This window comes from Dreissena polymorpha, chromosome 11, assembly GCF_020536995.1.
Source record: "Dreissena polymorpha isolate Duluth1 chromosome 11, UMN_Dpol_1.0, whole genome shotgun sequence".
Lineage (NCBI taxonomy): Eukaryota > Metazoa > Mollusca > Bivalvia > Myida > Dreissenidae > Dreissena > Dreissena polymorpha.
Genome location: NC_068365.1, coordinates 2,137,392 through 2,198,339, shown reverse-complemented (window position 1 = coordinate 2,198,339; position 60,948 = coordinate 2,137,392). Strand labels below are relative to the sequence as shown.

At 33.5% G+C, this 60,948-nt stretch overlaps 2 protein-coding genes across 5 annotated transcripts; both read left to right on the top strand.

Annotated features, from left to right (window-relative positions):
- Positions 1-4,399: 4,399 nt before the first annotated feature.
- LOC127850738 (uncharacterized) lies at positions 4,400-12,459 on the top strand. Its single transcript, XM_052384023.1, has 3 exons — positions 4,400-4,656; positions 4,856-4,949; positions 9,160-12,459. Exons 2-3 carry the CDS (start codon positions 4,866-4,868, stop codon positions 10,162-10,164), a joined length of 1,089 nt encoding a protein of 362 aa, XP_052239983.1. The 5' UTR covers positions 4,400-4,656; positions 4,856-4,865; the 3' UTR covers positions 10,165-12,459.
- A 9,297-nt stretch (positions 12,460-21,756) lies between these two features.
- On the top strand, positions 21,757-35,684 carry LOC127850733 (uncharacterized). Of its 4 annotated transcripts, none has more exons than XM_052384016.1 (4): positions 21,761-21,967; positions 23,458-23,565; positions 28,565-28,672; positions 29,313-35,684. In XM_052384016.1, the coding sequence occupies exons 2-4, from the start codon at positions 23,458-23,460 to the stop codon at positions 31,440-31,442; spliced, it is 2,346 nt and encodes a 781-aa protein (XP_052239976.1). In that variant the 5' UTR covers positions 21,761-21,967; the 3' UTR covers positions 31,443-35,684. The 4 variants fall into 4 exon arrangements, with proteins under 4 accessions (XP_052239978.1, XP_052239976.1, XP_052239977.1 ...); XM_052384014.1 differs by lacking the exon at positions 21,761-21,967 and adding an exon at positions 22,906-23,102; XM_052384018.1 differs by lacking the exon at positions 28,565-28,672 and having other exon boundaries at positions 21,757-21,967.
- The last annotated feature ends 25,264 nt before the right edge of the window (positions 35,685-60,948 follow it).

Sequence of the window (60,948 nt, the reverse complement as noted above, 5' to 3'; positions counted from 1 at the left end):
ATGTCAGCTATCATCGCTTACTCTAACATGGCTGCATCCATCAAACACTTTGAAACACAGGGGGGGGGGCAGATTATAATGGGTTTCACTCTTAGCTTTAATATGGGTACATTAGGTTTTAGTGATAACAAATGTATCTACACTCGGAGACTGTTCTAACGCAACACGTATTCAAATCAATATTACTCGCTTATTTTAAAACGGACATAGTTGAGATTTGGACCAAAAATAATTCAACACATATTCCTGTCAATTAAATTGAAATTGATAGACAAAAAAAATAAATAACATAACAAATTAAAAACATCACTTCAAAAGTCAATCTCAACATCATACAACTAAAGATAGTAACAATCTTAAACGTCATGAATATCACAAATATGAGAGGCTAATACCTTGTGTGTGCTCCCATGGCTCTAATAACGGTACACATCTCTTTCTTATTGAAGCCACGTAGTTGATAGTGAAACGTTTAGGGATGTTTCGCCACTCTTCCACATGGACCTGTTCTAATTCACGCAGATAGAGACTTTTCTTACGCACACTTTCCAATATTGAATATATCAATAATGAGTAAAGATTTTGTCTTAAAATTGTAAATGTGATCATTTGACTACATTCGGTGCGATCTCGCGTGAAAATCGTTCATCCTTGACCATCGGACACTAGCACTTGGGGTAGGTAGACTGCAACATGCAAATAGCGCGGTTGTGCTCCTCAGTATTCATACAATCCATATTGTATTTTGAATTCTTTTGAGTTTTTCTGGTGTAAGAGCCCAGCTAAACTGATGAAATTGAAATAAAACAAAGATTTTATCGCGTTTTACCATGTCCATGTTTAAAATGATGAATCAGTACTTACCCTACATGTAAAAGCGTGCTTTTGTCACGTATGAATGATTTTATCTTAAGTTTGCACATAATGAATTCAAATGAATTCAAAAAATTTAAATCAAAATCTTGACTCATAAGGGAGATATTCATGTTTGAAAAATGTAGCGTAAGAAAAGGCTCCAAGTGTACGTTGCTTTAAGGTATGTTACTAAGTATTTTACTAAGTATTTTACTAAGTATTTTACTAAGTATATTTAAAGGGAATTTAGGGTAGGTGTACTAACGGAGCATAAAAAGCGCCCAGTGGGAATAAAATGTATTTAATTTATTTTGAGTTATCGCGATTAATTCCTTAAGTTGAATCCTATTAATGAAAAGCACACAAGAGCATGTATTTGTGGTGTTACTTTTTCCTGTTTGCATTTCCAGATAAAATATTTAGCCAATAACACTACGGAGTTTATAACGTGTGCATCGTTGGAATCAGCTATGATGAAACTGCAGAATGAAATAATTACAAAATTTAGTTAATGTTTCTCACCTTTCTGACTCTTGTTCTAGATTAAGTTTTTCATATCCTTTTAACACGTTTGAATGAAATGACTATCCAATAATACGTGTTTCTGAGTGAATTGGACAGAAAATCACCTAATATTGACGGAACGAGATTGCAATTATGTAGGTAGTATTGTTTCTTAAAATGTGTATGCGGTTTTTATATTTGAAGTTTCTAAGTTTGGTGTCAATAGTCTATTTGACTTGATGGCTTAAGATGGTTCTTTGGTTCATGTCTAAATTATCAAATGTGTCTTTCCATTCATCAAATCGTTGATCAAAAACACTTCAAGTTTGTGTTTTATTATAAGTGATTAATAAACAAGTTTGCATGCTTTTGTATGATAATTATGTTATATTTCGATGTGATTAACATTATATCGTTGTCTTTATGTTTATTTTTCCATTCAACTGATATGCTTTTGACAATTTTATGGAATGTTATAAAGTCTGCTTTATCTATTTCATTACAATTTATTATATCTTGAAAACTGCAAAAGTCTCTTTTCATAAAATCACAAAAATGTTCAGTATATCGAACAATGTTTTAATGAATTATTCCAGATAATTTGTTTTCTGTATAAGTATTTCATCATTTTCAATGGCGAAACTGTGCCATCAACATAGAACTTTTGTTATAAACTCGGATTTAAAGTTTAGGTATTTTACTTCTTTTTATGATACTTTACTTAAAATTCAACATTGCGCCATAATTTCTTAGCATTTTGGTATATATTCTAATCAGTTCTTGAGTCAGGTTGAAATATCAATCTTTTTACCCAACTGGCTTTGAGGGATTTACAAAATATGTCGATTTTCTGAAAAAAATAAATAAAACACCATCGGTATAATCTTGTAAAAAAAAAAAAAGATTTGCCTTTTGGCGTGAAAAGACAAGTATGAAAAGGTCATCATCAGTAAAAAGTGACTGTTTTAGTTCTGCGTTATAAATGTTTATTCCTTTGCCTTTTTGCTCTATGTCTATCGACATCAGTTCAATGCAAATAATAAAAAGGCAAGGCTTTACAAGGCATCCTTGTCTTACCCCTCGTTGTATACTGAGAAAATCTGAAAAATGCCCACTATTTGTAACGCACGATGTTGCATCTTTATAGAATAATATAACTTACAGTATAGTGTGTTCATGAAAACCGAAATGGCGGAGGCTTTTAATCATACATTAATGATCAAGAATATATAGAACGAGAACGAAACATGTTGGTAACAAATACATGTTTGACTATATATGTGCTATTGTGCATTAAGACTAAGCATTTCAATGCGAGTATTTATAATACACATATTTCGTAAAGACATAAATTCTTTATATTAAACGCTTGTGTCATTTTGTAAAGTGAAATTTGTTTTTGAATTGTTCGCACTGGATTTTAACCTCGATTATACCGCAAATACTACTAGTTTCAAATAATCAATCTACACATGGTTTCCAGGACGGTTATTGTATAACATAATGTTTTATTGTGTGAATGGGATTGACATACTTTAAAGGGGTATTTCGGCGGTATGTCTCCCTCAATATAGCCATTAAAACAGTGCATATTTTCTCTAGTGAAGCCGATATTTCCTGGTACCAATGATGAAATCGATAAAAACTACAAATAATGGCGAAATGTTCTTCGACACATTCTTTCGGTGAGATTCGATCTCATTGCTACACAAACATCCTTCTTTATTGTCAATTTTACTACAATGGTGGTACTATTATGTGTATAGTGGCACTTCGTGCCCATTTCATTCATGGCCGTTTAACTGCTACCACTGACTTTTCCGCACCCGCTAAAAGTCATCGGTATCAACATTGTATTGTTCATATTTCCGGAGATAATCGTCAAGCGGGTGATTCAAAATGTAAATTAAGAAAGCCAGTAAAAGCTTGCAGCTATTTAAATCGAAAGTATTGTTAAGCTTTCGTTTTTTTTGTTTTTAAATAAATAAAACTCATTAATGTCAGAAGGCAGCAACTACATATATTCATTCTTTGTGGAAAGTGAAACAGTACCAAACAATTTTGAGGAACGTGAAATATTAACAAATGTTATTCCTATAAAACCGGATTAATCGTCGTTATGTACCATTTAAAAGCCAGTTGCATGTGAATAGAATAATGAAACTTATAATGAAACTACGGAAACATTATCAGGAAAATAATTCTTGTTAACTTCCGGCAGACATTTATTTAAGGCAAAACATTATCTCCATTAAAAAAAAACACGATTAGTATCATTTAGCGGATGTGTCGTAAGAGCTCCATTTAATTAAAGTCCGTTGCTTATAAATATACACTAAAAGTTTACTTAACATGTACAGCGCAACATAATTAATTTGTTATTGAAAATCGTGCACAGAATATCTTTTTAAAGAATAATAAGACTTTGAAAGAATCGCAACGGTGGACGGAAGTTGTTAATTGAGATTACTACACCGGGGGAATTTCCTTTCTCGTACATTTGTTGGGTTTGTAGATTAATAGTTCATCTTAAATGATTTAAGCAAGGAGATTGGTCGGATTGTTTTATCATAATTGTTTCAACGTTCATCGCCACATATAACGCATATCAAATAACACTTGATTGATGTTAACTGCTATATTCCTTTCGAATGTTTTTGAAATCGAAAGAATGCTTTTTATCACACAAACTAATGTACTGCAGCCTTCTATGTGCTTCGGCTTGTGTGACTTGTTCAATATAAATGTGATGTTTTATCAATTTAAATTCGCCATGGCAGTGGGCAATTAGTTAATATTTCAAATTTCAACAATTTCGCATATATATTCAGACACTCTAATATACTTGATCTTGAAAGCGAATGTGCAAGACAGTTTAATACTGTGTAAAACTACAGTACCTTACATTAAAACTGTAACATTGCTTGTGTTTTATAAACGGTTGTATTTATTTCAGGGGTTAATATTGTCATCTTTTATTCACGTCCTTCCTCGAGCTATCGAACGATCGATGTAAATGAATATGTGTATGCGAATTAAAACTAGTTTTAATGTCGAACAATAGCACTATGGGGAATCACCGCTTAGTTTTGTAAAACTAGTTTCGATTTGTATAACTCAGACTGTTATTGTTTATATAAATAGAAAAACTGTTAGTAGTGTCATTGATACGAACAGGACTGTGCTGTCTTGACACGTTTGCTGAAATACCTTTCTAGTACAGTGTTCCAAAGATACATAGGCGTATTATGAACCTAGCAGAGGGAAGTCTGTACGAGTCGACTTCTGAATATCCAGGTACAAGTGTATTCTTCAGGGCTACATGATAGCTTTTTAATGCGACATTATACTGCATATATCGATTTATTCGAACTAAAACTCTGATCAAATACACACATTCAATTAAAACAAAATATTAACTGTCAGCATTGCCTTTCGTATTTTCTTTTGTTATTGACTTACATTGTTGGTAATTAAACCGATTGTTTACTTCCAGCATTCCACAAATGGCAGAAGGGGCCACAGGATATACGGAGTCAGAGACTGAACGCGTTCAAAGACACCCCAGCCTGTACAATCGTCACTCTCGGGTATGTAAGGAACTAGAAGCGTTTCTAGACACATCAGCCTGTTTATCCCCATCGCCAGGTAAGTATAGACTGCACGCGTTTACATATACAGAGGCCCGTACAATCTGGGGTAAGTCAGAAAATGGAAGTCGCCATATACTGCTGCCAGTATAGTCGTTACGATATTAATATATTTACGAATTTTCCGCTGCTTTTCTTGTGCAGTATATTTGCATAGTCAAGTGGTTTACCCAACCCGGGCAAGTCATTGGCTGAAAGCGTTCAAAGAAACAGCAGCCTCCACAGTCGTCACTATCTGGCAAGTCAGAGACTGAAGCGTTCCCAGACATGGCAGCCTATACAGGCCATACTAAGTGGCAAGGTTGTTACTTGAAACGTTCTCAGACACACCAGTCCGTACAGTTGTCACTCTCAGATTAGTCAAGGGCCTAGAGCATTCGAAGACACTGCAGCCTGTGGAGGTTTCGCTCTAAGTTTAGTCATGGACTTGGCTCGTTCCCAGACAAAGTAGTCTACAGTTGTCACCCTTTGGTAAGCCAATGGCTTAGACATGGTTCCACACGCATCAGCGAGTATAGTTGTCACTTTCAGGTAAGTCACGGACTAAGAGCGTTCTCTGACGTAGCAGTCTGTACAGTCGTCATTCTCAGGTAAGGCAAGGGCTGAGCACGTTCCTAGACTCAGGAGCATTTATTGATTTCTCTCATGTAAGAGTCAGAGACTGAAACATAAATATTATGGTAAGGTTGGCAACAAGGGAAGGTAGGGTCTAGCAGATAACAGGTAAAAGTGCATATTAAAACGTCCTTTCTGTCTATATAAATTTCAATATTGAAGCATTCGGACGTTAAATTGACTGCAGTAAAGTTTTGTGATAATTTTATGGAATATTGTGCATGTTTTGGCGTATAACTTATTAAATTTTTCACGTATAACTGTCAATGCTCTACAACGTTTGCTATACATTAATTTATTTGTTAACATATAAAATGCCCATATTTCATACGTTGAGTTGAAAATATTATATCGCACGTAAATTCATGTATTTATGTATTACTATATTCTACTTTGATAATTTAACACTTCATGCATGGTTTCAAACGTGTTACATTTTGTTCTTTTTCCACTTCAAGTACATGTAATCGGGAATTCGGTAAAATGTGGTGAACCACGATTAAGAAACTGCTTCATCAAATTTAATATTGAAATTTGAAGTTGCACAGCTGAAATAAGCTAAGACGATTATTGTTCTATCATTTGTGATTTAGACGGTCGCTATTGTACCTTTGCTTGATCCAACGAAATGAACGAACACAAACCCGGCATTAGGCTTTTTTTCTCGATTGTTAATAAAACTTGTATTCAATGTGCATTTTAGCTCACCTGACCACAACTTGCTCACGGTGATCTTCTCTGATCGCCGTTTGGCCGTCATGCGTCGTCCGCCGTGCGTCGTTCGTTGTGCGTCGTCAACATTTACTTTGTTAACATTCTGGAGGCCTCATTTATTTTTCAATCTTCATGAAACTTAATCAGAACAAATATCTTGGACGTTTTCGTAAATGGTTCGGTTTGGTTGAAAAAAATGGCTGACAATGCTTTAGTAAAACCGTGTTAATACTCTAAAAGTCATTATTTGTCCAATCTTCATGCAACATTAGTTCAAAGGATATCTTGGATGAGTTCAAACATAATTGCGGCCTGTTGAAAAACATGACCGCCAGGGATTGGGGATTTCTCCTTAGATGGCTATCGTAAAATCGTAAAACCATGTTTACACTTAAGAGGTCGCATTTTTGGTCCAATCTTCATGAAACGTAGTCTAGAAAAGAAAAAAAAAAAGAAATTGACTTAAAAAAATCCGTACATAATCATTTGATGTCGAACGCGTGATTTGGGTAGCTTATTGATAAATAAGAATTAATCACTTTAAAAAGGCATCATAAATTCCCGCAAACAATATTATTATTGTGCATGATTAATAATGCCTATAAGTTATGGTTAAAAAATGCATAACTTTATTTAAAACGTACCGGCGAAGTGAGCTGAAACCTTTAAGCCATAGATTAAGAATTATCTCTATTGAAACAGTATTGCACTTCTCATTTATGTGTGCTTTTATCTAAAGATGATTTTCATATTTGTTTAATGTGGTAACATACGGGGCTTTTATTAATTATCCTATTAACTGTGACCTATGAGACCGACTTTTTTTCTAGATTTCTGTATATTATGTTCTCTATATATGTTTATCACATGCCATACCCTGTTTCCCATGTAATATAACCATTACGAATATTTTTTTATGTTATACCTAATGATAAAATATGACATTTCTGCAGTGAAATAACAGCAGCGAAAATCAACAAAAAATTCGTACAATATTTCGTAAAATAAAGCTAAACAATTAAAAATCATTGTTCCTTATGGCCATTGTCGAAATTTCAACGCCAGATGTGGTTTGGTAAAATAGATGTTTGTGGATGCAAAATGCTCGTTTTTATTATGGTTTTAACATGGTACCATTTTAGTGTTCGTGTGTCGTATCAATAGATATATTCGCAGGAAATTAATATGGAATTTACTGTGGTCACAAATAAATAAAAACGAGCATTTTGTATCTACAACAATCTATGTAATCATACCACATCTAGCGTTGAAATTGTGGTTATTGCTATAAGGAACACTGTTTGTTTAGGTGTTAACTTCATTTTACGAAATACTTCACAAAATTTTCGTTGATTTTGAGCGTTATAGAGTATTTAAGAGCTGATAATAACGCTTACACTTAGATTACCATCATATATAAACACATGTCAATAATTGTATAATCCGTATTACACAACAAGGGCGTGTCTGTTGTCTAGTAGCACTTCTTGTGAAACGTAATGTTCCAACATCAACTTAAATACACAAAATAAAGTGTAAAGGGGGATTTAAAGGGATCTTTTCACGCTTTGGTAAATTGACAAAATTGAAAAAGTTGTTTCAGATTCGCAAATTTTCGTTTTAGTTATGATATTTGTGAGGAAACAGTAATACTGAACATTTACCATGGTCTAATATAGCCATTATATGCATCTTTTGACGATTTTAAAACCTAAAAATTATAAAGCGTTGCAACGCGAAACGATTGAATAATTTGGAGAGTTCTGTTTTTGTCGTTAAAATTTGTGAAACTATGAAGATTGCTTATATAAGGTATAAAATACGTACAGTATGTGTACACGGCGGAATAGCTCAGTAGGATGAAGCGTTTTTACTTCAGGACTCTGGCAGGACTCCAGGGGTCACTGGTTCGAAACCTGGTCCGTGCAATGTTCTTTTCCTTTTTTTAATTTTATTCTTGATTTTTTACTGGAGCTTTTACGATCCAATGTTTACATTAATCGATATAAAGCATTTAATGAATAAATTAAAAAATGCCAAAATCTGTGAAAAGGCCCCTTTAAAGCTTGTGCGAATAACCAAAACAAACTATTTCAAACGATCGTTTGAATTTTCTTGCACACAAATTTGGAATTCGTTACCCCAATCTATACGTCAAACAAACAACTTAATGACATTAAAGAAAAAAATAAAAGCTTATCTTTCTACCACACTTTGTGAAATAATCTGAACATTTTTCGTGTTTTGTTTTAGTAAATAACCTTAGTTTAATGTGTGAATACTGTTCTTGCATAAATGGTAATTGTAGTTTTATGTCTGTCATTTGTTTTTAATTATAATATATATATTTTTTACGTGTACATGCATATATGATTATTTATGTTTTGTTCTTATTCCTCAAGATGAAATACGATGTATTTGTTGTAAATTGTATTATGTTAGAAGACCTTGTTGAAAATAAGAAATGTATTATATAAATTGCATATTATGTAATTTCATCTGATGTATTTCTTAACAAGTATATCTTCTTTAAATAAAGATTTTATTATTATTATTATTATTATAAAGTACAAATAGTACAAAAATGAATCGTGCAATTATTTATACTGTTAGTATGATTGGTATTATTTAATTATTCAACACACAGTTGAACCGTTTATCAAGAGGCATCCGGCTCCATTAATATATTAACAGAACAGACATCTATCTAAACTATATTTTAACCAACTTCAGACACGTTTGGTTTTTATGTGCTTATAGTTAAAGTAAAATAAAATTGCCAATTTAAATAAACTCAAAGATCGCTATATTTTGTTTTCAGGATTATGCCAAAAGTGTGTCCTTGAAGATCAGTACTGTAATGACCCGTCTGTGGTGCGGTGAGGAGATCAGACGGTGGCGAGTTGAGAAGTACAGGGAGTATGATAGGATTTTGACTTCAGAACAAAGTGATGTCACTATACAAACAGCTGGCAGCAAAGCAGAGGGGCTTACCTGCTTTTTGGAAAGCGACCGGGACATGTTTTATGTGCTGAAGGGTGTCCTCTGTGTGGAAGCTGGTATCAATCCTCACACCATTCCGAACGATATAGACGTGTTTAAGATGGATACACGCGTTTATCCAGGGCACTGCAGACTGTTACAAGAGAGACCATCGCATACACGTAGGATTGTAATTCACCATGCTCTGTGTGAAAATGGATACGGAGACGTTCTATTAAGAAGTAGTTTATTGCTAGATGCATTATTGACACTTCAACCAACAAATTTATCAGTGGTGCTTCATGAACAAGCGGGGCCGTCAAGACCGGGAACATTTAAAGGTATACTAAATGTGGACAAAGTAACCTCACTACGCTGTCACTGCCCGAGAATCCTCCAAAGATGGGCTGCCAGACCTCGTCATTGGCCGCCATTACTAATTGTTCAGAAAGTCGTCTTGTTAGGAGCCTATGTAACCCCGGTAGGCTTTAAGGGAAGTAAAAACAAGCATATGGAATGGAGGATTTGCTTTAACACCGGTGAGGCAGAACTCGTAAACAACCTAAATGACACACAAGCAAAAGTCTATGTTATTCTTAAAATGATCCTCAAAGATAAACTTAAACCAAATTATAAAGAAATAACGTCTTACGTGTTGAAAAATATCATATTGTGGCAAGCTAAAAACACTCCGCAGACAGAGTTTCATGCACGTAGCCTGCTTTACTGGCTGCATGACGGACTAAGAGAGCTTCGGACTGTTATTGAGAAAAAACAACTTTTATATGATTCCAGAGAGAAATTTAATGGAAGCCTGTGGTATGAAGGATGTATTACAGCATAAATGGATAGCAGATATAACGGACATGATGGAGGAAGGTCCAAATGTGATACTGAGATTGCCTAAGATAAGAAAGGCCATCGTCGCGTCCCCCGAGCCGATGGTGTGGTACAGCAAGAAAAAGATGGAGCTTGAGTTGTTGTATCTAGAGTGGGTGAACCGAGTGACGCAGTGTACTGATGAGAATCAGAAGGTGGATGACTCGGATTTCATCATTCAAGCGATAGCCATGCGCAATATAGAGATACTGATAGAGATGAGCCAACGAATGCGTCATGAAGGGATTGATATAAATGATCTGTCATCTATTTTAGAACGTATATTTATGTAATACTGAAATGTAAATACTTAAATTACATGTGTGTTGGTAGTCACATACTTGCTTCAATGCCATAAAGGGGCATATCGACGTTTTAAACGGTATTATGTTTTTTAAAATGTATTATTTTTATGCCGAATTCATTAAATGGATTGTAAACTAATAGTTCTTAAAGTTTTGAACGCTCATTTAAGTTTTCATTTCAGTAGTGGTTTTTCTTATTCGGTTCGTTGATGTTCTTTAAATCATGGACACGACCGCTACATAGGTACCATAATTACTTTATCAGTAATTGTTTTAGCCACACCGTATCTTTACATGTACATACGCATTGTTTTCATACTAGAAATGAGCATCTACATGTGATTTTGCACATCATGCAAATATTGCAAAACAAGATAAGATACATGTAGCTGTATGTGTGTAACCGTTTCTAATCTTATTCGCTAATAAAGGCTGTATTGTTGGATTGGCTACAGCTTCATGGAAAGTATCTACATTAAGAATGCTGCAATGACAATATTGGCCAAAACTTGTCAAGTTTCATCCATCAAAACCAAAGAATGTCATTGATGAAATACTTTGTAACAAGCACTTGGTTGGACTGTACTTGATATTGTCCAATGAATAAATGTATAAAATGTGTTAAAACATTCTGTAAGTCTGGATATGCGAGATATATTCATTCAGATGGGCAAGTTCAATTTTAATTAAATTAACATGCTAAAATGTCAATACATTTATCATAAATAGTTTATATAAAGCAATAATTGATCCAATACACATTGACAAAGTTGAAAATATACCGCTGGTGGATTCAAACTTACATTGAAATTTCCTAGCCATGATAGCAATTGTTTACCTTTATGTGTTACCTTAAAGTAAGTTAAATACTCAAAATTAACGCATATTTCGCAAAATATTTCGTAAAATAAAATTAGCCTAGACAAAATCAGTGTTCCTTATAGCCTAAGCCAAAATTTCAACGCTATATGTGGTATAGGAGCATAGATTTAAAGAGATACAAAATAATGCTCGTTTTTATTTGTTGTGGCATAATACATTTCGTTTCAATTTATCACAACAATATCAATTCATACGAAACACCAACACTAACTTGGTACATGAACAATGTGTTGAATATATTGTCCTGCAAAAAACAAAAAAGAACATTTGGTATCTTGTTAAATCTATGTTACCAGACCACATTTAGCGTAGAAATTTTGGCTATATATATATTTGGCTTATATACTACATTTATTGTGTATGTGGTAACATTATTTTCGAAATATTGTAGGAAATAACCCTTGATTTTGAGGGTGAATGGGCTTTTAACATTAACAATTTATTTGAATATTTTTTACCACGTGTAGCAATATTATTTAACGATTTTTTTCTTTCTTTGAACCATGGCATTTATTATAGACTTTCTGAAAACATATGCTTGCTGCCATATGCCATTAACAAATAACTCTTATGGCTCTTATAAGTATGTGTTTGTATTCCAGATAGACCCTTTATTCTGGCATACGTATTTTCATCAATAACTTGTAAACCAGCAGAATAGAAAGTATGCGAGTTGGTTAACTGACCACCGCGATGTCAATGAAATACTGTCGCAAACGACGAAAACTGTACAATCCAAGCAACCAAATTTGTAAAACGAATGCTTAACCATTACGAACATCATCATTTGAACAAATAAAAAACGCGATGATAGTTAGGTAAAAAGTGTATATTTATGTATATTATGTACATAATTGATTAAAAAAACGTATTGTTTGCATTACTTGGTTAAATATGTCACATTGTCTTTCATAAATGTTTATGTTATAATATTATAATATTAGCATGTATGATGCCTGCCTGTCATTTTATATCGGTATTTTTTTATTAATCTGCAATATTTGTTAAAGTCATTGAACAAATATCTATATTATGAAAATGTTGTCCAATTAAGAAGTAAATGCTATTATTTATTGTCATTTTATTATTTATGTCTGTTGTTTGTCTTCTTAAGCCAAATAGGTCCGGGAAATTCAATAGCTAATCACTTTGCGACAAATATATATGACTGTCTTGATTTATATTTATGGACGAGTAAACCTGTATTATTCCTATTAATTGTGACATGAATTTAAATTATAACTGTTGATATATAACTAAGCAAGTATATTACAATCTGGACGGGTTTAAGAGTAACACGTTTTGTGGTATGGACTCGAATGCTGGACTTTGTGGTTTATTCTATATTAATTAATTTGATAACATTAAAAACAATTGCAATAAGACATTAACTATTACTGTTCGAAAACATATTGATTTGAAACACAACTATTATGAACCACATTTTCTGTTCAGCAGTCTACATTGAAATATTAGTATAGTGGGGTAAGAGACACGGTTACTATTGGCTGACGTTATTTTAAAGAAATTAGAAAATGTTGCAAATATATTTCAAGGTTATATTGGTTTGTAACTTTAGCACAAGCGTGAAAACTTATTATAACAGATGGTATTTCGTTGCAAGTGTTTGTTTTAAACTTGAATAGCTATCCATTATGCTACTGCCATAGTATGTTACCAATATTCATATCCTTAAAACAGACATCACTCAAAAAGGAATATGTAGGAATAAACTTCAATTGCGATGCTCGTGAATTTTGGCATACCCAGGTTGTACATTTATGGCAGTAAGTAATCAAGTCTGTTGGTTTTTGCCAGGCACAATATCTTAGTATATGTTATACCATTCTAAAAACAATCCTCATTGACATATTTAGAAATGTGAGATATTTCTAGGCTTGAGTGAACACGCTTCTAAAGGCTTTACGAAACAAATATTTTGGACATTGTATTTTTGTAATGCACGATTTCAATAAATTACCATTATTTATAGATAGCTCTAATTACACAATAAAAGATAACACTTTTGTTTCAATTTGTTTTTATATTTTAAAAAGTTCCCGTCGATATGTCCTTCAAAAAGCTGTCTTGTCTGAAAATTGCTTACTGTTATTCACAGATATTTCAAATGTCGTCACTGACAGAGTTTTATCCGCGTATGCAATGCTAAGCATCTGAGCTATGCCAAAATCAAAATAGTACATGTATTGTCATAATGCACTCCACTCAATAAGTCTACAGCATTACCAAACAACTGTATGTTTCTTTAGACATTCCTGTCATCGGCCTTGGCGATTTTAATGAATGCATACATTTACAGGAGAAACAGTCCCGTATCATGGCAAGTTGTCTGAACCTAAATCGGAACAGTACAAACGTTACTAAAAACATGTCAATGTCAGACCTTTTCAAGGAAACGTGTAGATGTCGATTTCGATTACTGTTTAACAGAAACCATGCTTTATTTAAAAATGAGATACTCGCATACTTATCTCGACGGGTCTTGTTAAAATGGTGTAATAAAAGGATAACTTGTGTTCGTAACATAATATATTCATAATTAGAGTTGGCTCGTCTAGGTCAGTTAATAGAGCTTTGGACTACATATCCAAGGATCGCGGGTTCGATCCCCGAATAACGGCATTGGTCTAGTAGTCCTCCCTACGGCCATTCTCCCCCTATCGATCAGACTAATTCCAGTTTCGTAAATTACTGGCTTAAGTATGTAGACTTTGTACTGGTAAATCATCTATAACAAGTAAAGCGTGAGTATTTTAATTGACTGTCATGATGTAAATTAAATAATAATAAAATGATAAAAAACTAAAGCAACTGCACAAAAACAATCACACAAACACAAGTTAAAAGTCGCAATCACTATGGTAAATTATACGATTTCTGAATGTAACTCTACGTGTCCTCGCATGTAAAACGAAGTCGAATATCAGATTTTTTTAATGTACCCATTTTTGCACCAACAATTTACATGCAGTACATAATCTAGGAACATTAGACGGACACATCACAAGAACGTGTAGAAGAGAAACACACTTCATAATCTGATTCCACTTGTTTGTTAAAGACAGAATATTTCTTACAAAAAAACTACAAACATACATTTCAACATCAATGGTCAAAAAAGAATATTGATACGACCGACTGTTTTTAAATTTCCAAATGATTCGATGAGGGTTCTTAACGCATTGAAATAAAACAGATAGTGGTGCAATATTGAATCAGACACTTTTCACACATTTTTGCCAATCAAAATAATGACTTTTATTATACGTCACTTCCGTTTCTCATTGATAAATCACATATGCCTATCCCTGCATAATTAAAATATGTAATGGCTTTAGAAAGCAACATATTTCGATCGAGCTTTGATTTATAATATAACTTGCAAGCGGACTTTAAATTTGTTAAAACATTCTTCTGAAAAATCCGTATATGGCAAATTGGTAATAATTGATGGAAGGGGCATAAGCACATGCATTTGCAAAAATCAATGTTGAGAAGCAATTAATTTACCATTGAAATCTGCACGTACGATTGGATTGAATCAATATATGTTGTTTTTTTAATGCAAGAAAATTGATACGGAATTATTTTACAGTATCGTTGTTCCGCTTTGTCATTAGGATTAGTAAACTGTGATAGGCATGTGTTATGACATCAGATGACATTATGTTCAAATTCTAGTATTCTGTATGTAAAACGTATAATTATATTAAGGGAAACGTATATTTTCTCTTGCTGAATTCATTTTCGCTAGATAAAGACAAAGTGTAAATACATAATATGTGTTTAGTATTGATATGTATCAGGTTAAAGGGATCTTTTCACGCTTTGGTAAATTGACAAAATTGAAAAAAGTTGTTTCAGATTCGTAAGTTTTCGTTTTAGTTATGATATTTGTGAGGAAACAGTAATACTAAACATTAACCATGCTCTAATATAGCCATTATATGCATCTTTTAACGATTTTAAAACCTAAAAATTATAAAGCGTTGCAACGCGAAACGATTGAATAATTTGGAGAGTTCTGTTTTTGTCGTTAAATTTTGTAAAACTACGAAGAAAGCTTATATAAGGTATAAAATACGTCTATGATGTGTACTCGGCGGAATAGCTCAGTAGGCTAAAGCGTTTTTACTTCAGGACTCTGGCAGGACTCCAGGGGTCACTGGTTCGAAACCTGCTCCGGGCAATGTTCTTTTCCTTTTTTTATTTTTTTTCTTGATTTTTTACTGGAGCTTTTACGATCCAATGTTTACATTTATCAATATAAAGCATTTAATGAATAAGTTAAAAAAAAAGCCAAAATCTGTGAAAAGGCCCCTTTAAGGGATATAGTTATGTATTTTTACACACCAAGTGTCATTGAAAGTAATATAAATACTGCAAGTCAACGAATATTTCAAAACGTAATTCTTAAAAAAAAGTTAACCCATAAAACAATCAATGTTCCTTATAGCAATAGCCATAATTTCAACGCTAGATGTGGTATGGTGACATAGATTTCATTAAATACAAAATGCTCGTTTTTGTTTTTGTTGAACAATATATGCAATTTTATTTTATTTCCATTTTAATAACGAAACCTAATCATACGACACACGAACACTATAACTTGGTACACGAACATGTGTTTAAATATATCGTCCATAAAAACCAATAACATAGTTTTGTATCTTGATTAATCTATGTTACCTGAAAGTTAAAGCCGAATTAAGCTTGCATGCCATGTTATTAAAAACTATATGGACATGTTATTGCTGAGACAGGAATTTTCAACCTGCTTAATGGCAAAATTTGATCTATTACCGCTATAGAAAACATAGTAATAGACAAACATCAAATGTAATAATGCTATGTTCTGTATGTCATAAAGCAGTTTATTATTTAGACCGTTAGGAATCATAGTTTTTAAATGTATCCAATATGGTTCTTTGCATAAGCGGTCAAGATTGTTTTGAACACCATCAAGGTACAAAAGAGAAATCTGATAAAGTGCAATCATTGTCGGTGGATCCAAAATGTGTAGCAACATGTGAAATAGGATTTATTGAACAATTTCTGATATCAAATCTATGGCTATTCATTCTGCGGGAAACATTCTCATTAGTTTGTCTGACGTATTGTTTATTACAACTTTTACATGTAATAAGATATATAAGATATATAACATTGCGCGAAGTACAATCAACATCATAGCGTAAATCATACGATAAAAATTGCTATTGAAATTTGAACGTATGTTTATATTATTGCAATGTGTACATCTTGGTCGGTTACATTGACCCCATACATGTTTATCAGTACTGTTATAAGACATTGAATATCTTACAAGACTGTTACGTATATTCTTAGGTCTTTTATAGGCCAAAATAGGTTTAAATGAATGTAAAGAATTACCACTAACACTTTCCTTGTTTGATAATCTTAACCAATACCAGTAGTTGTGTAAATTTTTTGCAATATTAGGAAGTGATGCGTTAAAACATACAGTAAGCGGTATTATTATCACTTGAGAAAATCCATTTTCAATAACATTAGTTGGATAATTTCTACTTTTAATATTTAAATAAACTAGATAAGGACTGATTGAATACATCATCATCAGAAATAATACGTCTATAGCGCTTTGCCTGACTGTATGGAATACTCCGCTTACAGGACATGGGGTGAGATGACGTAAAATCTAAGTATAAATGCATATAAGTGTGTTTTCAAAAATATTTGTAACAACAGTGTCTAGTTCACTTTTTGATATAGATACATCAAGGAAAGCTTCAAACTGTTGAGATATACTAGAGGTAAATTTTATGGTGGAATGGAAGTTATTTAAAGTATTAACACAAGTGTCTAAGTCTTCTAAAGAGCCATTCCATATCATTAAAATGTCATCAACAAATATAAGCCAACTATATGGTTTAATAGAGGTATTGTTTAAAAAATCTTCCTCAAATTTACCCATAAAAAGCGCAGCATAAGACAGTGCCATAGGACTATCCATAGCAGTACCCTTAGTTTGTAAATAAGTATCATTATTGAAATCAAAACAGTTATTTTCAAGAACAACTCGCAAAAATTTGCTGACATCATCAACATTTACATGGTTATTTATAGTTTCTTTTCTTAAAAAATATGTACAAGCATCTATTCCCTCACTATGGGGAATGTTAGTGTATAAAGAAGATACGGTTACAAAGTAGCAATCTTTTTTCAATTTAATATATTTTATCTTGTTAATAAAGTCTGTTGTCTCTTTAACATACGATGGTAAATGCTGCATAGCCATAGTCCACGAATTTAGAAATATTTTCCGTGTTGGAACTGCATGCAGACACGATGGGCCGACCAGGATATCCAAGTGGAAGACTGGCATCAAATGACTTGTGTGTCTTTGGAAGAATGTAGAATTTGGGATTACGAATATTAGTTGGAAACAAGTCAAACTTTCCGGGGTTGTTGTTCTTTATTTCTTCAAAACTTTTTCGGATACTTTCGTTCGCTGACTGGTGTTGGTTGTTCACTTTTTGTAGAAATGTTCATCGTTTAATTGACGAGTTACTTCTTCAATATATTCATTTTTATTCATTCCTACAATAGTATTTGACTTGCCGGCTTTTTTAATAAGACTATTTTGATCATGTGCTAAATTTTTCAAGGCTTAGAGTTGGTCCTAGGAGATATTTGGTCGGAACTGTTTCTTCTTATCATTATGTAGAATTTCAGTTGTAATGGCTTCTATGTAAAAATCAAGATATATGTCTCTTCCACGAGAAGGTGAAAATGTAGATGGTAACTTGTTAAAGAACGACAGGTTTATATATTCATCATTTTCAGTAGTATTGCGCATATCTGTTTTAAATAGTTTTGTACAATATTCTTTTAAACGTAATCTTCTGGAAAAAAGAAAAACTTCTTCTGCTAATTTAACTTTATCATGAGATTTTATACGAGGACAGAAGCCTATTTCTTTTTATTATAGAAAGTAATCAGTGTCTGATATTATACGGTGTAATAATTCAAAACTGTTTCCTTACCCTGCTGAATGTGATTCTTTCTTTTCTGAAATTTCTTGTACTCCCGTCTAGTTTTAAATTTTGCAAAACGCCTCGTTTTTGGTTTGATGTGACAATTAGGTATTCCACTGTTTATAATAACATTTCCATTTTGTGAAGAAGTGATGTTTCGTGTTCCTTCATGTGTGGTGTTTTTGTAGCCCCGTTGATTACGGCCTCTCGGTAAGACATCTTTGTTCCCGGGGTATGCTCGTTTTTTGAAGATGGGGATTTTGTATTAAAGCAGATAGAAGATTTTTTTCCTGGATTGTGAATTGTAGTTGTGATATTTTTCTCAGGAGTTTTCATTTGGTTTTGTTCCGCTTGGGACTTTTGAACGAACGCGTTTCCTGTGTCCCGTTTCTGATTTGGAACAGATTGCTGTGTGGGCGATTTTTGTTTTCTTGCAACTGTGTGCCAATCTTCATTATGGCCAGTATCAATCGTTGATTTAGTTTGTATTTTGGTGCTACAAAAGTTATTGGTGGACGTTTTCTCTCCCCTGATCGCTTTTTTCACTTCTTTTTGCTGATATTTAATTTGTTCATTTCTCAATATGTCTAACTTTCGTTCGTGTGTTTTATTTAATAGAATCTGCTTTTCTTCTGTTTCTTTAAAAATATCATTTTCCATTGTATTGAAATCACTGTAAGAAAGTTCATGTTCTAAAGATTTTCTGAGATCTTCAATAGATTGTCAAATGCTGTGTGCCCGCCGAAGATGGTCGGCTCGAATTCACTCACAAATTTCAATACTAACCTTCTGTAACAAGGCGTCAATGTCATTTTGAAGTTCGGCGGAGTCATTCCCTACGCTGACCTTGAGTGGAATTCGTAGACCCTTCGGAACAAAATTATAATTAATACAATTTTGTAGAAAACGGGCATGTAAACTGCTTTTCATGTGGTTCACTGCTAACTTCATGTAAATGCTTTTCATGTGGTTCACTGCTAACTTCCTGAGATGTAAACGTGGATCTTCAGCAGATGCCATTGTACGATAGTCCGATGCAATAATAAAATAAAATAAATCGTACAAAAACGTCACGTTTGTTTATTAAAATTTCTTATATTTTAATAAACAAAAGTGACGTGTTTGTACGATTTATTTATTTTATTATCTATTACCGCTATGTTTGTCCTTGTCCTTTGGGGAAGGGAGACTTATCCTACACGCGAAACGTCGTGTTATAATGGTTTACATCTTTGTTAAATTATTGAAAAAACATCAAAACGTGGCAACATTTATGGTGGAAACAGTTGTTGCACGCAAAATATTTTCTTATAGTGGTTTACTTTTGTGCCATGTAATTTTAAAATACATGGCAAAGTTATTACTGAGACAGGAAATGTCAAGCTGTTTTATGGTCGAGTTCGACCTTTAACCGCTAGATGTGACCTGGCCATTTGTGGTAGGGAGATACCATCAATATAAGGAAAAGGTATGGCTGAGACAGGGAATTAAATATCGGAGGCGGGCATAAATCAATCGAATCCAGAATACTTAACTATACTGAATGAAACAGAAGCCAAAGGGAAGTAACTGCGTCTATTATATATTCAATACAATTCATAGTTACCTCAAATGTCACATAAGCTTTCACAAAGGTGGAAACACGTTTTTTTTTAAATGTTTTATCTGATGATCAAGTTGTTGAACGCCAGTGACCCAGCTTTAAACGCAGCCTAGATATTGTCTCGATAAATTTTCTAACAAAGTTTCATCAAGTTCATCAAGATTGAAGCATAATTGAAGCCTAAGGAGAGGAACCACTATTTTTCTAAGATTAGAACTGGTTACCTTGTTTTAGGATGCATATAACTCAGATTTTAACCCTGCCTATAATTGTCCGAATAAAGTTTCATAAAGATTGTGTCATAAATATGACTCAGCTCAGAAGATGAGATTTGAGCTTGTCGTTCAGTGCGCGAACTATCTCAGACCTCAGCTATAAGAGTATTTACATATTCCTCCGCATACTCAGGTCTGAGGTAGACTTAAAAAACACAAAAACTTCTGTAAATATCATATTTTGCATGATGATCAAACTCATCTTTAAAAATTGAGAAGAACTCAGAGTTGAGTCAGAATATTGACTTAAATATGTTCATGATACTATCCCTAGTTTTCTAAACACACATTGCCCATATTTAAATGATAAATTAGCCTAGATATTTTCCAGATAAATATTTTGACCAAGTTGCATCAAAATTGGATGAAGCAGTTTGGCTTCTAGAGCGATAACGAACTAAAAGTTGATGATTCAATAATACTGACGCCGGACAACGCGTGATCACGAAAGCTCACCTGCTCAGATGTGCTTAAAATACGAAACATGAAAACTCTATAAAATCAGGTTTTCAAATTTAAGATATTCATTAAAATAAATGAAATCTCATGCTAGTTTTGTATGTAAGCTACCTACAGACAAAATTTTAGCACAATATATCAAGCCAAGTGCAAGTTATTGATCAGAAAACAGTAATATTGATCTAATCCCAACTAGCCCCAAATGTACTCCCATGCTATGTATGCATATAAACAATACACACTTTCAATTCATTACATCCATCCTCCATCTAAACTAACGGTATTGTCCCAGAACAATTGAACTATTTTCAGTAATAATTGCCTTGACCTGACTGGTCCAAAAACACAGTGATCGTTTTCTTGACCTGACTGGCCCAAAATATCAGTGCTCGTTTCCTTGACCTGACTCGTCCAAAATAACAGTACTCGTTTCCTCGCCCTGACTGGTCCCAAATAACACTGATCGTTTCCTTGACCTGACTGGTCCCAAATAACAGTGACCATTTCCTTGACCTGACTGGTCCCAAATAACAGTGTTCGTTTTCTAAGTTGCCTGGTCCCGAATAACAGTGATCGTTACCTTGACCAGATTGGTCCCAAATAACAGTGACCATTCCCTGGACCTGACTGGTCACAACTAACAGTGATCATTGCCTTGATCTTATTTGCCAGAATGCCTTCCCAAGGTTCTCCGTGTAATATACTTACATATTTTGTCAGTGTAATACGTCCATGCAGACTCAAGTTATTGAGACCAACCCATTTTTCTATTTTAAGAAATAGTGACCTTGATTTTTATCTGTAACATCTAAATTACAATTACTAGGTAGATTAACATGCAAGTTCATCACGACTGGTAAACTATAACTATAGTTATTGACGGGAAACCACATTATTCTTGTATTTGGAATGGAAATTCCTTGAAGGGCACTATTATTAAAAATAAAAAAGGAATTCAAATAAGATTCTAAGATGAAATGAATTGACGCTGTCTTAGCACTTAAATTGGATTTTAATTAACAGTGTCGCTGTTAAAGGAAATGCGAACAATACATTTACCCCGTGTGGGGCCCCAAATAAGTCATGAGCTTTTGCATCAACTTGATCACGTGACTTACAAAACACGTCGACACGAATGTGGGTCAAAACATGTAAACATTGGATTTTAAAGCATACTATAGCTTAAAGTGTTGATTTGAAGGTAAGATATACGTGTAGGATATGGTTTAAATAGCAGTACATACCGTATTAGTGCGCATTTTTCAGTTTTCACACGAGCAACAAACTTTCTTTCTAACTTGCAGAGAAGTCGGCTACGCGCGTTGCACGGATGATATGCAAATTAACACGAATAAAAAAATAACGGAAGTATAGGAATGTTCGAATGTACAGGAAAGAAGGCTACATAGTTTCCGTATAGAATAGTTCAATTGTGCGATCGTATGTTTTAATGTGTGAAAATAATGGGTAGTTCATAATCAACTCATATTTAACAAACAATATGTTTACATGACACCTACACACTACACAGATCAGGAAAGAGTTACCCTCAAACCTTTGAATTTAAAATACGTTTTCTATAATGTATAAGATTGGGGCAATTTTGACTTGGGAAATAAATGGACTTGTTCGCACTTTTTTATGTTTTAAATGTAATTTGATGCATTTATTAACAATACTTTGGTATTTGGAATAGTCTTAATCAATTGTAAAAGCAAAAAAAAACAACAACAACGTTGATTAAAAGAGTCTACCTACCGCGGGAATCGAACCCGGGTCTTCTCGATGCAAAAGAGGCATGCTACTTTTATGATGCTTATTAGAAGCTCTATCTTGTTTTAATTTTGACCAAATGATCTTTTTTAGTTTTACGCACATACTCGGAGAAGGGAGAAATGTACGAAATAAAGCGATATTACACGAAGTTCTTATGTTATGTACTGTATTCCAATGCGCTTGTTGTAGTATGTACTCGCCGTTCGCTTTAAATTGTATTGATATTGATTTTGAAATATTTGGGATGAATATACTCCACGGCGTTTAAATCGTTAACACACTTTGTACTCTCCGACGAACGTATGTTAATATTAATTCCATTTATCGTGCGATATCTAGCGATTTAAGATAGTTAATGTTTACTCAATAGCGCACATTTAAACAGGCTATCATTTTGGGTATGTATATTTAATACATGAAGATAACAATTACACAGGCAGAAGTATTTATCTTGATATTTGTTAACTTGTGCATTTATACATTTATTTCACTCTCTCTGCGAACGTTTTTACTTATGTTAACCAACTACAAAAGAAGGCTTAACACGATGAAATGATCAGGTAGGAATGAGTGGCGAGTATTTGACAATTGACCATTTTTAAGAACATTATGTTTGTCTAAGATTGTTGGTCAAATAATTAGAAGAAAATTAATTGGACTATTTAATCGTATTATGCAATTCATCACTTAAGAATTGTAATTGTCTTCATTTCATAGGTGATTTGAATTGTTTATACATTACGCCTAAATTGCCTAAACGCTCTCTTGGTTTAATTTCAAAGGATCAGTACTTCAAGTCGATTTGCGAGTAAACATCGAACAATCGAAAACTATACATTAAACAGTTCGTAAATTTTAACAATACATTCAATAACATCATTAACATGTACCAGATATGTTTGCATTGTGTTGAAGATGGATCAGACACAAGACCACAACAAAATCTTACCGGTAGTGGACATGACTACGGTGGTTACAGAGAAGTTGCCGGACTTGCGCTATGAAACTGGAACAAAAGAAAATGTATGAATATTTGTTAGACGATTTAAAATAACAAACCAATATAGAAGTTACGTGAATAAAATAAATATAGGATCTGGCAAGAGTTGTCATATCATACCATATTTGTTCAACGAGTTAACGAATTTTGTTAGTAAGCGAGTCTTTGGCGAGCTTACTTACGAATTTCCTGGACGAGTTTAATAAAATATGGTATAAAATGACAACGAGTGTCAGATTTTGTTATCACATACTTTTGAATGAGCAAATTAAATAAATATTTACGCAAACATAATGATAAATCACGAATGTTGTTTACATTTCGTGACGTCATTCGTCAACAAAATGAGATTGGTCAATCGGACGAAAATAAGACATGAAAACGTTTAAAAAGTATATTACACATGTGTAAGATAAAAATATTCGTAACGGTTATATCACATGGGAAACAGGGTATGGCATGTGATAAAATGATTTCTGAATCAATAATATTCCACTCTACAAGAAGCAAATCAGTACCGCAACAATCGGTTGTATTGTATCAATTAGCTTTCAGTATAAAAACATCAAAATGAAAACAGCATCTCCTATTTAAACTTTTATTAAATTAAAGTCATTGCAAGATTATTCAGATAAATAATTTGAAGAAGCATATCGACGGCTAGTTCAATGTTATTTGTATATTTTCAGAAATATGTTTTCATTCAATGCTTATAGTCCGGTTTTAAAAGTATTTATTATTATAAAGTGGTTTAATGCGCTTTTTATATCCTCTACCAGTTTCGTGATTTTGCGATGACTTATTTCGTGTTTCGGCTAGAAAATACATCCTCTATGTAGGCTTTATAATACTGCAGTATTGTTAAGCATCCTAAAAAATCCTCACACTAACCTAAATGATGCAGGTTCGAGTCCCAATATTTTTTAGTGATTTTGTTCTCCATCGAGAAATTAATTTCATTGTGTTTTATATTTTATTCATGTTTTATTGTATATTTCTTAATTTATGTTCTTTTTTTTATCTTTTTTGCTTTTCTCTAGGTTTAAAGCGAGTATTAACGATTTTATTATGTGTTTAATTGTAATATTTTGATAAAATATGTTACAATAACACAAAATAGTTAAGAAAAATTATAAATTAAAGCCGAATTTCATAAAATGCAGCAAAAACAAATTAGCGCACGAGCGTTTTTTTTTATTGTATTTTCCTACAATAACCGAAGCATTCGTCTTTGTTTTAGGCTCGGAGTTAGTGTTCGTGTGTCGTATGAATAGATATCGTTGCAGTAATTCAAATAAACCGTTAAACGAAGTTTAGATTCACATCGTACATGTATGGTATACATGTTGGCGAATTCGGCTGTACAGCCGTTTTCAATTTCAGAATTAAATCTGGCTTATTTCGCATTTTTCGACACATGTTCTTCTGAACTTTTATTTTAATTTATATTGAATGTATATATAATAAGTTTTTTACTCATTTTGTATAAATTCATAAATATTTTACAAAATCGTATATTCTCGCTTTGATTGTAACCATTGTCAAATAATAATAACAACAAACACTTGGACAATACAAATTTACAAGGTCTGTTCGTGTATGCCTGTTGTATCCGTGTCTGTATTGCTTCTGTTAATATAATTTAATCGTAATAATGATGTAGAAGAGCCATTATTGTATAATATGCAATTAATTAAAATAAAAGTTAAAGAGAACTTTGTTACGGTATTAAAACCAGGGCCGTTTGTTGAACGGCCAATTTACTTCCTATTTAAATCACTCTGCCGCTGGAACAAACTAATTATGTATCACGTATTTCAAATACCATTTAAGGCTTAAAGTGTGATTTTTGGGGTTTAAACCCCCAAGGCTTTTGCATTAACCGCCCTAAGGCGGTGACCCCTTTTTTTCATGTTTGTGCGTTTGACATGTACGTGTGTTTTGTCTAGTGCATTTGTATTGTGTCTCACTGTTTGGACATATGTAAATGCGTGTAGAATATTCTCAAACAAGTGTTTACCAAATAACTATGAAAATTAAAACCAAAACAATTAATTAGCTAAAACGAAGCACAAATTATGACACATTTTTTTCCACCATACTTATTACAAACAATGCTTGACTTATTTATGACGTCACTTTGATGACTTCATAGTAAATAAACATAAACATATTATTACGTATTACGTTTAAGTTTATTTCGCGTATTATGGTCTTAAAGCGTAAAATAAAAATAAATTTGTGTCTTTCAGTGAATTATCGATTATTTATTTCACGTTTTCATAGAAAAAGTAAAGTTTAACTTCTGCCTACGCCACTCGTGAAAATATTTTTTTCCAAACCACTTGCTAAATAAAATTCGGTTATACACTGAAACAAAAACATGCTCTATAAGTTTACATAACACAGTTTTTGTTTCTATAAACGTGGCCCCAGTGGCATTTTTTTTTCGCAGGCTCGGAAAATAAATAGTTTCCCAGGGTAACCATATGGGACCTACATGGGTTTCAACCGGAAACTATATGGGTCCAAAATGTGCAAACTAAATGTGATCCAGATAGGACCCATATGGGTCGCAAATGGGCTGCATTAGGGTCCAATGTGGGTCGCATATAGGCTAACTGTGAGCCTTATGTGAGTTCCCGATGGGCTCCAAATTCATTCTATTTTGAGCTATCCGGCATATCTAGTAAACAAACAACATATTCAATATTTCAAACTTTATTTAATAGCAACATTTTATGCATATGGTGCTTGAGGCTGGTATTTTTACCCATTTGTTTCATGATTTTGACTTCTGTCTGATTGTCGCCGTCTTGGGCTCATGGCTTCTTGAACTTCACAGTCCTTGTCCTAACTAGTTTGCCGATTCCTTGATACATACTGTAGAAAAAACAATAACAAGCATATACCTTCAATATTTGAGCACTGTATTACATGTCTTCCTCGTGCTGTTTAAGGGGCCTTTTCACAGATTTTGGCATGTTTTAAAGTTTGTCATTAATTGCTTTATATTGATAAATGATAACATTGGATATAAAAAGCTCCAGTAAAAAATCAAGAATAAAACTTAAAAAAGAAAAAAAAGTAACCCTCAGCAGGGCTCGAACCACTGACCCCTGGAGTCCTGGAGTAAAAGGTCTACGACTAAGACCACTCGGCCATCCTTCCGGATACAAAGTCAGGGGTATTTTATGCTTTATATACTTTTATAGTTTCACAAAATATGACGGCTACAACAGAACTCTCCAAATTATTAAATCGTTTCGCGTTGCAACGCTTTATAATTTTCGGGGTTTAAAATCGTCAAAAGATGCATATAATGGCTATTTTTGAGCAAATATCATTACTAAAACGAAAATTCGCGAATATGAAACAACTTTTTTCAATTTTGTCAATTTACCCAAACGTGAAGGGCCCCTTTAACATATTTCAACATAGTGTCACAAATTGACACTGATTGAAAACCGACACCGCGTAAATACATTACAAACTTGATAATATCAAATACAACATGTTATCATCAGTTTTTTACATGCCATATGTGCACGCATTTATAGCAGATTGATATTGTTAGATAAACATGTAATTAATAAAACATATTGTCATATTCACGTAGAATCGAAAAAGAAAACTTATCATTTGTTTTCTTTATTGTTTGCGCTGCCGGAAGTTTCGAATTTCCGATTTAATTTCGCTGATCTGATCAGGGATATTGTTAGACCTAAATGGGGTCAATTTGGGTCCAATATGGGCCATGCATTGTACGCTTTTAAGTGTTCTATAAATGTTTTAGAATAACATAACAATGGCTAAGAATCGTCAATATGCCAATTCATTTTATAAAATGATAAATTTCACAAATGCAATTCTAAAATCAAAGGCTGTCTGTCTATCAGTCAGTCGGTCGGTCGGTCAGTAGGTCGGAATGTCGGTTGATCGGTCTGTCTGTCTTTCTGTCCTTCCGTCCGTGAGTCTGTCTTTCTGTTCGTTCGTCCGTTCGTCCGTTAGTTCGTCCCGAAACTAGTCCGAACTCTTAATGCGAGATTATACGATTTTGTAAAATAATTATAAATTTATATTAAATGTGTAAACACTTATTATATACATATTTCAATATAAATTAAAATAAAAGTTAAGAAGATCTTGTGTCGAAAAATGCGAAATAAGCCTGATATTTAATTCTGAAACCGAAAATGTCTGTACAGTCGAATTCGCCAGCATGTATCTCATGCATGTACGATGTGAATCTAAATTTAGTTTAACGGTTCATTTTAAATTCCTGCAACGATATATTTCCATACGACACACGAACACTAACTCTGATCCTAATAAAAAGACGAATGCTTCGGTTATTGTAGGAAAATATGCACAAAATATCTTCGTCACAATCGGCTCGGGGCGCTAATTTGTATTTGCTGCATTTTATGAAATTCGTCTTTAATGTAATTTTTTTTGTGCCTATTTTGTGTTACTGTAACAAATTTTATCAATATATTACAATTTTACACATATACAAAATCGTATAATCTCGCTTTAACCTCCCCTTGCATTGACAAATTCGAACTAAAATGGCAAAATGGCAAAATTGTCTCTCTATATAAGACGGTGTGTTGCGCACAAGACCACATCGCCACCTTCGAGATTAAACAAAATACAGCACTTAATTGTCAGAAAATATTTTCAAATAATTTGGCACAAGTGTTCACATTTGGCGATTTCGCACAGGAACCACATGGTTATCTTCAATATATCAACAGCATACTCAGAGGTCAAATATCACACAATGGCTGTTCGCTCTCTCAATTCACCATGTATTTGAGATTTTTCGGAATAACATAGTATACATCAAAAGTTCAAATAACAAGATAATATCTTTAAGTTAAATATAAAAGCATGGAAACAAATCCAACGTTTTGATGTTGCTTGTTTTATCATCTAATATGTGAATGCCCTATTTTTTAAATGAATTCTTTAAACAAATGCACTTTGTTTTAATTCGGAGGATAATATTTCATCTAGGTGAACTATCCTTTGGGGATAGTTTCGACAGCTCGTTTCGAAAAGAGTGGTCCAACAGAAAGAAGTGTGCAATCCAGATTAATTGGAAATATTGCGTCAAACATGAAGGTATGGGTCCGTGTTCACAAAACGATTTTGCAATCGAAAATCGATTTTAACTGACATCGATTTTCATTTTTGCCTATCAACTACGATTTCGATTGCAAAAAATGTTTTGTGAACACGGGGCATGGACTTAACGAAATCATGCGTTTGTAAAAGTGTAATATATCACTGAAATATTACACTCTAAAGCATTTATACTAAATTTCATTAATCACACATCAATCAATGTTGACTTCAATTACGCAATCGATACATTAACACGACACACGTAAATGTTCGAAGCGTGTAAAATCTAATTTAAACAGAATGTTTTCAGTGTATTGTCAAAAGTACACAATAATTTCCTAAAGGCTAAACTGTAGACGGTGAATGAAATTAACTATCAGTAAGATCATTCTACATTAAGCATATTGAACGACTAAAAAGTAGTACTGTAGCATGAGATCGCCTGAATAGAATTTTATACTGATAATCTATCCAACATTTACATACGTAGTAAATTATTATACAAAAATATTTAAAATGAAAACTCTGCAAAACACCAGAATCTGGAATTTACCAACAACAATTATACAGAGTAATTAACAAATGGCAATCAATGTTTTGAAGGGATTAGACAATTTATTATGTTGTTTTTATTCAGATTTCAGAGCAGTTCACCGCCTTGTCTGTACGTATGTCGAATGCCCTGGAAGCAATCGGAGCTGAGAAATGTACGGTGATGAAGCGCAGGAAAACATTTATGAGAAGAGAATTCATGGAAACTATAACAGAAAATCTAGTTGGAAATATATTGGAATGCTTCCACTTCGGTAGCCAATCGGAGGGAACGACCACGCCGGGCCTTCAGTCAGATATTGATTTGCTTTTCACAAACAAGAATGTTAATGTCATGACACAACTGAGGGACTGGGAAAATGGGAAACAAAACCTTCTAATGCTCTATGACGACATTACTCCTCCGCAACAATACTTACTACAAATATTCAAACCGGATGCACCTGAGCCAGAAACTCGTTTGTGGAACAGCCAGTTTGTGAGGAAAGGTCCTGATCAAATACTTGTTAGCTCTGACAAATTTAAACAGACAATCGAGGAAAACAATAAAGATAAAGATACAGAAGTATCAAAAAGTGGACCCTCGGTAAGCTTTCTTGAAAACTGGGATATTGTAGAAGCGTACACAGTCCGCAAAGCTCTTCCTGAAATACAACACTGGATAGACAGATGTCGAGGTAGACACTGGCCGTCTCCTCAGTTACTGGAGGCTGCCCGGATAGCTCCGTGTTTTTTGGTACCCGCCGGTCATCCAGACAGTGATCACAAACACGAAGAATGGCGACTGTCACCAAATCTTATAGAACGAATGCTGATGTTCAGTTTTAACGTTACGCAGATAAAATGTTTCATTGTTTTGAAGATAATGAAGAAATCATTATTAAACAAAATTGTCAAAGATTCTTTCACAAGTTTTCATTGTAAAACATTAATGTTCTATACCATTGAAAGAACCCATCCGGATTTGTGGAAGGAACGTAACCTTGTGTATCTTATTGTGCTATGCTTGAAAATTTTGCGTAAGTGGTTAAGAGATGGGATGTTTCCGCATTATATAATACCAAGAGTAAACTTGTTTGATGCGAAACTCTCGTTTGTGCAACAGAAGCGCCTTTTTCGGTTTGTGGACTCAATGATAAAGAATGATTTGCAAGATTTATTTCTGATTGATATTGACAATTTTGGCTTCCTACTTGGAGAGAACGGCTTAAGTGGAGGCGTGCAAAACCGAGAAAGTGGAGGCGTGCCAAACCGAGAAAATAGTGTTCTACTCTTAAGGAATAGTATCGAATTATTTCTTAAATTTGAACGTTTAGAGCGGCTACTTATAGAACAACGTGGTATTGTTTATAAATATCAACACCCTGTCGTGAACCTTGAGCGAGAAATTACACGTTGCTTATGCAAAATGTTCGGCTTCTTTGATTACCAAAGATTACAAGTAGTTGCTTTGGAATTCGCCAAAAACCTGTGTGCATTACGAGCATCACTGAAATCGTCTAAACAAATAGGTTTCGGGTATGGCAAATTCAGAGATATTTTAAATGGCTTTCGGTATTCCTTAACAACGGACGTAGCTTCTACACGCCTTAAACTGGCATCTGCGTTGTACTGTAGGGGACATCTACATTCAGCCGTCAAAATATTGGAAGATATAGAAAATAGATATCACAATAAGATCAAGGCGGTATGTGGGTGTAGAGATATTGAAGGAGACAGAGATCTTCAATTATTTGCCAAAATGGTATTGCGGTTTGACAATTTTTGCCCTGAGCCTCCGTTTGCATTTTGTGTCAGATTTGCCAGACAGGAAGCATACTGCGTGCCATACATATTGTTCTTTGAAATGAACCGTGGCTTGACCGCAGAGGACCTTGGGCAAAGAACTTACACGGAGACCCGGTGGATGGACTGCGCTGAGGTGGATGCTCGTCCGTTCCTCTACTATATACAGTACTTAACGTATGGAGGACTCGGTAATCGTGACAGACAGATAGATGCCATGTTAAAATTAGAAACATATATATGTGATTCATGCAATCATATAAATTTGTATCATGAAGAAACGGCAGTAAACTTACTCGGTCACTGCTTTGAAATGGAAGGAGACTTCAGAGGGGCGTTACATTACTTTTTACAATCTTCGAAAAACATACCGAAAAACAATGCAGCAAACATGCATGTCAGACGGATTCTTGGTATTATCAATGGTTAAGAATCCATTTAAAAACCAATTGTTGAACAGAACAATATTTTTTACTTGTGTCACACTTAAATCCACTACATGTACATATTTCCTGTCCTGCATACTTCCAGTAAATTTTTAAAACAGTTGAAAAACAACTACAATGTATATATTAAATGAACTTTTTCGTTCTAGGTCTAGTGTGTACTGTAGCTATGAAAGTATAACTGATTCACGACGGCTGCTTTACTTATCATAATTTTTGTGTCATAAGAAATTTAAATCTTAACAGTGTTTCCGTTTTTTCTTCAGACGGGATAGACAAATGAAATCGGTGCAATTTAGTTGACAAGTAGATGTTAGCACTTTTTTGAAATCGCAACTCACCTCACAGTGTGATCGCTCGGTTTGATAAAGATCTTACATTCTTATATCCGTAATGTTAGTCATTGCAATATTGCTTATGTTGAATTTTCGATTAGTAAATTGTAACTCACATTGTTTTATAAAAATAACATGGTTAACTATATTATACAGTTGGCACATCCAAAAACGACTATTGCTATACGAAATACTTAAGTTTTGTTAGCATCTCATTGTTGTCGAAGACATTAAACCTTCGATTCCTCTGTCAAAATGTTATCATATTAAGAAAATAGTAAACAAACAAATATAAGTGACCCCAAATTACTTCATTGGATTAACAATGATCTGGTAAAATTTAATAATATGTTTTAGTTTACATTTTAGTTAAGTGTTAAGATAAAATATCATGACTTCTTATACCATATTGGATTAACAATGGTTTGGTTAAATTTAATAATATGTTTTAGTTTACATTTTGTTCAGTGTTAATATCATGACTTCTTATACCACCCGAATGAAACGGAACCCACAGTTATTATAATCTTATTATATTGTATTATACGATGTTTATTAGATTGTATTATTTGTGTTGATCTAGTGAAAGTAAACAATTGATTAAATTGAAATTAAATCGAACTTTTAGTATCTTTTATTGCTTTTGAATGTAAATTGCAAAGATATGCGGTTAATTTTAATGTAAACATGTGTGTTGTGTGATTATTTGAAGTTGTAAACATACGTTCTATGGCCATAACACGACATCCATGATTGATTACGTATTAGCTGTAGAGCTGCAACGATTCACCAACAGTTCGATTCGATTCGATTTCGATTTCAGACACTCCGATACCGATTTTTTCGATTCGATTCATCTTCAAACCTAGTTTTATCATATATTCACTCGTATGCCTCAAAATTAACATTTCTGTTCAAATGTGATTTCAATAAAACACATATAAAAGAATAGCAAATTAGGACTCAATTTTAATTTTAAAACTTCTGACTAGATTACACAATAATATAAAAAATAAATAAATAATCATAAAAACGTATCTGGAATCAGTTGAATGGTAGTACTATCACTATTACACCTTTACCCAAAACCGCTATAAGCATGTCTACCACTGTGCCATGACAGCATAACCTGTTACCTGTATGACAAATCATATTTTCTAATAAACTTAACAAAACTCCAACATAAAAAGAACTACTTTTCTGGCTGGCGACTTGAGTAGTTGCACTTGTGCGACCTCTTTGTCTTGCTAAATTAACGCTATGTTTGCGTTTGACATATTGCATTAAATTAGATTAGTGGTTGAGCCGGACTTAGCGTACGCCACATCCGTGAAGCACAGTTTACACTTAGCTTTATTGGTAGGGCTACCATCCCGAAACCCAAAATACTGCCACACTTTTGATTTTAGCTTCTTAGCCGCATCTGATAATTTCAATTTGTCGGCAACAACTTGTTCAGCCATTTTGACGCTTTTTACGAAAGTAGACCGTAACGGGCTTATTGATTGGATGACTAAAGTAATAAGCAACCAATCGCGCGCGTCGTAATTACAGGTAAATATAAAACCTACACCTCCCTGTATCAATAGTCAGAATACAGCGCGCTTTACGTATCTATGTATATATATGTATATATTTTAAAGAATCGAATCGAATTTGGTAGGTTTGGTATCGTAATCGAATCGAAGCATTTCGAATCGATTTTCGATGAATCGGATCGAATCGTTGCAGCTCTAATTAGCTGGTGAACGAAATTTCTCATGTATTGTTGATTTTACAATAAGCGAATTTAATGAATGGAGCGATCACGCCCCGTTACACCTGTCTCTTTGTTGTAATAACTTTTCACCAAAACACGAGAAATTTACTGATGTTAAACACCAATGGAACAGTTCCCTCCAAGCTCAATTTCGATCAGAAATCATTGCTAAATTATCTGTTTTTAATCATATTACGCATACTATTTTTAATGTGAATAGATTGTCAGTAAATAATGCCAAAAAAATGATTTTACTGATACTAGCCGCAGTGTAGCGGACCCATTATTTTCACATACATATACGTTTAGTTATAAACCGAAGTACAGGTTCGATGAAGACGGTAGATTAAATAATGCTGACTGGTTCGATAGTGATTGTGAGTCTGCCCGTTGTTTATATATATAGATGCCTTACAGAGTTTTAACTTGAATAATTCTCATGTTAATAGATCAAGGCTTTGCCATTATAAGAAACTATATAAAGATTTAATACGGAAAAAGAAAGGATGTGCATACCGTAAAAAAATGACTGAAATTGAAAACTTAAAGAAAAATAAACTTCGCGATGTTTGGGAATTTTTCAAATCAAATAATAAACTAAGCAGTCATAACATTTCATTGGAAGAGTTCAAATTATTTTTTAAAAACCTTACCAACAATACTTTTAATTGCAATAATATCGAGGCGGAACAATTATGTTCTAGTTATAATTTTAGTGATGATAATGATTTGTTTCCAGAGTTAGACCAGCCTATTAATGTTAATGAAGTTACATGTGCCATTAAACAACTCAAAAGAAATAAGTCAGCTGGTGTTGATTTTATATTACACGAATATTTAATAGAATGTAACGATATATTGTGTAACCATTTATGTGATATTTTAATTGTATACTACAATCTGTTTTTTTCCCCCTGAACAATGGATACAGGGAATTACAATCCCATTACACAAAGGGCTCTGTAAACGATGTTAATAATTACAGAAGAATAACATATGAACGTTGTTTCTTAAAACTATTTACTACAATAGTTAAGAAGCGCATCGAATGTATTTGTGAAACAAATAAAAGTATTTCGGATGCACAATTCGGATTTCGTAAGGGTTATTCACCAATCCATGCTATATACATATATTAATGTCTTTTGTACAAACATATATTAATGAAAATAAAAGGCTCTATGTAATATACGTAGACACGATGAAATGTTTTGAAAGTATTTATAAAAATGCATTGTGGTTAAAACTTTATAAATCTGGCATTAGAGGTAAAATATTGCAAATCGTTAAAGATATGTATGAAAATGTTAAATCCTGTGTTAATCATGTTCTTCGTATTCTGACTACTTTCGTTACTCGCTTGGTCTACGCCAAGAGGAGGTAATGTCCCCTTTGCTCTTTTCTCTGTTTGTAGAGGACATTGAGATGTTTTACGACATAACATAGACGATGTTTTACTTATATTACACCTTTTTTGCTGATGATATGGCTATTTAAGGTAAAAATTCTTAAGAACTTCAAACCAATTTGAAGAATCTTCTTTTGTATTGTGATACGTGGCGTCTAAAAGTAAACACTTCAAACACTAAAATTATGGTTTTACGTAAGAGGGGCCCTTTACGCTAAAATGAGACATGGGCGTACGATAGCCATAACATCGGAATAGTAGATAATTTTAATTACTTAGGTACTGTTTTAAATTATACAGGTAGTTTCACATTAAACCAAGAACATTTAGTAGGTAAAGCCCTAAAGGCTATGAATACTCTATTATATAAGTGTAAAATGTATGACCTAAAAACTTTAATACTTTGTCAGATATTTGATGCATTCGATCCTTAATTATGCCTCTGAAATATGGGGTTTTACAAAGTCTAAAGAAATAGAACGTATCCATTTAAAGTTCTGTAAACGTATGCTACAAGTAAGACTCAACAGTTGTAATGCATGTGTTAATTGAGAGTTGGGCAGATACTCACTTTACATTAATCGTTTTATGAGAATGTAAAAATATTGGTTTAAAATTAGATTGAGTAATACTATTATTCTCCATACTGTGTATAATATGAATGTTGAAGAGTGTCATAAAGGTCACATCAATTGGGGCTCGCATTAAAAAGTTGTTAACCGATTATGGTTATGGGTTTGTTTTTAATAATCCTAGCTCTGTGTGTGTTACTTCTTTTATATGCCAGTTTAGAAACAGACGTATAGATACATTTAAACAAGAATGGTATGGTACATTAAGTAACAGACCTGTATTGGGTAGTTATAGAGTTTTTAAGCCTACACTATAATACAATCATTATTTGTATTTGTTACCAAGGAATTTGCGTGTTCACTTTGTTAAACTAAGAATGTCTGTACACCCATTGAGAATCCAAATTTGGAGGTATGCCCGCAATATTATTCCACGCAATGAAATATACTGTTTATGTTGCAATAGTAGAGACATTGAGGATGAGTTTCACTTCGTTTTTATTCGTCCCTGTTATAGTGTTTTAAGACAAACATTATGTACATGTTAATCCATCTGTGTTTAAGTATCACCAATTACTGACTTTATCCGAAAATAAAACGAACTTGTCAAGTTGTGTAAGTAAATAAATGAAGCATTCGTAATTCGCAATTCATTGATCAATAATACCATATAACCGGTATCACTTACAAAATCTTTCTGCCATTTATAGACTATTTGTTTTGAAAGTTTTTTATATGCATATATTTGATTTGTATTGAACTTAAATGTATTGGAAACGTGACATACTCACTTTTATATTTTATGTATTAAGACGACGTTCTTATGTATAAGTCAAAATAAAATGTCTGTTCGGTTCTGTTCTGTTCTGATTAATTCTGAGCTAAGTGTCAAGTTTGGCATGCCTTTCAACTGGTTTCGAGGCGGTTTTGTGTTTAAAGTTGTAAATTAGGTTATTATCCTGTGTTCTATACGCAACTTGACTCTTGTCTTTTTCCGGAGTTTTATTATTCCTATATTTCGTTGCTATTTAAAAATAAATCGTGAGATGAAACATCAACATAACGCGATACATTTTTGAATGCGTTAAAACTTGGATTATCGAATTGATATACTGGAAATAAAATCCGTCGTTACCTAAAATATTGATGCATTTGCAAACAATCTTAACCTTTACATAACTTGTGTTGGATGAACACAACACTCCAAGTAGGTTTGCTGTTTGTAGGGAAACATACGGCAATTTGTGTTCATTTTTATAATTATATTTCTTAAACGTACGCATTATTCTTACTGTATTTTCACAACTCAGGCATTTTGTATGTCACAATTAAAGTCCCCCTGAGACTTGAACTCGTATGGTCAGATTAAGACTTTTAAATGCGACAACATACGCTACCGGAGCTGCCGAAACCCTGACATATGAACACGTTCACGGCTGTAGTAATGTATAAATGAAGACCTATACTTTCAGCTGATGTCCACCATGTTCCGTTTAGAGAATTGGAGCGTGTGTAACGATGTAATCATGTGTTTAGATTCATTCGTTGTGTCCAACGATGACATATGAAACATAAAATATATGTGACCGTTATTTGTTCGCAAACGACGTGCGGTCCTTTAGAAAGTTACAATTTGTTGTTCTGGGTTCTTATTCATAAAGCTCCTTAGATAAAACGTAAGACAATTCCTTAAGGTAAGAAAATGCCTTTAGTCTGTGGCTTATTCGTGTACAGGTATTTTTACATTAAAATGTTAAAATAAACTTAATATTGCTAGAATTATTTTTATTTTCGCCTTATATTAGGAGAAAACTCTTTGATTTTATACAAAAATTTGATCTGAAATTTTCACTTAAGTACAATCTTAGTTAAGATTTCCCTAAGGAATTTTGTGAATATCGGCCCAGGTTTGCATCCTACCATTCAGTATTTAAATGGTTAAAAAAAAAGACAAGTGAAATTGATCCGCGTCATGCGAAAATGGGTCTTATGTCACGATTAAGAACATCCGTGTATTCTGGTGAGCAGCTTCCATGTCCGTTTATGAGACCACGAAACATTGCGTGACTTTATAGCGGACATCGAAGCTCCAGACCAGACTGCGCGATTGAGCTTGACGCTGCTCAATTTATATAGCTGATGGAGTAGATTTACAGTGTGCATAAATGTATTTCATAAACAATGTTGACATCTTCTGTGGAATTTCTACGCAACCGGAAAGATAAAAACGTTTGAACTCGGTTCTAGTGCAATTGTCTCACACATACTTGTCCCCCAACATTTTAAACTGATTATCACGCATTAGTAAGAACATTCGGAAAACTCCGAAAACACAATTTAATGGCATAAAAAATATTACTTGTTATTATTTCATGTGTTAGCATATAATTGACATAATACTATTCACGTAAGAAATGTATTCCAAAAGATTATCGCATAATTATAATATTAAAATCGCATACCACACTGTTGAAGGCCTGGCAAACAAATTTAGTGGTAACACAGAATATTAATACGCTATGATGTGCGTAAGGTGACTGTTTTCAATGTTACGTTCGAGTAGGATACTGCGGAAGACTTCGTGCACAAATAAAGTAACACTTTATTGACGTGTTTAGATATACGTTGTGATTACAAACCATTATACCATACCACAAATCGCGTTCTTTACATTCTTCGAAATAGAAAAAAATTATTTAAATTAAATAATCGATTTTCTGATATCAGTTATTCAATTTCTTGATATCACGAATGAATGCTTTGATTGAAACGACAGTTTTTTTATATTCAAAACAAATCTTGATATATAGCTAGATTTTTAATATATGATTTAAAATGTCTTTTAAAGAGTAAAACTGCGCCCTTGTTAAAGAAAGCACATGGCTGCATAATCAAACAATTCATAGAACATAGAAACCCCTTTAACAAACATTGGAAAAGCGTGATTTGCAAAAAAAGAACAGAAAAGTATGTTCGGTTCTGCTATTCTTTACTGCCTACTGGTTAATATAAGTTTGCACAGTACTAATTTACAGAGGGGGTAATCACATGATTGTCAAGATGGAGATGTAGGTGCCAAGGCAGGTAATATTGTAGGAAATTTTTGTTGATTTTGAGGGCTTTTGGCGCTTTAAAAACAAATAACGTAATAATATACTTTTTCATTCTGATTATGCTCAGTTGTTTTATAGGAATCACGTGTTTATACTTTTTTGTCAATTAAATGGTTATTCCGTGAACATTTATTCCTTGCAAATCTTAAATTGCATTTTTTTATTGTTATCTATTTTGTTGTTACGTTTTATTTTTTTGAATGGGCATTATTACGTACGTCCCAGGTTCAGTCTGAAAGGGAGATAAAATGAGTCTGTTTTCTACAAAATCAAGAGGGCCAATATGTTTCATAATCGCTCATCTGAGATCTTGGACAACAGTTATTGAATACATCACCTAATAAAAGGAACAAACTTTTTCAAGATTAATTAGAAAGACCTAAAAGAGCACCACGTTTGTCCATACTGTAGCGATTCCTCTACTTTCGGCTAAAATCACCGCTTTAGCCAAACACCAGCGTTTAAAGACCTTTGAGCTTTTAAGTGTTACTTCCTGGTACTAATTAAGAGGAAATTGCCTTAAACTTGAATGATGAATGAAAACTCCGGGACAATCATTGTTATAGCAATATTTGACATTGGTCCTCGAAGTGTTACCCTGATCACCTCAATTACCTAAATTAGCATGGAGAACGACAGTTTAAACCGAATGCAGCTGTTTTATGGATAACTGTGATCTTTTAAGTGTGACATTAACCTTTGAGGTCGGCTGAGCAATGCAACACGCAATATGTCGTTTTATGATAAGATAAAAGTGTGACCTCGATTGTTTAGGTAGGGTTACACACGAGATGAGGTCTTCTCATGATTTATATTTGTGGTCAAATAACACGAAGCATGACAAAGCTCAAATAAACTGTTGTACGTCAGAAATTCGATTTTTTAACTCTTAAGTGTGACATTGACCTTAGAAGTAGACTGACAATTTTCACGCAACTTGAAGTAAAATGGATTGCCTGTGAACCAAGTAATTTACAAGTTAATCAATATGAGGCAAAGTCTTTGTCGAGCCGGTAATTGTACGCAAAACGTTTTCTTTTGATGGACCTCTTGTGTACAATGTTATTAAAAACTACATGGAAAAGTTATGGCTGAGACAGGAATTTTCAAGCTGTTTAATGGCCAAATTTGATTTATAACCGCCAAGTTTGTCTTTGTCCTTTGAGGAAGGGAGACTTGTCCTACACGCGAAACGTCGTCTTATGATTGTTTACATTCTTGTTATATTATAAAAAAATCATCAAAACGTAGCAAAATTTATAGTGGAAACAGTTGTTGCACGAAAAACGTTCTCTTATTATGGTTTACTTTTGTGCCATGTAATTTTAAAATATATGGAAAAGTTATTACTGAGACGGGAATTATCAAGCTGTTTTATGGCCGAATTCGACCTTTAACCGCTAGATGTGACCTGATCTTTTGTGGTAGGGAGACGGGTGCTAAATGCGACGCATCGTCATATGATGGTTGGCATTGTTCAAAAGTCATTTTTAAATCATTAAATATCAGGAAAAGGTATGGCTGAGACAGGAAATTTAATTTTGCCGTCGGGCATAAAACAATCGAACACCGAATACCAATAACAAACAAATGACACACACACACAATTATTCTAAACTAAAATGAATGAAACTGAAGCCAAAGGGAAGTAACTGCGTCTCTCATATATTGAATATAAATGAAAGTTGCCTCACATGTCACATAAGCTTATTGTTTTAAAAAGGTGGAACAAAAGTGTTTTCTAATATTTTATCTGATTAACAAGTTGGTGAACGCCAGGCAACTTTCAACGCAGCCTAGATATTTTCTCGATAAACATTCTGACAAATTTTCATCAAGATTAAAGCATGCATAGAGGAAACAATATTTTTCTAAGATTTGAACTGGTAACCTTGTTTTAGGATGCATATTACTCAGATGTAAACCCTTCCTATAATTGTCCGAATAAACTGTCTGACCAAGTTTCATAAAGATTGTGTCATACATGTGACCTCTATAGTTTTTAATAAGGTTAAATTTCGACCAGGTTATCTTGGCCCAGTATCATACTAGTTCTCAGATTTCGAGCTCAGCTCAGAAAATGAGATTTGAGTTTCCACTCTGCTGAGTATTGAGCATGTCGTCCAGTGTGCAAACATTATCAAACCTAAAGATATTCACATATTATTCATGAAAGTCACGTTTAAGTCAGACTCAAAATTCACACAAACGTCTGTGAAAATCAAATTATGCATTATAATCCACTCATCTAGAATATAGGGAAACACTCAGAGTTGAGTCGTCCAAGTACATATTTTCACCAAGTTTATACAGATCTGAAGAAAAATAGCGGCGTTTACAGTGGTAACGAGCTAAAAGTTTATTATTCACACCTTTTGACAACGGACAAAGGGATATAAAAAAGCTTACCTGCTATGATTTGCTAGAAATCAGGTATTCAACGTATAAGATATTCATAAAAAAGGAATCGCAAGCTTGGTCTGCGATAAAACCAATAATATTTTTTTAATCAGAAAACAGTGACATGGAGAATAACAGGTTACTGTCTGATTGTTTTTGAATATATTAGGCCAGGCTTAGAATAAAAATATTGGCGTGGCTTGTCGAGCCGTTAGTTTATTCGTGCCGAGCCTGATATATTACGAAACGATCAGGCAGTAATCTGTTTTTCTTATCATCATACCTCTTAGTCTCCATTTAGAAAAAAATAAGTAAACAAATCGCTACGATGCTGCAAATAGATTTAATTCTGAACTCGCGCGCTGTGGGTTTTTCTGATTTCTGAGCGCGCGCGGGAGGTACAAACATTGTCATTTATACAGTAATGACCAGAAACGTCGATATCCGATTTGCTTCCCATTCAGTAGTGGATAATAAGTATTTAAGTATAATTAGTATAGGTACTCAAACTCCAACTAGAGCCGCGGCAAAATTGATCATCTAACGCACACATCTGATCTGCAATCCCAATTAAATCCCCTCCCATGCCAATCTGATCTGCGTTCCCAATAAAATCACCCAAATTCCAACCCTATTTGGGTCTCAATATCTCCCTCTCGCATCAACCCGATTCGCTAAATCCCCTCCAACACCCATACGATATAGAATCCCCTGCCACGCCAACCTGAACCGCTGCGGAAATGACCCCTCTCGAACCAACTGTATATGCCGTCCCAATGATCTCATCCCGCTCCCGACCAATCCATGGCCAAACCATCCCCTCTCGCAATCGACAAATCCACGGCCAAAACGGTTCCCTCCCGCAACCGATCAATCCATGGCTACAATGATCCCCTCACGTACCCACCAGATCTGCAGTACAAATGGCATCCCCTCCCACACCCTCCCGATCCGTGGCGCCAATGAACCCCTTCCGCATTTAACCGATTCGCGGTCGCTATGATCCCCTTCCGCATCCTCCCTGTCTACCTATTCCTCATATGCTCCACTCTCACACCCACCAGATCCGCGGTCCCAATGACCGACATATTTATCACGACGCATTAAGTATGTATATAGGCTTTATTAAATAAAGATAGTAAAACATTATAAAACATCATTAGTCTTTTCGAATATTGAAATACAATACAACAGGTAAAAAATTAAGAAAAAAAAAAACAACAACAACAGGATTTCCCATAATGCATTCCATGCTCAATAAAAATACACATGATTTTGTTAGTTAAAACTTTCATAACAAAACAGCAAAACGCATCTAAAAGACAAATGAAGTGGCAATGGAATTCACTACAGTTAACGTATGTTATGTCGTCAACAGCAAGTATAAAATACCCAGCCACACAGACAAAACCATGAGTTTGTTTAAGGCAACCTTTAAGGAACGTATATCAAACCTTGGGTCTGCAACTCAATGTATACGTAAAACCTATTTTTCTTTATATATATTTTTTCAACTGACTTATCAAAAGTGCCATGCTATGTTTCTTCTGCATCTATGTAGTGATCACAGCTGGTCAAGGTCTCTGCACTGTGACCACAACGGGGTGCCAGTACACAAGGATAAAGTACATAGGATTGTTTTGTGGTGGAAGCAGAGCGGTATTTTGAGTAAATGTAAATAACATATTACCTTTAACTAGAATAAGATCACTCAAACTCATGCATAATGTACAGTAAATATAAGATATACAAAAAGATAAACCACTATTTATGTACAGTAAATATAAGATATACAAACAGATAAACCACTATTAATTATTTTAAAAAATATGCAAAAAAGGTTAGAATAGAATAAGTTTTTACACAAAAATGTCGTGCATATGCTGTCTGAAACATAGACCATCTAGTTTAATTTTTGTCAAGCGAACGTTTGCCAAGTCGTTCTCAATATCTTCTTGCTTATTTTCCACATCTGACATTTGCCCTTCCAAATTGTAATCACTATCTTTTTTCGCACCATGATTACAAGTTATAATTGCTAAACTTATTAAACAATACCAACAATTGACTCCAAGAATACAGTAACATTTAAAATAGTGAGTAATTAACACTTTTTGGCAAACACAATGCTTAATTATATACAATTAAGTCATTGAACAATGAGTCGAATCGCTGAATGGCGCAATGGTCAGTGTCCTTAGTGGCGTTTGTCAGGGAGTTATGGGTAAGTCAAATTACTGTTATGGCATGAGTCTGGCTCTAATGTACATTAGGTGTTTCTTTTAAATAAAGTGTGCACCAATCTAAAAAGGTTCAAATAATTTCAAATAATATATACTCAAAGCATATATATTTTTAAACTACATGTATTTCGATTGTGTCTTTTTAGAATTAGAATGCCGTGCACGTAATCAATTAACTTATAGCACATAGAACGGTGCAATATACAGTAATCGGATAATTTAACAAAGATACACCTTATCTGTATTGGTAACATGCATAATTTAACATAACATACAGACATTTTACAATGAGTGACGTTTCTAGATATACTTAAACAGGTATGTCACCGGCATTTAAGAGTGGTTAGATCATCTTAATATATCATAAAACTATTTAAAAGAGGCAAGTGTATGTTCTGCAGTCATTTAATAAATGATTATTCTCTTCAAATACACGGACAGTATCAACAGTGTTTGGTTTACATAGTTTTGATTGAGAGCGTAGATATAATGTGCATACTTGAGACATTATGCCCATTTGTATCAATTGATACACTTTCTACAAATAAATAATAATCATGCACTTGTCGACAACGTGCAGGTGAACATTATTTCAAATTAAACCACATATTTACATTAACATTTTGTCTTTAAAGTGTGTTACACACGTTAAAATAATTTCTTTAAAATAAACATTAAAAACACTATTTAACAACTTTAAAATGGCATAATCAATCGTAAAATTTAACAGCTAATTACACAAAGTATTATTCTGACGGAAAATATTGGTAAACAAATTCAAACATTCATATTTTTATACATGTTTTTATTAATTTTGGAGAAAAATTCATCGAAATATAATTTGATTATCTATTGGAAGTCATCAAAAATATAAGTTGCGGGTCGTATAACTGTTAGTCGAGTCCATAAAGTCAATGTATTTCATCATATTTATATTTTCCAATAGTATTTGTCTATATGCTGTTTACGTAAATAAATAAATTTCGGACATTTCTAACAAAACAAAATTATTCTGCTTTTGCCATCTTCTTTTATTCAAACCTATGAGCTGAAATTTCAAACGTGTTAAGGCAAGTTTGCACTTCTTTTTGTTGTTAACAAATATGTGCCTCTAGTTGTATTTCCATGTTCAGATATGATTACCAATGTGACCCCACAAGAATGTAAAATACAAAGGAAAATTGCTGCATTTGATTTTCGAGTATTGACATTTGTTTGTAGATTAGTATGCACGATATCAGACATACAATAAGAATTATTATCAATTACCACACATAGTTTAGGCTAAAACAAGAACGCCTTACTCCTTTGCTTCGAAGAACAGGAATGCGTCGACTTTTTTAAGGATTCAGATGAAACGCATTAACCAAATTCCCTAACGAAAATGCGTATATGAATCAAATTAAAGTTCAAGTAATTATTGTATATGTATTGTTTAAAAAGCAACATTTAAAAATACATTTAACAATTTAACAATATATATTTCACAAAATAATATAAAGAAGTGAAACTCCAGCTGCTGGAGCTGTATTGAATTCTTATTATAAACAATTAGTTGGTCCTTTATTTAAGGCAAGTGACCGATTGCCCAAACAGTACAAAACAGCAAAAAAAAAACACAATACAAAACAACATAAACAGATATAAGAATAAATCTGGGGTCACCGCCTTTAAACGGTCAATGCAAAGCATTGGGGGTTTAACCCGGTTATAGAGCGCTCAACCTCACACTTGGTCCAGAAATATTTATGAAACATTTACTTGTAAATAAAATTTAACCTCATAGCATTGTAACTCAAATGAAACAATAATAAAAGGGAATTAAAACGCATTCAATTTAATTGCCATTTAATTACTCAAAAGTAGGAAAGATACCAGAGCAACAGAGTTACAACTTTTTGAGGAACGATGAAATGAAACTACGAACAAGTATCAACTACATTCCTTCTTTATAGAAAACGATTTTAGAATATTACGTCATGAAGTTAATATTTCAGATCATCATCGCGTACATACAGGAAGAAGCAGCGATCATGTGTGTAAAAGATCCACAATATGTCATACTTTCAGTTATATAAAATAACCAATAAATAAAATAAATAATACAGGTCTGTTGTCGCATTTTTAGTCTGTTTTATTTATAGAATCAAATATCTAATTAATCTTTTGCAAAGTGTAAACGGTATGTTCCGCAAAAAGTCATTAATACAATAGACGCTCAGTTCTTCAAAAACTATTTGAAAGTACCAACCGTATCTCGTTGCCGTTGATAAGCATCATGCCGATTCTGAAAATAGTCATGCTGCTGAATTGTGTGTATGCTTTTACTGTATTGGCTGTACGATAATATAAAATGCATACACAGACAAATGCCTTAATGGTTTGCAGAGTATGGCCATTCGTTTGTAAATACATATTCACGATGTCAGATCTATTCGCAAAATATCATTAATTATCAATTTTTTCATACAGTTTCTTAGTGATGATGAACTACCCCTTTGTAAGGATTTATGTAAACGTAAATTAAAGAAACATATCAAGATTTCATCATTTCAATAATTTGACATTCCTATTTCGATACAATTACCGATTGATTACGTTTGGGCTTTATTATTGCAAAATATTGTTATATCCATCATAATGATTTATTAACACTCGTACTCATCCTTGAAAAATATATGTAACATCGATGTGAATATTTTGCTTTTAAAACTCTTATCGGGTGGGAAAATGTCTTCATATAACGCGTTAAAAAACTTATAATGTGTTATATTGTATGCATTTGTTTGTTTGTCTCCAGATAAGCAGTGTTTCTGATATGCTTTGTACACTGGTTATAATTTATATATTTCAATACTTAACTCATCAAACACTACACAATTCTATTTGCCGAATACATTTTGTTAGATGTTGCTTAAATTCCGCCATAATTATATGCATTGTTATGTTTTATGAATTTGTCTTTGCCTCCCCAGATAAGGAATACGATTGTGTTGCTGAGGAGTCTCTTAAAGAAGATATGAAAGAAGCTGCTGATTGTATTTTGATCTTAAGCAAACCAAATATTTTATTAGATGTCATGTACGTTAGCGCAACGAACATACCTTGTAAGGTATTGGTCACAACGAAGACATACCACAAAACTGAGTTATTGCTGATGTTGGCAATGATTGCAAATACCCATGTTAGGCCCATGACTATCGACAATTTAATGTGAACCACAAACCAACACACGCTTTGGTTGCTGTCCTTATTTTTTACTTGTCTGCGTGTACCAATGATATTAATGGCCGTCATAACGAAGGCAAAAATATCAAACGATTTCATCAACCCTAACGGCCCGATAAAGAATATCAATACACCCAGGCTGGAATTCAACCAACAGGCGCCTTGACCATATCGAGGCTTAATATTGTAAGGAACGAGTTTAAAATCACCTAAATCTATTGCTATTGCTACGCTAAGAACAATCAAAGGGAAACACCAGGCGTATAAACTGTACATCACAAATCGTTTGGTGCTATTGTCACGAAGAGATGTAATCACAAACTGATTTGAAAACGTTCTCCAGATATCAAAACTTATGATATTTGTCCAACAGAATGTCGTTAAAAAGAACAGGTGTGTGCAGACTCCCATATATTTGCACACGGGAGGAATTGATTTAGTGTATGGGGCGGCAATAAAACTCAGCTCTGCTAAAAACAGTGATAGTATCAAACAGAACTGAAGTTTACCCTGAATAGTTACAAGCTGTTTAAATAACATATATGCCACAATTGTTATTAATAAAAAAGAAAGGGAAACGTTAAGGCCGATAAATGAAAATTTACTTTGCAAGTCCTGCCAGATTATGACACCCGGTTTAGATTTAGTGCTATTCGAAACCTCTAAACTAGTAATCAAGCAACGAAATAAATCCGTACCATTTCTGAATAACATTGAGTCATGCACTATTTGTCCTGTTAAAAACACATATATCCAGGAATCATTGAACATTTGGTATTCATAAAAATCAGTCCATTCCAATTTAACATATACACATATCGTCTTTGTTATGTTATCATCGATGCCTGTCAGTGGTAAACAATAATGCTGATTCAAAACGTAACGTGGGGGACATGTTATAAATCTACATTGTCCAATCAGTACATCATATGCCTCGTTGTTTTTGCATTCACGTTTTAAATGTACGGATTGACCTGGTTTATTTCTAAAAATAGTATTCAAATCTACGAGCATGCGAAAATTGTGGTTTTCACTATCTATGGTTCCTGATGTTTTGGATATGCAGTGTCCACTCGTGACATCAAATTCATAGTTATCTTTACATTCATGTTTTAAATGTACGCTTGGTCCTGTTTTATTTGTTAAATCTACGGTAAAGCTAAAACTTGGCATTGTTCCAGAACCAGTCATGCTAAAACGAGTAGGATAACAAAATATATGTTCCTCTGGAATATTGTTACATATTGCACACAATTCATTACGATAGCTTGAATGTATGTCAAAGTGATAAACGATGAAGTAGCGTCCATTTTCGCACATATCAGCCAGATTTGGATCACTTCCTGGAGGACATTTAGAAACTGGCGGCTTAAGAAGACAGGGACGATACGTAGCATTCATATTGGGAGGCGTAAATTTAAAACTACAATAGGACTCTCGATTCTTTGGGGGTTTCTGTTGTTTCTTCTGTGTTCGTAAATTTGTTTCCAATTCCGTCGAATCATACGGAATGGGACATTCCACATCTGATTTCCAGAACACAAAGTCATTGACCTCGTTACACAATGCACAATACATGTTCCTATATATAATGTGCGGTGCTATTACATCTGTTACAGGATTATTAAGAATCATATAGTCAGTTTTACGTTCACAAAGGTCTTTAATCTCGATGTTTGTCCACTCACGCTTGCACTGAGAAGCAACAGGAAATCCTCTTCCCGTATGCTGTAGTTTGTAAAAGTCGTTAAAATGTTCGCAAGAAAACTGATGTCCATTAGGCAACCGATCCGGCCTCTCGTCGATTTTATATTGATCGTTTTCTTCACAGCAGTCCCCAAGCTCATGACACATGAAATCACAATGGCAGTTTGAAAATTGAAACCCCTCATTGTAGTTTCCACATACCCTTTGCTTTAAGCATTTCGTATGTTTGTACCACGGATAATCCCTAAAATTCGCAGTTGGAATTGGATAATCCGTATAATCCCTAGAATTGGCAGTTGGAATTGGATAATCCGCATAATCCCTAGAATTCGCAGTTGGAATTGGATAATCCGTATAATCCCTAGAATTCGCAGTTGGAATTGGATAATCCGCATAATCCCTAGAATTCGCAGTTGGAATTGGATAATCCGCATAATCCCTAAAATTCGCAGTTGGAATTGGATAATCCGCATAATCCCTAGAATTCGCAGTTGGAATTGGATAATCCGTATAATCCGTATCATTCGCAGTCGGAAATTCCGTATTATCCGTATTATTTGCAATTGGAATTTCAGTATATTCTGTATCATTCGCAGTTGAAAAATCTGTAATATCCGTATAATTCGCATAATTCGCAGTTGCCTGAAATCGGCTCCCATGAAGTATTACAATTAGCCCACAAAATTGCAAAAATGTACATTTCTCCATTTTACACATTTGAAGGAATCCGAAAAAAAAACAACGTAATTGTCAACGTAGTGCTTATAACACACATTTGTGGATGGTTGGCACGGAGGCGACGATATATGCGCAATGTGTCGTACTGATACACGAATAAATATCGCAAGATAAATCTTAATATTTTAAAATAACATTGATTAAAAACAATGTTTAAAACATTTCTTATCAAAAGGTTACAAACCATGTAAATAAACTAAAACAGTCGAATCGTCAACAGTATGTTCCCTATTCAAATCGAAAATTGAAGCGGAATTAATACATGTGATTAGCGAACATAACTATTCATAATAATAGTTAGTCCATATGGGAAATCTCTCTGAAATGGTTCTATGACTAAAAGGCATTTACCATAATTCCTCTAAAATGTTGATTGCTCTTTGAAAGGCATGATATTCCCTACTGATAACATTAATAAAACAACAATGTCTATAAGGGACTAGTAATAGTCCATAACAAATAGACTTGGCGACTTTACTATCTTTTTGCTGTGATTTTTCGCATATATGGTTTATAATACATTTTAGTAAATAACATCTGTTACAGAAATTAAATTCATTAGTTTGTTCACATATAGAATAAAAGTGAAGCGCTTTTAAAATGCATGTTTTATCAAACTACTTGTATATTTTAATACCGACCATTCGTTAGCTCACCTGAGCACGAGGGAAGCTGTACGGTTATTTCCCTCAAATAATATATCCTCGTTTGGACAGAGCAACATTTCATTGTAAAATTGTAAAAAGTGCAAAATTCACATTTCTCTATTTTAAACGCCAGCCACTATTGCTTTATGCTATGTATATCAATTCATATAGTGGTCCTCCAGAAAGTTATGCAAAACCATGCCTCTATTATTTAACCTTGTAACTTACAAGGATGTCATGCCTTTTATTAATATGTAATGTAATTATTGTGGGTATGAGGTTAATTTTGATACATACTAAATGTTTTACAAATAATTGAAGACCAATTGTAAGGTTTGGCGTTCCTTAACACTGCTTAAAGCCCCCAACGCGTTTTTAATTGCTCGTTTCAAGACGATTATTTATTTTCCATGTTTTTCTTTTCATATGTATTTTGATTGGTCTATTGTGTAATTTCGACATTGAAATTAATTATTTTGAACTAAGCGCTAGCGTTATAGCTCCATGAAACCAGGTAAGATTGATTCTTGTTTGTTTTACATTATTTACATTATCTTGTTTGGTACATTTGTCTTGTGTTTCATGTTTTGGTCATGGTTTCCTTTCTATAAAAACTTGTTGTTGTTGTTTTTTAAAGAAAAAAAGAATTGCATGCATTAAATGTAATGCTTAATAATTAAATAAGACGTTATGCCTGATATTCCTGTATTTTGAATGGTTGCTTTATAAGTGCTTAATCAAAAGCTGTAGCAAATATTACCATATTTTGAAATCTACTATATTACTAGTGATATCTTTTTTAACAATATTATATTAGATAAACATAATAATATGTTTTAGTAAAGTGCGTTTTAAATCGCAGTAGAGATACATTTTTTCCTAGCCATTACCCTTTTAATATGTTGTAACAATTACATAAAACCGTGTGATCTTGTTGATTAATTCTCGTACTCATTATAGTCGTTAAGCATGTGAATTGTATAAATAGTGTATGTGTGTGTCAATAATGCCTTGCGCCAACTACATGGTGTAGAGTGCAATTTATTAATTGTATAAAATTACATGGGATTGTAAAAGGCAGGAGCGTCGTTAGTGCCAATTAATCGCTAATTGTCAAAATAACAGCACAAGTCGTAAATGCCAATGAGTTTCTAAATGTCAATATAATACCGCTAATCAATAGTGTATGTGTGTGTCAATAATGCCTTGCGCCAACTACATGGTGTAGAGTGCAATTTATTAATTGCATAAAATTACATGGGATTGTAAAAGGCAGGAGCGTCGTTAGTGCCAATTAATCGCTAATTGTCAAAATAACAGCACAAGTCGTAAATGCCAATGAGTTTCTAAATGTCAATATAATACCGCTCTTTTATGGTTAAAGTATTAACATGATTACAAATGTTCACATCTCATACAGCATTATACTTTTATACGCATTAGTAAACCCTCTTATTTAGTGTGAATCATAAATACAGAAGTCTTCATTAAATAAAGTCAAAATTACATACAAAAATAGACTTATTAAAGGGACCTTTGATACTTTCTGATATAGGGTCCCGTTCGAGATCAGCATAATCATTATCCCATGTAATAACATATAATTATTTAGAATAACAATATTATATAATAACATTTATTTTATGCTTTCCGGTGGTTTATAGAGAAATATCAGTGAATTAAAACTGATAATTTCACTTTTTCAAATAGTGAAAATTATCAGTGAAAACTATCGATAATTTTCGAAATGACGTCATTGTCCCAGCGAAATTCTTTAGTTAAACTCTTTAACAAGGTATATTAACCGTGAAAAAAAACCATAAAATAAAAAGAAAATTTATTGGATTCGGTGGAATATCACTCGTGATCATAGATAAAATATATTTTCACTCGTGAATTAAAATCGATAATCCACCGAATCCAACAAATATCCTATATATAATTTGTTTCTATGTTTTTTTTAAATTTCCAGTAATTGTTTGTATTTTAGAAGGATTTTACTGCCGTTGCAGCTTTATTTTTTCTACTGGATATTTAAGTGACTCCTTCATGAACCTATTTATTAGGGTAGTGTCTAGACTTTAATGCGGTTTTGATGTTATTTTATGTGCACTTTTTAATGTTAAAATATATTATAATTGGAATAAGGCGTAAGCTAAACATATTGTTGGTTTCCTGTCACTCGACCAATCTTAGTGTTCTTGTCGACTATAAGCTGCTTTTGTTTGGTACTCCAAGATGGGTTTTTGATCATTTTCGCTTAATCCGATATCACTTATGTATTTACTATTAAGCTTACAATCATGTTTGATACACTCGATCATAATAAATCAATGAACATAAAATACTTATAAAGAGTTGTGATTTGGAGTATTTCTACATGTCGTTTCATATTCTTATTTAACGGGAGAATCGTCAAAAATGAAACGAAATTAAAGTTTATTCAACTTACATGAATACTTCTTTTGGAGATACTGGTGGGAACAAATTGTATTTTTATTAACCTAAATCTGCCAATATTCTAAATCAATGCATCTTGTAACCATTTAATAAAACGTGCATAGTGTTTTCAATAATGATTAAAACAAGTATCAGTATATTCGAAAAATGGAGCAAGCAAAAACAAATATTGCGTATTTTTATTTCATTACATTAACACTCTTATGTTTTCTGATGGATTTCACATCTACATTAATAATTACTTTATAATTAGGACGTAAACATTTCCCAAAATTCATCGTAATATAAATGCACAGTGAACCATTAGTTACAGTACATTTTCTGCTGTGATATTGAAGACATGTAGGGCACTGTAGGTAGCAACAGAGTTGGTGCACTATTTTATTTTATTTTCAGAAATATTGGAAAACATTAGTTGCTTCTTTAATTGTCATACGTCGTCTGTTTTTTAGAAATAGAATATAAGGGTAGCGTGTTTGTGAACTTAAATGTATTCGACGAGTTGAAGAAAGGTTCAAAGGTTCACACAGCGAGTCATGCCGAATCGTGGACGCCTTTCGGAGACGAATCGGATCACGTCAAGTACACACAGACATAAGCCTTATTGTATATGTTTATGAAAAAAGACTCTGTATTGCAAAAACAGATGCTACCAATTGTGTCCTACATTTCTTCAAATGTTTTGAAAACGAAGCTAGATTTACACACTTTATTTCGAACTGGCACAACAAGTAAAACCTCGTCTGACATGTGTTTTTAACCAAATTAGTAGATACATTTGTTCATTGCCATCTTCCTTTTCCATTTTAAACACCTGATGTAAGCAGGCAATAACTGTTGATAGACTTTTGTTTTCCGCAAACAAATTACTGACTTCTTCAACAAAGAAATCACCTTAAAAAATTCCACCTAACAATAATTATTAGATTTACAAATATTGAAGTCACGGACACTGTCCTCATCCGTAGATTGTTCAACAAAACACTTAATTTAACACATCGCGATCTATATTATTATAGGATTATAAAATGGAATATCACCCGAGCCATATATTCAAACAGCTGTATTTATATTTCATTATTCAAATCAAAAACAAATATGTCTTATTTTAATGCGACTGCAATCCTAATTCCCAGACGCTTGCGTTCTCTAGAGCAATGATGTAATCAAGGGATTCCTTAAGAAATCAAGCGCGTGCAGTTTGTAAATTAATTAAAAAGGTAATATAAACGCTGTTTTAAGGATTGTTAACTTACTTCTACATTATTTTACTGCAAATTGATTACATACATACATTAAATGTACATATTCAAATTAAATAATTAAACTAGCATAGTAATACTTCCATCGAATATTGATATAAATACAGGTTCTATCACAAATGTACTGACAAAGGATAGTCCGTCGAAAGAATGTATTGTGGATGACGGACAACAATTGCCTGTCGTGAAAAGCTTTTTATATATACTCATATATAATTATATCCACGTTCTGATACTCTATGAACTATGATAATAAGAGTTCACACGTTGTCTGTGACAGTATATGGCTATCAAATATATTGAAAATATTTACATTGAAGGCGAATAATCAATTTAAACGGATGCAAAAACGTTAACACCATTACACTCCCTAATTAACTAACCCTGTATTTATTGATTGTGAAATAAGTCTTTTTGAAATATAATCGAACAGTATCTGTTTACTTGGAGAGTTAAAAAATCGACAGCGTTGTCTTTATTTTCTCCAAAACATATTTTAATTAAAATACTTTTAGCAGAAAGCGGATATCCCATTGTTGAATATTGTTTAGCTATTGTTCATCTGCTGGAAAGCTCTCTAGTATCAAAATAGTTCGTCAATACCGGCTATTTTGTTCAAATAGAAATTTCGATTGAAATCTTGTTAACGCTTGACTTTTTCATTTACTGGTTGTACAAACTCCAACGTGGTTGTGAAAACATATTTATGACGACACTACATCGTTAATAAGTGACCATATGGAAAGTATAAAGGATACTTCAACGAGTTGGTTTATATAAAACAATGTTTTAAAGTAATTACACTAAGAGTGGCATGGACAACAAGCAATGGTTCATAACAACAAGCAATGGTTCATAAAGAGATAGAAGCACTTGAGCAATTCAACTTGCTTAATATAATCACCAAGAAGCCAACTGCTGTCGATACCACGTATACAGAGACGGAATGTGTTACGGCCGTAGTTGCTGTCTTTGTTTGTGGATGTCTCGTCTTACTAAACGTTATTTTCTACGTCATTTACAGACGTCTGATAAGCAGACATTTTACGTCGAATATGACGATAATTGTCAAGCCTTCGGCCAACAAACCGGCCTTTCTACAGCCATTTAGTAATAGTACTAAAAGAAGATCAATATTTAGAAGGAGCAGTGAAACAGATGTGTGTAGATTTACAAAACAACCAAAGGTTATAGAACGGTCTTCCAGTTGCGATACAATCAGCACGGCATCTACGCCTATTATGAGCAAATTTAACACTTTTTAAAATAAATGATACAACTTTTTATTTTTCAATCTTGATCATGTTATCCTTGAGTTAAATGGCCGATGCATGACACAACAACGTAGAATGCAAATACGAGTTGTGGAATAAATAAAATGATCATTTATAACAAACAAACTATTGGAATGAACTATTCTACCAGCTGCAAGCGAGGAAACAATTGTGCATATAGTTCAAACGTATACATCGACTTCTTTTAAACGCATACACATATTAAGAATTATAATGTCAATATATAGTTAATGGCAGGCATAAGCTATGAACATGAGAATGTATATCTGAAACACTCTTATATTGAGTAAAAATGTAAACAAAAACTAATTGCTGTGTCTTCGAACCTATTATCCCGTATGATTTACATTAACTGTATTTTTGCCATTTAACCCAGTTTTAATCATGATTGTAGAGATGTTGTTTTGTGTGTTTTAGAAGTGTGTTACGCATGCAGTGGCAACAAGTGATATGTGGATAAAAAGAGGGTTGACTTATATGTGAAGTCTCGGAGACAACTATGTATCTCCTGATAACTTTTGTCCGGATATTAATTATTTCTATATAATATTCTGCAGAATTCACATGTAAAATGTTGATTATTGTGTCGTTTTATATATGATTGTTCAGCACAAACACACCCGTAAATGTGTCCTATTTCTTGTATTGAACACATATTTATCGAATGTCATAAATACCAATGTAGTATTTAATTAAATTTTCTGATATGAACCATTTGATTTTCGATTAGACATATTTTAGAGTTTCTATGACACATTTTGATAGTTGGTAATTCAAAACCACATTCATATTCAAATAAGTGGTTGTTAGTGTATGCCGTATGTGCGTACGCGCTTTCGCGGACTTGACCTGTTTGTCTGTATGAAACAAACATATAAGGTATATTATAAATGGATTATTAAAAAGCGGGATGTTCAATACTATGATGTATTTGTCATCGTAAGTGGCCTCGTATAAAGCTGGAATACTCACATTGGACTCACGTTTAGGCTCGTCCAGCTATGCAGTACATATATATATATATATATATATATATATATATATATATATATATATATATATATATATATATATATATATCAACGTATTTTACAGACCATACAAGACGACATAGACGTGTTCTTGGTATAAAAACGTGTATTGCCAGAAAACAACAAAGTGTTATTGAAGAGACAAACGAACATAGGTCACGTTACAATTTTATTTGCTCGCTGTAAGAATGGACCTGGTTGCACTCTCTACGTAGTGGTCTCTTTTATATAAATGATTTTCATTTAAATAACCTTTCGGTGAGTAACATAAAAACTCAGAGCTGCCAATTGACGGAACCATTAATATGGACACAGTAAACGCACTACTTTTTAATGGACCCAGCATTCTACTGAGCTACAATACCCGGAATTTAACAACCTGCCAATGTTAAGAAAGTCGTAATTTTAGGAGCCTTTTTGACCCCGGTATGGTTCAAAGGATGTAAATACAAGCCATGTTGTTAAGGATTTGCTTCAATACAAGTGAGGTAGAAGTTGTTTACAACATTAATTACACACAAGCCGAAGTGTATGTTATACGTAAAATGATGATAAAAGATATACGGAAACCAAATAATTAAAAATAACATCATACGTGTTAAAAACGTAACATAATGACAAGATGAACACAACCCTCACAAAACTTGGTCATGCAAGCGGATTTCTACATTGGCTGCAAGACGGACTAAGAGGGCTTAGGACTGCAATTGAGAAAAACAACAGCGCTATTGCATGATTTAAGACTGAAATTTAATGGCAGCCTGAGTGTTTGAGGATGCGCTGCAGCCAAAAGTTTGTTTTACTGGTTTCTTTACGTACTTGTTGTTGGTGTGTGGGTCATCTGTGTTCATCTTGTGTCTAACTGCATTGTCGTAGGTCCCTTGTTTTAAAGTCTGTAACATCCTCAGATGCCAAAGATGGTGTACATTAATTCATATAGTCAAACTGGTTGAGTCATTCTTTGTATTGACCATTCCTTTTTCCATCATCTTAATTCGGTGGAGTCCAACGCCAATTGAAAACGATAAAAAACAGAAACACGTATCGGGAAAAAAACTACTTATTGTTAGGGCCTGCACAGAAAGATTCTTTGAATGTTAGGTGCAGGTTTTAATCAATTTCTTATGTTTTCATTAAATATTTCTATGGTTGAGGATTGATAAAACCATTGTCGAGCTGAAGGAGGTAAATACTTTGTTCGCTTATATCGAAAAAATAACTATAACACATATATACACCCTTGAATTAGCCCTTTTCAGAGTCGGTAAATATAACGTGACTTGATGCAACATAATTGTTGGGCCTTTAAAAAAATTAGATACGTAATCACAATACACAGTAAGAACTAAATATTTTGAGCTCAGAATCAACCAAAAGTACTTCTCAGTGCCGTTATGACAGTTAAGCGTGTAATAGAAAACTACCATCAAGTTGATTTCAATAAAACTATTTAATCATACAATCCGATTCTATTGATCACTACAATGCAAAACAGTTCACGAAAAAAAGTTTCATGGTTGTATCTTGTAAAAATTATAAATATTTGACAAATATTTAAGTGAGATTGTTTTGAAAATATAATTAATATTCACATAAAGATTCAAAATACTACACTCTAGGAATTACCTTGTGTTACAGTTGTATTTGAGCATTAATACGCCAATTATCAAACACTGCATGACAGTGAGCACTGACGTACTGGTTTATTCATCACGTTTTGCGGAAACATATGTTTTCAAGCCGCAACCCTAATCTAACTGTAGCCGCGGCCCAAATCTAAATGTAGCCGCGGTCACAATCTTAATAAAACCACGGTCCCAATCAAACTGTTGCCGCGTTCCCAATCGTATTGCAAACAAAAGAATTATATTCGCAGAAGTAATAATCATTTTCGAAAAAACTGTTTGTGCTCCTAAACATGTGGGGACTGTTGTACGTCTTAAGCGTGTGTGTTGTTTATCACATATCACAAACATCATCGGCTTGCGGAACAAATGCGAACTTAAAGGTAAGTTCTTGCCAGTTGTTGCGATTTCAAAAACAATCGTATTTCTAGCAGTAGCGCACTTCGCATGAAACAGAACTACGTATGTTTTTTTAAAATGTTTTTTATGTTTCTTGCTCGATATTTGTTGTAAACATCGTGAACCGACTTCAAAAAACCATAACACACCTCCGGTAAATATGTAAGGTTTAAATTTTGTTCTAATTTTTCTTTATCCATTTTAGCTCAACTAAAATCCAACTCAACTGTTGGATCAATAAGTCTCACATTGAATTTCAAGTTATGTTGCATTGGATCAATACGACTCCCACTGTATTGCCAGTTGTGTTGTATTGGATCAATAAGACTCCTATTGAATTGCCAGTTCTGTTGTATAAGATCAAAAATACTCCCATTTTATTGCGAGTTCTGTTGCATTGGTCAATAAGACTCCCATTCAATTGCCAGTTCTATTGTATTGGATCAAAACGACTCCCATTTAAATGCCAGTTCTGTTGTATTGGCTCAATAACACTCCCAATAAATTGCTAGTTCTGTTGTATTGGATCAATAAAACTCCCATTGAATTGCCAGTTCTGTTGTATTGGATCAATAATACTCCTATTAAATTGCCAGTTCTGTAGCATTGGATCACTAAGACTCCCATTGAATTGCCAGTTTTGTTGTATTGGATCAATAAGACTCACATTTAATTGGCAGTTCTGTAGCATTGGATCAATAAGACTGCCATTTATTGCCAGTTCTGTGTCATTGGATCAATAAGACTCTAATTGTATTGCCAGTTCTGATGTATTGGATCAACAAGACTCCCATTGAATTGCCAGTTCTGTTGTATTGGATCAATAAAACTCACATTGAATTTCAAGTTATGTTGCATCGTATCAATAAGACTCCCATTTTATTGCCAGTTCTGTTGTATTGGATCAATAAGACTCCCACTGAATTGCTAGTTCTATTGTATTTGATCAATAAAACTCCCATTTAATTACCAGTTCTGTTGTGTTGGATCAATAAGACTCACATAAAATTGCCAGTTCTGTTGTATTAGATCAATGAGACTACCGTTGAATTGCCATTGTTGTTGTATTGGGTCAATACAAATCACATTTAATTGTCAGTTCCGTTGAATTGGATCAATAAGACGCCCATTTAATTGCCAGTTCTGTTGTATTGGATCAATAAGATTCCCATTGAATGGCCAATGTATTGGATCAACACGACTCACATTTTAATGCCAGTTCTGTTGAATGGGATCAATAAGACTCCCACTGTATTGCCAGTTATGTTTTATTTGATAAATAAGACTCCTATTGAATTGCCAATTTTGTTGTATTTGATCAATGAGACTCCCGTTGAAATGCCAGTTAAATTTTATTTGATCAATTAGACTCCCATTGTATTGCCACTTCTGTTGCATTGGATCAATAAGACTCCCATTGAATTGCCAGTTCTATTGTATTGGATCAATAAGACTCCCATTGCATTGCCAGTTCTGTTGCATTGGATCAATAAAACTCCCATTGTATTGCCAGTTCTATTGTATTGGATCAATAAGACTCCCATTTTATTGCCAGTTCTATTGTTTTGGATCAATAAGACTCTCATTGAATTGTCAGTTATGTTGTATTGGATCATAAGACTCCCATTGGATTGCCAGTTCTGTTGTATTTGATCAATAATACTCCCATTTAATTGCCAGTTATGCTATATTGGATCAATTAAAGACTCCCATTGTATTGCCAGTTCTGTTATATTGGATCAATAAGATTCCAATTGAATTGCCAGTTCTGTTGTATTGGATCAATAAAGACTCCCGTTGTATTGCCAGTTCTGTTAAATTGGATTAATAAGACTCACATGGCATTGCCAGTTATGCTGTATTGTAGCTATAAGACTTATATTTTATTGCCAGTGCTATTGTGTGGGACAAATAAGACTTTTCAAACTTGATCTGGGGAACAATATCTTAAACGCCGGTAGTCTTTAATTTAAGGCAAAGCATTGACTCATAAAAGCGTTTAACAGCTTATAACTCTACAGAGATACAATCATTTTAAATATACAGCTTTGATACATTTGTTATTGAGGAGTATCAGCGTAAAACCCATCTAAAGTATTGCTTAAATAAATTAACAGTAGTAGTTAAACGGGGATACTATTTACACATGGGAAATTTGTATTCGCATACATTTGTTCCGTAAGTAGATTGTTTATTATTTTTTACGTTTATACGCATTTTTACATTTAAAAAAATAATATTAAAAATATATTGTTAGAGCCTACCTTATCTTCAAAACTGTAACTTTTCATTTGGTTTATACACATTTTTATTGATTTAAAGGTGATATGTTATGTTGAAGTTATTACTTCGTGTTCTTTATAGAGCTTAATAAAACAATCATGTGTTGTATATGTATGGCTCGTGCTCGAGGAAACATTGGCTTAATGTCAGAATGTACATTATCGTCCCGAATTAGTCCGAGCAGTCCGCCCAGGCTAATCAGATACGTCCTTTTCCGACTTGTCTGGACTGTCGTTAATGAGAAGGGTCAATTTAACAAAACATAATATCAAAGCGGTAAGTATCTTTTCATATAAGCCTGCACGGACACAGTCTAAGCTAAGACGATCCATCACGCGCATGCATCAAGCCCGGTAATCCCTTAGCGCAGCTCACATGTATACAATTTTAAACTTTTATTTTAGAAAGTTGTCGATTCAAAGAAAACCGGGGAATAACCGCTTAGATTTTGAAACCAGTTTTAATGTTTCTTACTCTGATTTTTATTTTGTTTTAAATCCATTACACTGTTTGCATTTTACCAATAGGTTCAATAATAATTTCAAAAATATATGTTTTAATTCTTGACCCGTGTGATACAACATCGTTCCTTTTCAGTTTTCCATTGGCACAGATGCCAATTATGAACATGGGAGCTAATAGACACCGAGGCTTCTACAATTAAAGTACATAAATGCATATAGGACTTATATATGACATGTTATTCGACATAATGATCATGCATATACTGATTCAAACATTTTAGTTACGTCTTATGCAAGCTTATTCGAAATTACACATCGATGAAACATGTAAAGTCAATCAAAACACAATATGAAAGTTTATGGTACCTTTTATAATACATATTTAATTATATCTTTATTCAGATAATGGCGGAAGGGGGTATGGGGCGTACAGATTTTGAGCCTGAAAGCAATATCAGACACAGCAGCCTATACGCTCGTTACTCTCAGGTAAGTCAGAAAACAACTCTTGCATCGAAGAC

What these genes read in the sequence shown, in the direction of transcription:
- LOC127850738 (XM_052384023.1), top strand. Translation starts at nt 4,866, where the DNA reads ATGGCAGAAGGGGCCACAGGATATACGGAGTCAGAGACTGAACGCGTT. An exon ending in TGTACAATCGTCACTCTCGG is followed by an intron (nt 4,950 to 9,159) that starts GTATGTAAGGAA and finishes TTTTGTTTTCAG; the next exon opens with GATTATGCCAAAAGTGTGTC.
- LOC127850733 (XM_052384016.1), top strand. Translation starts at nt 23,458, where the DNA reads ATGGATCAGACACAAGACCACAACAAAATCTTACCGGTAGTGGACATG. An exon ending in AAACTGGAACAAAAGAAAAT is followed by an intron (nt 23,566 to 28,564) that starts GTATGAATATTT and finishes TATTTCATCTAG; the next exon opens with GTGAACTATCCTTTGGGGAT. An exon ending in ATATTGCGTCAAACATGAAG is followed by an intron (nt 28,673 to 29,312) that starts GTATGGGTCCGT and finishes GTTTTTATTCAG; the next exon opens with ATTTCAGAGCAGTTCACCGC.